The sequence below is a fragment of the Hoplias malabaricus genome, chromosome 4, assembly GCF_029633855.1.
Source record: "Hoplias malabaricus isolate fHopMal1 chromosome 4, fHopMal1.hap1, whole genome shotgun sequence".
NCBI lineage: Eukaryota > Metazoa > Chordata > Actinopteri > Characiformes > Erythrinidae > Hoplias > Hoplias malabaricus.
This window is the reverse complement of record NC_089803.1, coordinates 3047914-3119509: the sequence shown is the minus strand read 5'-3', so window position 1 is coordinate 3119509 and position 71596 is coordinate 3047914. Positions and strand designations below refer to the sequence as shown.

Genomic DNA, 71596 nt, shown 5'->3' with positions numbered 1-71596 from the left:
CCTAATATGATTATATTTTTTATAATTGATTAGGTTGTTTATATGAAATTTGTCTCCCATGGGGTTCATTATAATGAGAGGTCTGATCATATTTCATGATTAAATCAAACACAGAAACTTATAGACTGTAACCTGTTTTGTAAACTTTGCTAATCATTGTAGTGTAGCTTATTTGAAATTTCAGAGAAAAGTGTTAAGGAATAAGACAGATTGTTGATTGCTGGCACTGCTCTGCTGCTGCCTCAAAGCCTGGAGATACATTGATGTAAAAATATATACAATCCATATTGGAATACACGATAGACCATCTAATCGTGAGATTAACCCACATCTTTAATTATAACATTACTACTTCTGTCCCAGTTAATTCCTGTTAGGCGTGATTGTTCTTCTGTAGTTTTCAAGTACTTCTCTGCAGAGTTTCCTAATACAGATTTCTTATCATTGGTGATAGACTACTATCTCTGAATCCATGTGCTATCATATTTAACTTAAACTCGCAGTAAGTTCCCTTTAAGTAACAATTATTAATTGATTCATTTTCTATAAGTGCTTCATCTTGATCAGATCACCCAGTCACCCAGAGGCACGTGTAGACAGTTTCACACAGTCACTCCACCTACCAACATGTGTATTTGGACTGGGGAAGAAAAGTGGAGCACCCAGAGAAAACCTACACAGACACAGGGAGAACACACTGCTTCACAGTCACTCCAGGAGAGGACTGACTTCACAAACTCAGGACCCAGGTGCTGCGTGACAGCTACGCAACATTTTGTGACATTGTGCTGCTCATTTCAGTGAATTACTTCAAACAACAAAAAAATATTACATTGTAAATTAGAAGCTGAGTAAGGTTTAAAAATACAACTCTCCCCTTGTGGGAAAAAAAGTGTACTTATGTTATTTTGGAACCAGTAATTTGTACTAAATCACTAATATATAATTTATATTACATTAAAAATATTTACTGAAATATTTTGACACAAGCACTTTCCATCCTGTACAACAGAGGTCCTCCTCCCCCGAGTACTGAAGGGTTACCATTACAAGAAGATTGATCTCACCTGCAACTCATCCTTTCCCTGGGTTTTAAAACCACTTCATCCCTTAGTTCCCTGCAAAGTATTTTCAGTGCAATAGAGTCCCGCTCCGGGTGACTGTCTATGAGGAGTGTGGTGTGTTCACCCTGTGTCTGCGTGGGTTTCCTCCGGGTGACTGTCTGTGAGGAGTGTGGTGTGTTCTCCCTGTGTCTGTGTGGGTTTCCTCCGGGTGACTGTCTGTGAGGAGTGTGGTGTGTTCTCCCTGTGTCTGAGTGGGTTTCCTCCGGGTGACTGTCTGTGAGGAGTGTGGTGTGTTCTCTCTGTGTCTGCGTGGGTTTCCTCCGGGTGACTGTCTGTGAGGAGTGTGGTGTGTTCTCCCTGTGTCTGCGTGGGTTTCCTCCGGGTGACTGTCTGTGAGGAGTGTGGTGTGTTCTCCCTGTGTCTGCGTGGGTTTCCTCCGGGTGACTGTCTGTGAGGAGTGTGGTGTGTTCTCTCTGTGTCTGCGTGGGTTTCCTCCGGGTGACTGTCTGTGAGGAGTGTGGTGTGTTCTCTCTGTGTCTGCGTGGGTTTCCTCCGGGTGACTGTCTGTGAGGAGTGTGGTGTGTTCTCTCTGTGTCTGCGTGGGTTTCCTCCGGGTGACTGTCTGTGAGGAGTGTGGTGTGTTCTCCCTGTGTCTGCGTGGGTTTCCTCCGGGTGACTGTCTGTGAGGAGTGTGGTGTGTTCTCTCTGTGTCTGTGTGGGTTTCCTCCGGGTGACTGTCTGTGAGGAGTGTGGTGTGTTCTCCCTGTGTCTGCGTGGGTTTCCTTCGGGTGACTGTCTGTGAGGAGTGTGGTGTGTTCTCCCTGTGTCTGCGTGGGTTTCCTCCGGGTGACTGTCTGTGAGGAGTGTGGTGTGTTCTCCCTGTGTCTGCGTGGGTTTCCTCCGGGTGACTGTCTGTGAGGAGTGTGGTGTGTTCTCCCTGTGTCTGCGTGGGTTTCCTCCGGGTGCTCTGGTTTCCTTCCACGCTCCAAAAACACACGTTGGGATGTGGATTGGAGACTCAAAAGTGTCCGTAGGTGTGAGTGCATGTGTGAGTGTGTGTCGCCCTGTGAAGGACTGGCACCCCCTCCAGGGTGTGTTCCTGCCTTGTGCCCAGTGATTCCGGGTAGGCTCTGGACCCACCGCCGCCCTGAGCTGGATAAGAGACAAGGGCCCAATGTAACATGGAAATTGTAAACAAATAATGTGAGGACACACTAAAGTACAGATGTGGTGGTTGGTCAGGTCCTGAGTAATTCATAGAACTTGACAACAACAATGATGCAACAATGAACCATGAACAGAGAAGCAAATCCCTTTAAGGGGATCCATAAAGGTGATTCTTCGTCTTCTTTTACTTGTGGGTGTAGGTTAATGTAATTATTAAAGGAGTATTTCAGTAGTTTTAAACACATCATTTCAGTATTTTGTCTGGAGAGCACACTCATGTTCCAGGTAAGATTCCAGAGATTTTTACCTACTGTCAAATGTGCTGTAAAAAAGGCAATTGACATATGAGTGAATACTTCATTGTATCTCATTGTAAAGGAATTTCTCACAAGTGTTCTCAGTAACAGAGGATATTCTGATCGTGGTTATTACATGAGATGTGGCTTTGAAACTCACCCTTAAAAACAGCTCATAAATATCCACTTGGCTCATTGTCAGTATGCTGTCACAGTAGGACTTCTAGTGGTCTCTGTGTGTCTTTTCTGTGAAGTCCACTCTACTGTCTGAGTGAAGCTTTAGATGAGCACCAAATCATCTTCTAGAGTACTAACGATTTAATACATCCACAATGCAATGTTGAAATTCACTCAGGGTTTAAATATCAATAAACCACTGGATAAATGACAACCAACATAACAATGAAGAATATATTATGGCCATAGTAGATATTTCAGGAAATGCCCTTCAGCAAGTTTTGTCAGTTCTTCATCACATTCTCACAGAATGGACAGAAACCATCAGAGTCACATTCCTGGGGAAGTGCACGTAAACCAACTCATGTTACAAAATTGATAATTACCTATTTCAACCACAGAGGTCTCTACTTCCCCCAAACATTACACAATGCAGAGGTAAAGTCACTTGCAACGGTGTGTTACAATATAGTAATTTACAGAGTTAAAAGATCAAACATGACATTCAATAAAACATGTCCCAAATGTCACGAGTACTCCCTCACTCGGTGCAGTGGTGCTGCTTTTGTTCTGGGTGAATACAGTGATGTTTCTGGAGACTCCTCAGTCTAATAAAACTCATCCCACACACTGAACACTGATACGGTTTCTCTCCGGTGTGAATTCGCTGATGTTCCTGAACGTTCCTTAACCTGGTAAAACTCTTCCCACACTCTGAACAGTAATACGGTTTCTCTCCTGTGTGGACACGCTTGTGTTCTTTGAGATGATTCAGTCTTGTAAAATTGATCCCACAATCTGAGCAGGTATACGGTTTCTCTCCAGTGTGAGTGCGTCGGTGTATTTGAAGATTACTCTGTTGAGTAAACCTCTTCCCACACTCTGGGCACTGATAGGGCTTTTCTCCTGTGTGAGTGCGCTGGTGTTCTTGGAGATACCTCAGTCTCATAAAATTCATCCCGCACTCTGAACAGTGATATGGTTTTTCTCCTGTGTGAATGCGCTGGTGTGTTTGGAGATGACTTGGTTGATTGAATTTCTTCCCACACTCTGAGCACTGATATGGTTTCTCACCTGTGTGAATGTGCTGGTGAATTTTGAGAGTAATCTGATGAGAAAAACTAATTCCACACTCTGAGCACTGATACGGTTTCTCTCCTGTGTGAATGCGCTGGTGGGTTTTGAGAGAACTCTGCTGAGTAAAACTCTTCCCACACTCTGGACACTGATACGGTTTCTCTCCGGTGTGAATGCGCTGGTGAGTTAAGAGAGAACTCTGTTGTGTAAAACATTTCCCACAATATGAGCAGGAAAATGGCTTCTCTCCAGTGTGAATGCGCTGGTGTGTTTGTAGATGGCTCAGTCTGGTAAAACTCATCCAACACACAGAGCAGGAATACAGTTTCTCTCCTGTGTGAATGTGCTGGTGTGTTTGAAGATTCCTCTTTTGGGTAAATCTCTTCCCACACAACGAGCACTGATACGGTTTCTCTCCTGTGTGAATGCGTTGGTGTAATTGGAGAGAACTTTGTACAGTAAAACTCTTCCCACACTCAGAGCACTGATATGGTTTCTCTCCTGTGTGAATTCGTTGGTGAATTTGGAGAGAGCTCTGCAGAGTAAATCTCTTCCCACACTCTGAGCACTGATAGGGTTTTTCTCCTGTGTGAATGCGCTGGTGCGTTTGCAGATTACTCTGTACAATAAATCGTTTTCCACACTCCAAACAGGAATACGGTCTCTCCCCTGTGTGAATGCGCTGGTGTCTTTTGAGAGAACTCTGTCTGTTAAAACTCCTTCCACACTCTGAGCAGTCATACATTTTCTGTTTGTCTTTATTTTCCTGTGTCTGTCTACCAAACGTGTTAGTGTGGAGACGATCTGAAGGTGTTCCTTTAGGACCAGAGCTTTCACACACTGTAGCTTCATACTTAATTTCTCCTGTTTTCAACATTGTGATATGTTCCTCTTGGTGATGATCATAAATGGAAGCAGAGTATAAATGATCATGAGCACGACGAGCAGGAGAAGATTGTCAAATGAATGGTATCCTTTCTGGAAAAGAAAAAGCAGAAGGAACAGGAATGTAAAGAGAGTCTGATATTCATGAACAGGGATGGAAACAAGGCACAACCCTGGCAGATTAAAAAAAAAAAAAAACACTGAACAAGCCTGACGTAATGCCAAAAATGTAAACTCAACTCACACTCAAGAGTACTAGGACATGATGGCTCACAACAATAAACAAGACACACCCTGGAGGGGGTGCCAGTCCTTCGCAGGGTGACACACACTCACACACACCTACGGACACTTTTGAGTCTCCAATCCACCTACCAGTATTTGTTTTTGGAGCGTGGGAGGAAACCCACTCGGACACAGGGAGCACACACCAAACTCCTCACAGACAGTCACCCGGAGGAAACCCAAATGGACACAGGGAGAACACACCACACTCCACACAGACAGTCACCCGGAGGAAACCCACACAGAAAAAGGGACAACACCACACTCCTCACAGGCAGTCACCCGGAAGAAACCCAAACGGTCACAGGGAGAACACACCACACTCCTCACAGACAGTCACCCGGAGGAAACCCACTCAGACACAGGGAGAACACACCACACTCCACACAGACAGTCACCCGGAGGAAACCCACACAGACACAGGGAGAACACACCACACTCCTCACAGACAGTCACCCGGAGTAAACCCACTCAGACACAGGGAGAACACACCACACTCCTCACAGACAGTCACCCGGAGGAAACCCACTCACACACAGGGAGAACACACCACACTCCACACAGACAGTCACCCGGAGGAAACCCACACAGACACAGGGAGAACACACCACACTCCACACAGACAGTCACCCAGAGGAAATCCACGCAGACACAGGGAGAAACCACAATCTTCACAGACAGTCACCCGGAGCAGGACTCGAACCCACAACCTCCAAGACCCTAGAGCTGTGACAGAGACACTATCTGCTGCTCCATCGTGCTGCCCGGGGTACAATTTTCATGTGGGAATTTAGAAACAGCAACACAAAATCCTGAAAAGTACCAATATATAAAATGGAACAACAGTGTCAATACAAATGTTATTTAAAATAAATAAACAAAATAAAAATCACTCCACTGCAATCTTGGAAAAAAACAAATTTGGGAACATTTTTCAAGTGTTTACGTTACATTTTAACTCATTCCTATACTTGGGAGATTTCAAAATGACAACAAATATATATAAAAAACTCTATTTCACATGTTATCTTTTCCTGAAATGTATTTTTCTAATAGACTTAGAGAAGGACGAGTTCCACTCAAATTGTGGGCAAAATTTAATACAAAATTCAAAAAAGGCTCATCCACCTTTAAGAGATGGTACAAGGTACAGATTTTAGTGGTACCTAAAAAAACGTCATGATGAGTCTACTCCAAAGAGTCGATTCTTTGCCTTGGACTTGAACTTGATTCCTGGTAAATGATTCCTTGTTGTCGATTCAGTTCCAGTTTGTGAGTGTTCTTCAGCACACACTTACACATGCGTATCATTTATAACTACCACATTTAAAGTCTTAATTGTACCTATGTGTTGGATCAAACAGAGACAGTCCATTTATATAAACACTGGTGAAAATGAATTCGATTCGAGGAGTCGATTACATTGGTGTACAGGCTCGGAGTGTGGACACAGCAGCATTTCCCCTATTCTCCAGCTTCCTTTCAGAGAGAGAACCTGTCTGTCCCCGTTTGAGAGAGAGACAGTTACAGACACGGTGTAAACTTTTTTAAATTCCTTACACTGGTCTTTACCTTCAATAAAAACAGCTCCTGATTTCTCTCCAAAACACAGAGCTCCTGCTCCTCCCTCACACACAGAAAGTCCCTCGCCAACACCCGCCTCAGCGGATACGATTGGCTGCAAATTCATAACACCTGCTCTGATTGGCCAGTTTCCTCATTCCAATAGGAGCGTTTCCACTGGACAGCAGGGGGCAGCAGGTTAGACTGCACTGCTGCTCACACTCTCCGTATGGCTGTGTCTGAAACAGTGCCCCATTCACTTCATAGTGAACTGTTGTGTGGTTCTACCAGTGTCTGAAAACTCTCGTCTGAGAGGTTTCCACCCCCTGCACATGAAGAAGAAATAATGATGAATGATCTCAACAACATATTTCTGTGAGAGCATCCAGTAAAACACTAAAGATAAGCCCAGCTTGGTCGCACACGCTGGTGAATCGTGTCAGAGCTGTAGTGATGTACACAGCTCAAGGGGCACAAGGTGAAATATGGCCTAAATCGACTTTCTGACCCATTTAAGAATTGATCTAGTTTTGCTCACTGTCCCAGTATTTTCACTTGTGTCCTCACATTCCTCATTGATCTTATGATTAGTTTATTTTACATTTAAATATCCATTTGTATATATTTCAGTGAACTGTAAATGGAATCATCATTTTTGTTAATTGCTTGATATCACTAATCATTATAAAATAAAATCTTTTGGAGTCTTTAGTAAACACTGTAAATGTAAGACCAGCTTGAATTTAGAATCAGAATAACTTTATACGCCAAGTATGTTACTAATACAAGGAATTTGTTTTGGTGAGAGCACACGAATGACATAACATACTAACAGACCAGACAAGCACACAGAGTATTAAAATGTATTCAACTAAGGCCAAAAAAATACAATACATATGGAAAGGATAATAATAATAAAGAGTGAATATTAGAGTGAATATGTACATATGCTGGTAAGAATATCTTTAGAAGAACCACTGTATGCGGAATATTGCAGAATGATGTGAATATGTCAGAATTTAACCTCTGTACCACTACAAACAGCATTACATTACAGAAGAGTCACTGTAATACAGTAGAGGAGCTTGGTGGTTCAGTTTAGTTTAAGGTTAAAATGCAAAATGCTACAGCTCTGGGGAAAAATCTGTTAGTGTGTCTGTTTGTGCTGGATTTGATGGCCCTGAATCATGGGGAAGAGTTTGAAAGAGGTAATGTCCAGAATGAGAGGGATAAGCTGTAATTTTGAACTTCACGATTTCTGTGAAGAACTGGATCACCAGGCTCTGCTGAGGTTGAATTTCTTCAGCTGTCTCATGAAGAACATTCTTTGCTGAGCTCTCTTAATGATGGGCAGTGTGATCCTCTCAGATTTAAATTAAGGTCTCTGGATATGATGGTGCCCAGCAGCATAAGTGACTCCACAGTGGAAAGTGCAAAGCCATTGATGTTGGGGGGGGATTTACGCATGAAATCCACCATCTCTACAGTCTTTTATGTGTTCAGCAGAAGGTGCTTGCTACTGCAACAGGATACCAGCTGCTCAACTTCCTTTTTGTATGCAGACTCATCACCGTTGGCTATAAGGCCCACCACAGTGGTGTCATCAGCAAACTTCTGGAACATTGTGAATGGGTGTTTTGTACACAGCTAAAAAGACATGAAGCCAAGTGTGTCCCAATTCTATTTTTATCTGTCCTAGATCCTGAACACTTCCCAGTAAACAAGGAACGTCCCTGGACGTTCAAAATAGGTCTAAAAGTCTGTCCGTCAAGGACATATTTTAAACGTCAATGGACGTCCAAAATCCATCTTAATAAGTTAGTTAAGTGGTTAGTAGTTAAGAGGTGACCAATCGATAACGTCAGTGGACGTCCAAAATGCGTTTTATACAAGTAATTTATTTTGGGACAAATTAATAACCTCAATGGACGTCTAAAATATGTCTAATAGTCGTCTTTTAAATGTCTGTGTTTGGACGTCTTTTCAACTTTCATTTTCAACCTTAAGAGAACGTTGATTATACGGCAGTCATTATGTTATTTCAACGTTGAACCAACGGTTAATTGTTTACTGGGTTGGGCCCTCACATTCCTTTTTCTCACCCTTCAACAACAACCTCATCAAAGTGAACACTTCAAGATTTAGAGCTTAGGGCAAGAACTGAGACAGGGGGTTGTGAGAAGCAATGCAGTCTTAACCCTGTCCCAACACTTGCCCTAAACCCTAAGGACTTCCTGGATGTGTCCACTTTGAAGACGTTGTCAAAGGGTGAGCAAAATGGATACAAGGGCTCAAGTGTTAAGGGGGTCGGAGAATTAAGAACAGAATGGGACAGATTATCAATGCCCCAACACCAGAGAGGGAGTTGCTCAGTGTTTATTAAAAGGGTCTGTGACCTCCATTACACTGAGCCCCATTTATCAATCAGACATTTACATTTAAATATTTGTGCATAAATGTCCTGTTTCTAAATCAATTATAATAATTCAGTTTGATCAAAAATAAAGTAACATGCATTTAGTAATATTAAAATAATATATTTTAATATTACTATTAATATATTAATAAAATGTTAAAATGTGGTCAGTTCTTGTAAGGATCCATTTTCTAGTGTAAAAAGGTCTTTCCCTGATCATGCACAGTCCCCAACAGTTACGGTTAAACAGGGCTTTTCATTTAACTTAAGAGTTTTTTAAACATGACTCAAACCACACAGGTATCAGACCACACTGATGCTGACTTAGGAGTGGGGCACCTCAAGTGCTCATAGGGGGTGCTCGTGGGCACTCATGTTGAGAAAAATTAAATAATTGTGACACCCTAAAGCAGGGATCAACAATCTGGTCCAAAAAAGGACCGGCGTGGTTGGAGGCTTTCATTCCAAACAAACACACGCACACACTGTATAACTGTTTAGAGACAGAGACTAGATGATTAAACAGATAGAATTAGGTCTAGTCTTGCTTAACTGGAATGAAAACCTGCAGCCACACTGGCCCTTTTTGGATAAGACCCCTGCCCTAAAGCCTTGCACACCCAGGGGGGCTCAAGGGCACAAGTGTGAGTATTGGGACGAGGAGCTCAGCTCTATGGCAGCTGTCCAATCAGAGAGCTGGTGATATGGATTTCAGCGACTCATAGTGGAGGGGGCGTGGTTTGTGAGCGCAGGAGGAGAGCCCTGTGTTGGAGAAAAATCAGGATCTGTTTTTACTGAAGGTAAAGGTTGTGTATGAGACTTTTCCGCAGTTTACAGTGTGTCTGTAACTGTCTCTCTCTCTGAAACAGGGACAGACAGGTTCTCTCTCTGAAAGGAAGGTGGAGAATGGGGGAAAAGTGGGAGCTGTGTCCACACTGAGCTCAGGAGGCTAGTGTTAGCTCTTAGTTGTGACTTTGGGAGATGGTAATGTTTAGAGCTGGGTGGACAATGGTGAACTACTCCTGTTTGTTCAGGTCCAGGTTAGAAATAAACCCTCTGATAGAGTGCATCATTTAGGGGTTTAATAGTATTTACTTGTAGTTTGTTAGCTTAGAAAGTTTGAATAACTATTTAATGCTCCTTCTGTAGTGTTTTATGAGGGCACTCCTTTCTCCTCTGATCAGATTTTATTCTTTAACATTTAGGTTTCATTCTGCTGTTGTGGTTCAGTTCCTGTCCTAGGTTACTGCTTCTCAGCTCATGCTCTGGAGCTTTAGTTTATTTATTTTAGAGCAGAATCATACAGAGAGAGAAAACAGAGTGGTGAACTTTTCAATTCCTGTGATAATAGATGCCGGATGTACTCAGGTGTTTCACTGAAGCTCTTAGTAAAGTCAGCGTATATCGTTGTTGTAAATCTGCTTTCTCTCGTACGGCAGTCTTGTCTGGAGTGAGATTTCAAGTTAAAGAAGAACACGAGATTCTGGTCTTGACTTGTCTTGAAGGTGAGATAACTTAACTTCACTTCATAAAAACACTGGTCCACACACAAAACCAAACATGGTTCAAAGACAAATAATCCACTGCTTTGGTATTAAAATGTTTCTTTATAAAATGTATTATAAAATATAAAAATATTTTTCTGTATTTCCAAATTGTTTGTGTTCGCCACTTCAGTCCTCTTTACTATGCACATGCTGTTAACTGTCAATTAGAAGCTGATTTTGTGTTTTTGTTTAATGCTGAGTTATACATCTGAGATTTACATAAATTAATCTATGCTGTAATTTACATAACGGGCTCACAAACAGTCACAATGTGTAGAGTCCAATGCCCAATCCAAGAGCTTGTATTGAATATTCATTACTAGAGCGAGGGGAAGGGAGGAAGCTTCTATTTAACACAGTTAGTAGAGGGCCTAAAACAGTACTTTAGAATACACCATGTTTTGCATTTGTAAAACCAAATGATGATTCAGTGTTTACAAACTAATAACGATTCGTCAGATGGGTTCTAAATCATGTTAATGATACACCTCTGACCCCAGTGAATTTTTCATGTCCAGTAAAATAGTGTGATGTATGGGATCAAATGCTGTAATAATGTCAATAACAAGAGGCGACTTACTGTTGTCACAGTACTGTTTCTGTACTGAGATAAAGCCTTATTCGTTGATTGAAATATATTAATTTTATGCAATTACAAGCTTAATTTTTGCATTATAATTTTCTCTAAATATTTAAATGTGAATGGAAGAGGGTTTTTTTATGTCACAAGTCCAAGAGACACACATGTTGCTCAAACTGCACACTCAGGGATCTGCAAAACCCTTCCACATAACATAGCCATTTTAATGAATTATTTATGAACAGCTACAGACTTACTTAACTAATACTTTCATTTTACCCTTTCAGAATAGTGTCTCATTGCAAGTTTTCTACTCTTGGTGTCCAAGACAGTTCTGCTGCACTTCAAATACATCAAGTAACATCATTAAGAGAAACACATAATGATGTTGAAAGCAGGAGAGAATAATTGTGTAAAGATGGTCTGTGGAAGCACCACTCTGGACAATTCCTCAGCTACTTCCCACACTAAAGCATCTGGCAGAAAAACGCATACCATCAGAAATAAAACATATGAGTGTTCAGAGTGTCAGAGTTTTGGTAGCGAGCGTGATCTTCAACAACACCAGTGCATTCACACAGGAGAGAAACCGTATCAGTGTCCGGAGTGTGGGCAGAGTTTTGGAAGACGGAGTCAAGTCAAAGTCCACCAGCGCATTCACACAGGAGAGAAACCATATTCCTGTTCAGACTGTGGGAAAAGTTTTACTCAGCTAGGTACTCTTCACAGACACCATCTCATTCACACAGGAGAGAAACCATATGAGTGTCCAGAGTGTGGACAGAGGTTCAGTAGACAGAATCAAGTCAAAGTCCACCAGCGCATTCACACAGGAGAGAAACCATATCACTGCACAGAGTGTGGACAAAGTTTTACTAATAAGACTTCTCTTCAAAAACACCAGCACGTTCACACTGGAAAGAAGCGATTTGAGTGTTCTGAGTGTGGGAAGGGCTTTAATGAAAAGCGTTCTCTCCAGTGTCACCAGTACCTTCACACGGATGCAAAACCACACTGCTGTTCAGAATGTGGGATGGGTTTTACAAGATTGATCAATCTCCAATATCACCAGCGCATTCACACAGGAGAGAAACCGTATTCCTGCTCAGAGTGTGGGAAGAGTTTTACACAGCAGTGTTTTCTCACAAAACACCAGCGCATTCACACAGGAGAGAAACGGTATCAGTGCTCAGAGTGTGATATGAGCTTTACTCATCAGAATTCTCTCAAAGTACACCAGCATGTTCATTCAGGAAAGAAACCCTATCAGTGCTCAGAGTGTGGGACGGGTTTCACTCAGCAGCGGAACCTTAAGGTACACGAGCGCATTCACACAGGAGAGAGGCCATATTACTGTTCAGAGTGTGGGATGAATTTCATGAGACTGAGTAATCTCAAAAGTCACCAGCGCATTCACACAGGAGAGAAACCCTTTCACTGCTCAGAGTGTGGGAGTAGTTTTACTAAACAGAGTTCTCTCAAAGTACATCATCGTATTCACACAGGAGAGAAACCGTATTCCTGTTCCGAGTGTGGGATAAAGTTTAGCCGTCAGGCAAACCTCAGATATCACCAGCGTGTTCACACAGGAGAGAAACCATATTCCTGCGCAGAGTGTGGGAAGAGTTTTGCTCAGCAGAGCTCTCTGAGACAGCATCAGCGCATTCACACAGGAGAAAAGCCATACAAGTGCTCAGAGTGTGAGAAAAGGTTTAGTCAAAAGCTTCATCTTCAAGTACACCAGCGCCTCCACACAGGAGAGAAACCGTATTCCTGTGCAGAGTGTGGGAAGAGTTTTACTCATCAGTCTTCGTTACAGATACACCAGCGCACTCACACCGGAGAGAAACCATATTCCTGCCCAGAGTGTGGACGGAGTTTTATTTGCAAGAGAACTCTCAGACGACATCAGTGCACTCACACGGAATAGAAGCAATACCATTGATTCAATAGCACTGTTGGATTACCCTCTGACATTCAGAAATGAAGAGTCATACATTCATTAAGATAGTTTTTGATAGTTTTGTGTTGCTTCCAGAAAACTTGAGTGCATCTTTGTTTTAATTCACTCATTCATGTGCTGCAAGCAAGCTGTCATTGCTTCTTTCCAAAGCAAAAACAAAAATCTAATAATTCTGAGTGCCTAAACCGACACTTGTGTGCCACCAAGATTTGTCTGTGTTCGTTTGTCTGTTGGAGCTGTTTGTGATCATATCTTGATTAGTATTATGTTGCTTTTGTATTTTTGGAAAAGCTCAAATGCCCTGGTTGTTGAACCTGAGCTTATTTCTTTTTGCATGTTGCCTTATATTGCATAGAAGTATGAAGAGTTTGAAAAACTTCGGCATCCATAGCAGACATCTCTGACTGGTGACCATTGTGTTTTTATTTTCTGAATATTTTGTTGCATATTTATAAGACTATCCGTGATCATACTGAATGAATGATTATATGTCTAAATGATCTCCTTGGTTAATAGACTGTCAGCAATCTTTAACTGCAATCAAAGCTAAATTAATACAATTTTTGGCTCTGGAACTAGTGAATGTGTACTTATTTTTCCATTTAACATTGAACACAACATAGAGAGATGCCCTTTTTTGTAATCTTACATAACTTCTCAGCTGTCCTTTGCATACGGAGTCAAATTATTGAAATTGTACATTTGTAAATCTTCTGAGATAATTTACTTATATTTAAAAAGCTTCAAGCACTGGTTATCAACAATTTCACAGGGTATTCTCTCATCTTAGATAACTGTCCATCGCAAATACTATTAAATACTGCTCCTCAGGCTTATCAAGCTTGTGAAATTTTGAAATTTTTGCAAAATTTTGTGTATTCGCAAATACTATTAAATACTATTACGCAATACGCAAATACTATTAAATACACAAATACTATTAACAATACAACACGCGCCCCCACGTCTAGAGCTCTGCAGAGAAGTCCTTCATAACCACTAAAAAATTAAAACAAGACTGTCAGGATTTTTATGTATTTAACTGGGACTCCATTAGAAATTCCAATTGTACCTAAATTAAATTAACGTTTTCTTAATTTTCTGCTGAAAGACTGAATATTAAAGAATGCAGATTAACACAAGTTTATTTTCAATAATTTACCCACATACTTTACATGATTTTAGACCTACTTTATTATCATAAAAATATGTAGTATTTTGCACTGCAGACTGAAAAATTTCTTATAGGTATGAAATTTATAAGGTATAAAATCAAATATTGCAATGTCTGATATAAATAATCTTTAATCTAGAGACTTCAGTGTGAAAGTTCAATGATGTTTTAAAGTTTCACATGCTAGACTCAGATACAAAAAACGAACTCAATAGCAGCAGATTTGGGTTCAGAATTCAGTGGATAAAATCACAGTGATTACTGACAAATGTAAAAGTCAGAAGGCAGCTTTACAGAGCACATAAGGAAGAAATGTTGGAAGGAACCAAGACTTATAAGAGGGACCCATCTCCTAAGAGAGCGGCAGGAACAGGGCACCTCAAAGCATGAGAGAAACAGGAGAAAGAAAACCAGATGGTGGACAAATTAGGGGGTTAATAGGCTTACGGTAGAGCAGGGGAGGAATTACGCCACAAGAGGCATTTAGGGGGCAAACCAGGCAACAGACACGCAGGAGAGAATATGTGGTCAAAAGTAGTGCTAATGTGTAAAAACAGCAAAAATAACAGCAGAGACAAACAGGTATGTTTTCAGTCGAGGTTTAAACACTGAGCATGTCTGAGCCCTTAACAGTAGCAGTAGGTTATACCAGAGTTTCTATTCATGGTTGTTCCTAATGCAAGAAACTAAGAGTATAACCGCATCCTGTGAACAAAGTGTGTGATGGGTGATAGGGTATGAAAAGTTCAATAAGACACCTAGGGCCTAAAACATTTAGAGATTTAAGGTCCAAGAGGAGCATATTATAGTCACTGAAATGTTAAGGGTAGCCAGCGTTGGAATGAGAGAACTGGTGTCATATTTCCAATTTTTTGGAAATATGCCTTGCCCAGTAGTGCCTAAATTACATATCAGTTCAGTGAAGCAAGTCTGATGACGCCAGGGTCACTACTATATCTAGTTGGTATCTCAACCTTGTTCACAAGCACCAGCTTCTTCCCCCAGTGAGATTACGTTCCATGTGCCAAGAATCACTTCCTGTTGCCAAGGTTCATGCAGCCAGAAGCCACTTCACGGGAGTGTTCAATAGGCACTGAACCACACTGTTACTCCTGGCCCTGCAGGTGGGACCACATGGCCCTCAAACAATGCCTTTTCAAGCTGAAATGCATAAAGTTCTCAAACATTTTCAGATACACCACCGTAATCGGATGGTTTATTTGCCATACAATAGTGCCAGCCACAAGCTTGCAGTGCCTCTCACCAATGCTTTATGTACCCCACCAGGGGCAACTGAACACTGAACCACTGCCTATACCCCACTCATTCTCAGCCACCATTTGGAAAGTCAAACCATGCAACTATTGTCCTCCTACCAAAATATAATAAACTGGGGCTTTACTCATCTCTGTGTCACTGGATCTGCAAATCCCATCCTTTATTTTGCAGCATTGAAATCCCGGTCTGGAGCAGAGCTTATTTGCAAAAAATAAAAAATAATAAAATTAATTTTTTAAGGAACAAAAAGTAGTTTTTACCTTCAAATGACATCTTCACAATCAATGTGATGCTCCACCAACCTGTAATAAGTTGACAAAAGCCTCTGCAGGATTAGCGACATGCTCTATGATAGACCATAGGTACAACCATACAATTAATTTGTACCTCTGCATTTAACCCATCCATACACGCATACACACACAAGTGATTAGGAGCAGTGAAAACAAACAGCACATCCAGAGCAGTGGGCAGCCATCGTCAGTGCCTGGGGAGTGTTTGGGTGTTAGGTGCCTTGCTCAAGCGCACTTCAGCCATGGATGTCCCGCCAGTCCCGGGGATCAAACCAGCAAACTTCCGGTCCCCTAACCATTACGCCACTGCTGCCCCTAAAATACACTTTGTAATTTTGGAGGAGGGTAGGATAACAACACCCCCTCACTCCCTTGATTTTAGGACACTCTGTAACTGTAGGAGGAAAAACATCAAACCGTCTGTAATGTTCCTTTAATGGTGTGAAGACTGTAAGACTAGACTGCAGCATTGAAATCACAATGTACTGCCAGAGAACATATTTGAAAGCAAGATTAATGCACATTCTGACATTCAGAAATATAAAGTTCTTAAATCTATCATTTTGTTTCTACCAACAGCCAATGCAGTGAGCTAGCTGAGCTATTATTTCTCACCGTCACCACAGCACAAACCTGCTGCATGTTAATAATGGCATATTTCAGACACAATATGACAGGAGGCTACAGGCCTTTAGTTTGCTAGTTACTTTAGGAAGCAAAGGAGCGGTCAAAGTTTGCTGTTGACACCACACTGTTTTATATGTCTCTCAGTTTCAGGGCACTCCAAATAAAGAAACTAAGTGTGCTTTTCCGATATAATTAGAGTGTAGTGAACACGCGCACTGCTCAGACACCCCTGGTGTGAAATGTAGATGATGAGAATTAGGAGGAAAGCGTGTGAGCAGCAGTGCAGTCTAAACTGCTGCCGCCTGCCTTCCAATGGAAACACTCCTATGGGAACAAGGATCTCTTGGCGACTGTCCAATCAGAGCACGGGTAGTATGAATTTCCAGCCAATCCAAGCGAAAGGGGTGGGATTTTGTGAGCCCGGGACTGTGTGTGGGGCAGGAGGACAGCTGTGTGTTGGAGTAAAATCAGGACCTGTTTTTACTGAAGGTAAAAACGTGTGAGACACTGTTTATACTCTCTCTCTCTCTCTCTCTCTGAAACAGGGACAGACAGGTTTTCTCTCTGAAAGGAAGGTGGAGAATGGAGGAAATGTGGGAGCTGTGTCCACACTGAGCTCAGGAGGCTAGTGTTAGCTCTTAGCTGTGACTCTGGGAGATGATAATGTTTAGAGCTGGGTGGAGAATGGTGAACTACTCTGAACTACACTGTTTATACTCTCTCTCTCTCTCTCTCTGAAACAGGGACAGACAGGTTCTCTCTCTGAAAGGAAGGTGGAGAATGGAGGAAATGTGGGAGCTGTGTCCACACTGAGCTCAGGAGGCTAGTGTTAGCTCTTAGCTGTGACTCTGGGAGATGGTAATGTTCAGAGTTAAGTGGAGAACTCTTGTTTGTTCAGTTACAGGTTTGAAATAAACCCTCTGATGGAGGAGTAGGTTGCTGAGTGCTTTTATAAAAACCTCTTGCTTTAGTTACATTTTAGTTTATTAGTGAGGATCTATAAACAACATATACAATAAGTTGGAATGCTGTGCAAACAATTATACCCTATTTCTATATGAAAATACTTGAAAGTATATATATATATATATATATATATATATATATATATATATATATATATATATAAAATATTCAAACTGATAAAGTTTTTTTTTATAAATAACAAACTATTGCCTATTTTTAATTCGATACCAGCTTTTTAATTATTATTTTTTTTAAACAACACTGTAAACATTTGGGAACTGAGGAGACCCGTCGCTGTAGTTCTGAAAGTGAACTGTTTCCTGATTCTTGCTTGTCACGGGATTTCAGCTGCTCTACAGCTTGGGGCTCCGTTGCAGAGTTTGTGTTTCATAAAGCCCCACATGTTTTCAATGGGGGGACAGGTCTGGACGAGTTTAGATCCCAAACTCTTTTACTAAGCCGCGCTGTTGTAATTTGTGCAGAACATGGACTGGCCTCGTCTCACTGAAATAAACAAGGTTATCCCTAAAAAATATGTTGTCTGGATGGCAGTGTGTCACTCCAAATCCTGTATATGTCATTCAGCATTAACGGTGCCTTCACAGATGTGACAATCCCCCACACCCTGTTCAATAATGTCCCCCCCCCACACCATCACAGACACTGGCTGTTAAACCGTGTCTTATCACATGCACATGTTCCTCTCCTCTTAAGTGAAGGACGCAGCATAGATGTTTTCCAAAAAGAATTTCAGATTGTGATTTTTCAGACACAGGACACTTTTTCCCCTCAGTCCGACATGAACAAGCTCGGGCCCAGAGAACGTGCAGGTGTTTCTGGGTCCTGTTTCTATCTGGTTTCTTCTCTGTGTGGGTTTTAATTGTTGTTTGTGGATGTGGTGATGAATTGTGTTCACAGACAGTGGTTTTGTAAATGTTTCTGACCCATGCAGTGACCTCCACTACAGAAAACTGTCTGTGTTTTTATTCAGTGCTGTCTGAGGGCTAGAAGACCACAGCCAGATAATGCTGCTTTTGGGCCTTACCTCATTCATATAGAGATTTCTCTGGCTTTTCTGAAACTTTTAATAATATTATTTGCTGTTGATGATGAATCCACTTCTTCCACTGGCAATCCCTTCCTTCTTTACTTCTAAAAGATTCGGCCCCTCTGGGATGATTTTCTTTGTTCCCAATCCCCCGGCCAAGCTAATCCTTTGCTCCATGTGCTGTAAACATGCTTGTTCTCCTCCTAGAGTTCTGCTGCACTCCTGTCTGGTGTGAGATTTTGGATTAAAGACAAAAACACCTCCTTCTAATGACATGTCTTGAAGGTAGGAGTAACTTTTTTTTCCAATTATAGGTAAAAAAGATGATTATTTTTTCTTGAAATTATGTTCATTTACTTTGAACATAGCAAACATTTAATACATACGTTACCTCCGCCTGGTAGAACAAAGAGCGAACAATATTAATATTTTTCTGTAACACATGCCGCATCCATGTAATGAAATACAATCTCACCAGCTTCAGACTCACTGGAATGTTATAGCAGTTTTGCTTTTATTCTTTTCCAGAAAAGAGTAACTTCTCTTTGCAAGTCTCCTGCTCCTCGTGTCCAAAATGCTTCTCCTACTCTTCAACAAATGCATCACGTAACATTTTCAAAAGGAAAATATCACAATGTTGAAATCGATCTCCAATAGCTCCAGTTTTCTGGACAGTTCCTCAGCTACATTCCACACTAAAGCATCTGGCAGAAGATCACGAAAATGTACCATCAAAATTAATACATATGAGTGTTCGGAGTGTCAGAAGAATTTTGGGAGCGAGCGTGATCTTCAACAACACCAGCGCATTCACACAGGAGAGAAACCATATTCCTGTTCAGACTGTGGGAAAAGTTTTACTCAACTAGGTACTCTTCACAGACACCATCTCATTCACACAGGAGAGAAACCATATGAGTGTCCAGAGTGTGGACAGAGGTTCAGTAGACAGAATCAAGTCAAAGTCCACCAGCGCATTCACACAGGAGAGAAACCATATCACTGCACAGAGTGTGGACAAAGTTTTACTAATAAGACTTCTCTTCAAAAACACCAGCACGTTCACACTGGAAAGAAGCGATTTGAGTGTTCAGAGTGTGGGAAGGGCTTTAACGAAAAGCGTTCTCTCCAGTGTCACCAGTACCTTCACACGGATGCAAAACCACACTGCTGTTCAGAATGTGGGATGGGTTTTACAAGATTGATCAATCTCCAATATCACCAGCGCATTCACACAGGAGAGAAACCGTATTCCTGCTCAGAGTGTGGGAAGAGTTTTACACATCAGTCTTCTTTACAGATACACCAGCGCATTCACACAGGAGAGAAACGGTATCAGTGCTCCGAGTGTGATATGAGCTTTACTCATCAGAATTCTCTCACTGTACACCAACATGTTCATTCAGGAAAGAAACCCTATCAGTGCTCAGAGTGTGGCACTACTTTTACTCAACGGGGTCATCTCCAAGCACACAAGCGCATTCACACAGGAGAGAGGTCGTATTACTGTTCAGAGTGTGGGAAGAGTTTTATGACACACAGTGGTCTCAAAAAGCACCAGCGCATTCACACAGGAGAGAAACCCTTTCACTGCTCAGAGTGTGGGAAGAGTTTTAATAATCAGACTTCTCTGAAAGCACACCAACAAACTCACATAGGAGACAAACCGTATTCCTGTTCCGAGTGTGGGATGAAGTTTAGGAGTCAGCGAAATCTCGGACGTCACCAGCGTGTTCACACAGGAGAGAAACCATATTCCTGCGCAGAGTGTGGGAAGAGTTTTGCTCAGCAGAGCTCTCTGAGACAGCATCAGCGCATTCACACAGGAGAAAAGCCATACAAGTGCTCAGAGTGTGAGAAAAGGTTTAGTCAAAAGCTTCATCTTCAAGTACACCAGCGTCTCCACACAGGAGAGAAACCGTATTCCTGTGCAGAGTGTGGGAAGAGTTTTACTCATCAGTCTTCGTTACAGATACACCAGCGCACTCACACCGGAGAGAAACCATATTCCTGCCCAGAGTGTGGACGGAGTTTTATTTGCGGGAGTACTCTCAGAAAACATCAGTGCATTCACCAAGAATAGAAGCAATAAGGTTGGATTATTCTAATTTTGAAAGGAAGAGGCATATATTTTGAGTGTTTTTTTTTCATTCATTCATCCATTCATTTATTTTTTTTGTGTTCTCTGTGCCCCATTGTGATCTGTGTCACAATAAGTCTAGATTCTACCTAAAATATTTGGCCTCAAGGCAGGAACAAACACTGGATAGGGTATTTGCACTCCACACCTGTGGAATATCTTTGACACATTTTAGGTCAACCTACAAATGTGGATTTTGGATTGTGGGAGAAACTGTCCAGACCCAGGACCTTTAGGCCTTACAGCCATGTTACAGCAAAACTATGCCCACTGAAAGAAAAGTTATATTGCAGCAGAGCACAGTACCACCTCAATACAGTTACAGTATTGGGAGACTTCAGTGCTGGATATGTCTTACTGTACTTAACATGCATAACAACCATGGTTGTTCTTTGGAATCTTCCCCAAGCAGATGAACCTCATGATGATGGATGAATCTTAAAAGTTATAAACTGGCTTTAGACAAATCATGAGAGGCATGCCTTCAAATGATGAAAAGAATTGGCTGTTGTCACCAAATCTTCATCAGAATTATTTTGAAATCCTCACTCTCCCCATGAGTTTTACTCTTTGGCTGTGAGTGGAGAGTGTAATTATAAATATATAAAAAAGTATGAATTTGCCTGAACAACTCACTACAGCATATCTCTGTTGAATTGCTATTTCAGGCCTTGTCTGTATTTTCTGAATTCTTGGTTAGAACTTTAGATTACCTGGGATGTCATATTTTGGGAAATCATCAAACACCTCTCATTTTTCTGTTTTGTATGAATATTTCTTGTGTGTTAATTCTGAAATGGTGGGTAGAGTGTTAGGCCTTTTTGAATACATCCTAAATTAATTAAATTCTTGGCTCTTGTGCAAGGGATTGGGTGTTTCTGTACATTACATTGATTTGGCTTTTTATAATTGACGCAAGACATAATATAGAGAGAGGTCCTTTGTTTTAAACTTAATTTCTCAGCTCTGATGTACACTTTACTCCTTTAGGACTTGCATATAACCCAGAACTGTTTTGTACATTACCCTGAAGAGCTGTATATGTGAGCAAAAATATCCAAACCATTTGTAACAGACTTGTAACATAGACTTTATCTTGTCAGCCCCCTGTAAGCAGTCTTGGTAATATCAGTAAATTTTCCTGTAATGAGAACATTTCTCTACATATATTGAAGGGTAAACCCCTGAAAACTGTGCAGTTCAATCTCCAGCTGTTTTCCAATTATGTAAATCCTTATAGTGACAGAGTCAGAATTTTTGTGTAAAAAGGGACAAAACTGCAAGAAGCAGAGATAATGGACAGCCGTCAGAATTGTGAACAGCACCAAGTTGTGGTTACCAATGATTTAACAGGAATATCCCCCAAATTTTAGATCACAGTCCATCGCCAGTAAATTGAAATCTGCATTATTCCAACAATACTGCAAGAGAGTACTTCATGGCAATTTCATTAATGCAGCCGTCTTGTGAATTTGGAGAAATTTCCACCTTACATTATCCAAAAGAGCAAAAACAAGTCAGAAATAGAACAACATCCTCGTCTCAGTTGGAGATTTTTATCATTTGGAGTCTCTCCATTGTCTAAAAACCTCCAGATGGCATTTCTCTGCCGTGAGCAGAGAGACAGAGAGAAAGCCTAGCATAGACCCAGACACTTTGTTTTTTTTACCAATTTACAGACCCTGGGGCTTCACACACACATTAGCACGGTTTCGAGCGCAAACCGACTGCAGAGCAGCACATGGAGAGGAAACATCCTTAGAAACATATAAAAAGTATTATTTTGAATAATATCAACATAATATCACATTTAAGCGCTCTCTGGAATAACTTTATTTCCATATAATTTACATGAAACATGCCCTAATTTTACAGATATTTTAGCAGTGTTCTGATGAATAGATGGAGGTCAGAGGCTCCTGAGGCAATAGCTATGCACTGCTCCTCCTACTGACCAAAATATATAGAATTAAACTGCAGGCAAGTGAAGATTTTGGGTGGTGTCAGTCATAAATTTTGCAAGTTTATATCATTGCACAAGTAAAAAAATAACCACCCACTGTGGAGCGCTGTGTGTACAGATTATTAAGGTTATTGTCTGCTTTTGAGAGGTAGCTAAACCCTCAGAAAGACTCAAAGCCAAGAATTATTACTCAGAAAGAAAAAAATGAGAACATACCCCATTGGGAGATGAAAATAACAGAGTGGTACGATCAAAAAAAAAAAAGTCCTTCAGGACAAGAGGAAAAAGCCATGACAGGAACCAAGAATCTAAATGAATCTAAGTTTCTCTCAAAGGAAGAAAAAATGAAACCAATTAAGACTCAAATGAAGTACTTCTTTACAACATAAGGAAGAAAGACTGATAGCAAATTTCTACAAACAAGGAACCGGAGGAGTTCCAGTTAATAAACAATATTTGGATCTATTCGGCGTGTTTCCACCGACATAAACTAGTTTGCGAACCAGAAAATTTTATTCCCATCTGGAACCAAAGAAGAGTTGGTTTTTCAGCGCGAAACCTGACGTGGTCTGTGTGGAGGGTCAGTAACGCAAGAAAGAGCTCAGTGCCTCACACAGTATTGTCCCCAAGTGAACCTGGACGGGGTCAGTTACAACCCCGTGCACATTGGTCAAAGCCACGGCTCTGCATTGGTTACGTTTCTCCGCTGTTCACAAGCTCAGCAGGATGCCTGTCAACTCAGCTACATTTACACAGTGTTATATCTCACTCTGATCTGACTCCACGGTAAACACAGAATAAACAATGACCCTGTCATGACTGACAGTTTATCTGTGGCTCTGGAGCTGTATACAGCCACAGCCCCCTGCTGGTGATGTATCCTCAGTTCCCCTCTAAACTTGTAGAAACCCAGGCCGCTTCACTGGAAAATAAATTAGGTTCCTGAATCAGAAACAGGACCAGTTCAAGAAACAGAGTTCTTTTGGTGGAAAAGCACTAAGGGAAGGATCAAGACTGCAGAAAAATTCATTAACTCCATAAAACATACACCATAACAAAAATTGAGGGGGGGATTCATTTATTAATATTTTTTTAATCAAATATGAACAGTTATTTCCAGATTCAGATTTCATGACAGAGATTGTCTGATGGAGTGGTGTTATCTGAAAAGTGTATTTCAGTGATATCAGTCCAATATATATTAGGTCGATATGGAAGGTTCTTAATATTCTCAATGAAGATATGAACAGTCTCTCTGTTAATACCATTACTTAATCTTTCATTTAAAACTTCAGTGTATCTGTTTTCTAAATTTGAATTCCACCACTTTAGAAATTCAGACTTAAATGTGTCAGAGATGTATTTACAGACACTTTGATCAAATTCTTCACTAATTAAGGCTCTCAAGGACGCCTCAATTTCTTCTGATGTTATTATTCCAATCTTTTTATGGTCTTCAAAAGTATGTGGTGACTCAGGAAATTTGGGATTAAATTTGAGTATTGTGTTTATTACTGATTTCCAATTGTCTTTGGAAATTTTTTTTTTAACTGAATTAATTATTTCATTTTTCTTAAAACTATTGGACGTTTTCATGATGAACTCAGACTGAAGGTCAGTTTCTCTGATGATTCTGTTCCTGGCTAATTCCATGTGTTGGTCATAATTTAGGGGCAAGAGTTTAGGGCAGCACTTAAAATCTTGTAGATTGTTTGTAGTAACATCTAAATTATGTTTATTATCTGGAGTAATGGCCCATAATGAAGGATATGTTTTAAATATGCATGTTGTTTTCTTGTGGTCCTCGATTTTGAAGTTCATAGGTGGTTCTTTGTTATAATCACTGTTTTTGTAGGAATAAGGAGGTAAACACTTACTGATGGATCCTGAGGCTCCATAATACTTTGAGAATATGATGTTAGTTTTTATCCCATAATCACTGCCCAACATACATGATAAACCTGTTATGTTCATCATGCAGGGGTGAGAATTTTTTCTGGCCAAACAGGGACTGTTAACGCTGTAGATCCACAGTTCAGTGTAATAAGTGATGTAGTTGTTTTGAATTAGTTTTTCTATTTCTGTAATAATCAAATCCTCACTGTGAATTTTACCTCCATCTTCTGGAAAATATGGACCAAATGGTTCTGTAAAGTTACCATCTTTTTTTCTAAAGTAGTAAAATGCAAACTGATTTTTCAGTTTAACGATAAGTCCTTTAGACTTTGTTGAATATATTTTCCGATATTGCATGAAAAAGATATCTCTGATACCTGTGCTGAAATTAGATTCTGTTTGCACCACAAAATTACAATTAGAGTAAAACCGATTCATTACATGTAGAATATAAAGAATTAACTGTTTCCGGTTAGATAGATCAGGGTATATTATATCAGAATTCCAGTATTTAATCAAATCTGGTCCATTCCAGTCTTCAAGAGGCACTTTCAAATGTCCCCGCACTTCAATCCTGTAAGACAAATGTAAGGAGCACAGTGAAACCTTTTAGCATAAAGTAATATAAGAGATAGAAATGAAGTTTAATCTGTTACTACACAAACCTGCTGGCCCCTGTCGTCTTTTATCTGTTTTTAATAATAAAATCAAACACCGTTGACTGAAATTACAGTGAAACTACACAGTGACATGCACACTGTTCTTTCATCTTATTCCTCAAAGACTGCATCTTACAGCAGGTTTATTACATCAGGTCATTTAAGACAGTAATATCGGTAGTTGGTGTAGTGAGTGATATTCCAGTGAAAAATAAATATTATTAAATAAATTATTTTTAAAACCAAGCTTTTTCTCTTGGATCTGTGTTATAAATGCCATTTCTCTGTGATGATTTGAATAGTCAGCCTGTGCATTAAGAGTGCAGTATTAAATAGGAAAAAACAGCATTGCCTAATGAAACCAAGTAATTGAGAATATAAATAAATTATAATTTAATCTCTTTGGGGTTCATATATGTCTGCTCAGTGCCATACCCGCCCTTGACCCCAAAGCACATCACTGTCATAGACCTGTGAGAATTGATGACTGGGTTCAATTCTATGCTCAGGTAAAACAAAATATATAAGGACTGATGATGTTTGTGTGAGTTGGTGTGATATTCTGTAACTCACATTGCAGCTGATCATATAACAATAGAACAGGTCAGAGACAACTGAGTGTTTTATGCTATTGTCATAGATTTTATGCCTTATTATTTACTAACAATTATCAAACCTCACCATTCATTTATGGTTAAATGCAACTTCTCACAATGAAAACAATATTTCTACACACTTACTACTGTTCTGTAAAGTGCTACTCATTATTTAATTTTGTTACTCACTTTATCTCATCCACAGTAGCTGGATGGTGATTGTTGGGTTCACTGAAGCCCACAGTAGCTGGATGGTCATTGGTGGTTAGACTGAAGCTCACAGTAGCTGGATGGTCATTTTTGGTCAGACTGAAGCCCACAGTAGCTGAATGGTCATTGGTGGTTTGACTGAAGCCCACAGTAGCTGGATGGTGATTGGCTGTAGATTCCAAACTGTTTCGACCTTCTGCTTCATCATCATCACCATACTCATTCTCGCTCTGTAAACGTTTTTTCCTGAAGATCACAAAAACATCACTCAAACACACGTGTACACCATGAGTTGTACACATTAGGAGGTCCTCACTGTGACCTGCACATCATGGAACTACAGGTCTTTATTGTAACCTTTACGTACCATGAACAGAATTTAAACGGACACTAATAAACACTGATGTTTATTTTTTATTTCTCTATTTCTAGGTGTAATAATGTACTCCTGGATCAGTCCAAAGGTAGGCTATAAAGGCTGACCTATATGTGTTGAGTAGTATATCTTTTTGGAATAGCTGTAAAAGCAGTTTTAAGTCACTCTGCGCCATCCAAGGGCCGTAGTTTGTGTAGTTTTTAGTTTTCCATTAGTTGGCCATGTTTTATGTACTTCTACTGTTCAGAGGTAGGGGTCAGTATTATTCTGTCTATTTTCAGTTCTCCAGATTTGCATGGCTAAAAAAGAAGGGTTATCTAATTAATCCCCATTGGAGAAATATATTACCTGAATTTAAACCCCATGTGGTAATGAATACAGACACATTAGTGAGCATTTTTTAAGCCACACCCACATAACCAGAGCAATGGAATGCAAGCCATAGGGCCTGGGAGCAGTTTGGGGTTAAGTGCTTTGCTCAAGGGAACTTAAACTGTAGAGGAAATTTGCCTTTTGAAATGTAATTGAAACCCGTAACATGTGAGAAAATATTAAATATTCCTGATGAATTTACCTCCGACGATGCTCACTGGGAGAGGGACTGCGCTTCATCGAAGCCTGGGACAGAAAGAGATAAACAATATCTTTAGAATAAAGTTTGGTTCTCTTAAAACTACAGTCTTGAGAAATACAGATCACAGCAATGACACTGATTACATGTCACTGCTTTCACATTATTTTAGGAATATTAACATAGGTTAACATGGTCTTCCCTTTTTAACTAATCTGGAATCAGCAGTTACTCTTAACAAAGTATTTAAATTTATTTATGAAGGGACCATGGGAAAAGTTCCAAAAAAGACAAAAATCTTGATCCCAGTTCATATCAGTGAAAACAAACAGGAATGCGGGCTCCTCATCCAAAGTTTAAAATGTAAGAGCACAGACTAATAAACTATTCCTAAAAAAAACAGGAGCTGATCTGATTCTGTCTGAACAGACTATTGGAACCCAAATTGTATGCCCAAATTTTTACAGACTAATTATTTTAGTGTGAGTTCGGGATTATTCTTATTTTTTTTTTTTACCACTTCTCGAAAATGTTTGTAGATTTTACTTATTTATCAGATTTAAAAAACATAAAAAGAAAGGGTTGGAAGGTGAGAAATGAAAGGAGACAAAGGGTGTGGTACCTGAATGATGAAATATAATTTTTACAGTGTTTCAGTTCTATATTGTAATCACACAGTTTTAAAGTACAAACTCCAATGTAATGGTCATAATTTCTCAAGTTCTTACCATAACAGAAAGACCCCAGATTTAACCCAGAAATCAAATGTAAATTTCTCCAACTTCATTGACCTTTTTGTTAAAGTGGACATATTCTTCCTCTTCTCCACAAAGTGATTCTTATTCTGAGTCAAATATATGCACCATTTAACAAAAACGTTTTTTCATTTTCATCATTTGAACAGAACACCTGTTCATTACATTGTGTATAATTTCATAATAATAATAAATTAAAATAACTTACCTTCACATTGTGCTTTGAAGTTTCCATTTCAGCGATGTCCATAGGAGTAGCCCTCCCAGGGATGGCGGGCTGGGACGAGGGGCTGCAAACAACACTGACAGGTGATCCAACAGGAGAGCAGGTTTATATGGTCGGCTATGTAGCTGTTCTTTTTGTCAGTCTCAGGTCTGTCAGTAATTCTCTGTGCCCCAAGTCCCAGCCTGCCTGTGTTAACCCTTTATAATCTGAGTAGTGCAGGTATGTCACTGAGTTCAGTTTTACAGTCAGAGTTGCAGTATCTGAAGAGAGAACGGCGGTGGAAGAGCATTTTATGGCCTGCATGTGACGTCAGCGCACTGAGGTAAGGAGAAACAAAAGAGTTTCTATTTTGAAGAAATAGAAACTTACTGAGTTTTTTTTTTTAAATGTTCATTTCCTGAACGGAAATAACAATACAGGATGTTCATGTGTTTTTTTTTTATTAAGTTAATTTCTGCAACATAGAGAATTAAATAACTACATTAATCTTAAGAGAATGTATAAATCCTTATCTGAGTTTATTCAGGTTGGAGTTCACCTCAGTTCAAACACACCTCCAGCTCTTCTGGTTGTGCCATGTAAACCTTTAAACCTGGAGCTATGATGAGTGAAACTCCAGAGAAAGAATAATGTAGCGGTTTTGTTTTCAAAGAAACAAGCTGTAACAAAGTGATTATACTTTAATTTCTCATCAGCAGCCACACCCACCTCAAACCCAGGAGTAATAGATAGATAAGGGAGAGAAATGAAAATAGGAAACACAAGAGTTGTGGTTAAGGATATATTTGAATGATGAAACACAGACCATCTCCTTTTATCCTGACTGACTGTGGTGTCTTGGTTCACAGTGTGTGGGTTGGTGGGCTCCAGATCCACACACTAATGTGAACATCAAACAAGTATTTTCTTACATACTACAACCCTTTAAAATGACTCAGAAGCAAGGGCTGACTAGGCTTTTGGAAAAGTGAGGGATTTGGGGGACAAGTGTACACCTATAATATAGTTTTCAGCAAGTAGATATTTACAAAGGAAGCACACATTTATTTTACAAATTTTCACATTATATTTAAGTGCAGCCTTGATTTTACAGCTCTCAAATTTAAGGGTGGTTTGAGAGACTGCATAGAGCCGAAGGTGAGTTATTCATGCTGAAAGATGAGCCTCTCTCTTATTCTCTCGAATGTTGTGCAGGCCTGTCCACCCCACCTATCAGAAAAGCTCTTACTTTTCATGTCATTTGTTCTCTTCTCCTCTTTTATACTGTGCTAACACTGTGTCTCAAAGGTGACATTTAGGATTGTAATAAAAGTTCTGAGATTGTTTCCTCCCTATTTGCAACAGTCGTTTTTTTTCTCCTCAAACACACCGTTCCACCTAAAGTCAAATGCTTTATAGCACATTTAACCAACATTAGCTGGGCCTGCAGTCCCGAAAAAGATTAAAAATCACTGCCTTCTTAATCGCTGACTGAACCAGACCTGGATTCACTCTTAAATGTTTGGTCCTCCTTGGGTGGAGAAAGCAGAGGAAACGATCATTGATGAAATCCACCTTCTGGGTGCTCTGTAATCTGCTGCTCTTCCTCTAGGATGAGTCTAGGATGTTTAAGAGCATTTACAGAGTGACTTTTTACACTGAATTTTACAGGCTGAATGACTTTTTACACTGAATATTACAGGCTGAAACACTAAAGTGAAATTTTTTTAAACAATGTTTTGGGGTTGAATTTGGGTCTAATTTGTAATTACATTTTTTCCACAGTGATGACATTTGTTGTGAAAGTAGAGTATGCATTCAGGCAAAATCTGCTTTGTTTAGCTGTTCTCAAGGCCTTTTTTTCACCTTCAGGATGTCATCTAGACCCTAATAGACATCTAACCCTGCACTCTGGAATATTGGGGCTCTATACACAATACACAATGCTGATTCCACCTAAAGGTACTGAATATGTATCGTTGAGATAGCCACCATAATGACAGCAAATGTACCACCACCATATTTGTGGGTTGGGCTGTGTCACATTTTCAACAACAATCCCAATAAAATTAAATGCATACTGCAGGACACCAATGCTCTGTGAATATCTTACATTTTAATTGACATTAAAAACAAATCAGCAGAGAAATATTTATCATAAGGTACATTACATGATTCATTACATTACAGTGTGGTTCAGAAACAGAGAGAGAGGTGTATTAACAAGAACACTAGTAAGACATTATTTGGTTGACACTATTGGGTATTCTATATTATTGGATGAAGTTGTTTTTATATACTATGAAAAGTGGCTGGCTGTGTGTATGTGTTGTGTGTGTGTGTGAGTGCATGTGCTGTCCATTCATCTACCAGGACTAAAGTCTTTACCAGTGTTAAGATGTAAGTTCAGATGGATTTTGAATATGGAGACCGTTGGAATCCTATGTCCTGGGTGATCACCAACAACCATCAGGTCTTTACACTGACACCCCCTGAACTTCTCTAGCTCCCGTTTGTACAGCTTGTGTGCAAGATCACTGCTCAAAATGTTCTGGAGGCAGTGCAGCCTTTGAGGCAGAAGAAAATGTAAGATGAATATGATTGGTTAGCACACACTGGGTGGAGATTTTCAAGTATTGCGCTATAAATAAGTAAACCTCCACCTAGACCTGAACTGCTCTGACAGTTATGGGCAGTTATTATTTTTATTATTGTTCGCCATCAATGCATTTGCTTCGGCTCACATTTTGTTCTGTGCCACCTAGTTAAAAACAGTTACAATCCAGGCAGAGCCTGGTAATCTCACTCTGGAAGTAGATCTTAATGTCAGTGTGACATCTAAATCCAATTTTAAGAAGCCCATTGGTTATAAACATATTCCACCCTATTACACATTCTAACACAAACTACATACAGCATTAAAACAAACAACGTGTGCCAAATCTTGAGCGCTAAGGACTACTCTGTGGTCTGTTTCTGCTGCCATTTTGTCTGTGCCCCTTTCAGTAGCCATTAAAGTGTAATTATGTGAGATAGCCATCTATGTTGTAAGATATTTTATATGTTGTTTTTTCAGAATTTGTTAGACTACAGTGTCTGTGAGGTGAAAACATAACCTTTTTGAATATAATCTTTTACATGGCATGTTATTGATTAAAAACAACATTAGTAGCATCAAACAGACTTATTTTTCTTGATATTCTGAGTTCTGGGATCCATTACTGATAAAACTTTGACAGTACCAGCAGGCTGTTTTTTGTTCAGGGCCAATATCCCAAATAATAAAAGTGAATTAGTTCACTGGATATTCACTCAGCTGCTCTTAATAGTAACAATTATTACTGTTATTATTATAAGAATATTTTTAAAATAATGTTAAATATATACATGTTTATTTAGAATACACACAATGAAAACTTATTGAAGCATTAATTTTATATCTGGTGATCTAATAGAATATTTGATGTGAAAGACCAGAAGTAAATTAATAATAATTCTCATAGTAATATTAGTAATAAAAAGATTTTTATTTATACACTGGCATCCTGCTGGTCTTGGCCTGCAGTGTGGTGGGTGGTGTGAAGACATAATTTGTTCCAGGGTACTGTGGTTCTCTGCATCAGACAGGGCCAGAAAACCAGGTCCATGTGCATTCTGAATACTCTGCTGAGCATCAGCAAATTACTCATGGATCTGGTGGACAGTAAACTATGTTGTCTCACAGAGTCTGACTGAGCTGTCCTTATAATAAAATCTAAACCCAGCGTAGAGGGGCTCAGTGAATGTGGAGGTGAGTGTGTGTAAGTGTGTGAGTGTGTGTGTGTGAGGTGAGATGGTGTAGAAGGACAGAGTGCCAGACCCCCAGTCCAGATACACTCCGACTCTGTTAGAGGGAGAGCGGGGAGCAGGTATGTTCGTAGTTTTACCATTGTGTTTGAGACAGTAACCAATATCAGAGCAGAACAGACTCCAGGAAAGTTTATTGGATCCAAACCCACACTCATCACTGCCTGCTTTCCTCCCGATTCCTCCGTATGACACTGCTATATAAGCCCACCTCCTCCACTCCGCCTCCCAGTAACAGCGTCCTGTTAAAGTCTGCACACTCAGAACCTGACGACACTGATCAAATCTCTCAAGACAATCTGGATACGGCTGAGTGTCCTCCACACGCTTCACCTTCCTGTTTCTGTCAGACAAAGAGAGATGAGGGTGGGCTGTGTTTGGATCCAGAGTGAGATCACAGTACCCTGTAACACACACACACAGATACAAACCACAAATGCATGTGTTACATGTGTAACAATAGCACATTTTCTATAGCAACATTTTATTATTGACTCTGCGTGTATCTTCACTTTATTTTTAAAATCTTTGAATGCTATCTAATTTTTATTGTTATGAACATGTTTTACTTGATCTCTCTTCATTCATTCATTCATTATCTGTAACCGCTTATCCAATTCAGGACCGCGACCCCTGATCTATCTTTTACACTCTTATTTCTCACATTTTTCATATATATATATATATATATATATATATATATATATATATATATATATATATATATTTATATATACGCAGCAGGGGCCTGGAGGTTGTGGGTTCGTTTCCCACTCCGGGTGACTGTCTGTGAGGAGTTGATGTGTTCTCCTCGTGTCCGCGTGGGTTTCCTCTGGGTGCTCCGGTTTCCTCCCACAGTCCAAAAACACACGTTGGTAGGTGTATTGGCGACTCAAAAGTGTCCGTAGGTGTGAGTGAATGTGAGTGTGTGTCTGTGTTGCCCTGTGAAGGACTGGCGCCCCCTCCAGGGTGTATTCCCGCCTTGCGCCCAATGATTCCAGGTAGGCTCTGGACCCACCGCGACCCTGAATTGGATAAGCGGTTACAGATAATGAATGGATGAATGAATATATATATACACAAAATAGTTGTACCATATATGACTAAGGGACAATTAAACATTGATTAGGATTTCATATACACACTAATACAGTAACTAATTCACTTAAGTTCACAGTTAATTACTTTAGAATTAAGGTTTGTTATTAACTTTCTGAATAATAATTAATACATCATGCTTATAAACTGAGTATTCAATTCGATTTAATGTGAAGTGTTACAGAAGTTCGTCATCAATTTAAACATTGACCTTTACTCATTTAGAGGTTCTGTTTAGTTGTAAGAAGATTTAGTGTTCATGCATCCTTTACAAACATGTTTCTCTGAATAAATATTCACTACCAATTCTTAAGGAGAATCAGCCACTTAACATTTGGTGTGTGTTTGTGTGTTTCTTACATTTCTTTGGTCCAAGTTGAAGCCTGACTTTTCCTCCATGCTCAGTCCTGAAAAGAATTATATTATATTACTTTACCAAACTGTAAATTTATTCAGGGTTAGTTATGTATCAATTTGAGTAATTTATGGTAGATTATCCAGAGTAGAGTTGATCCTCATATGTATGTATGTGTGTGTGTGTGTGTGTGTGATTTTCTATAGATTCTCTAGAGCACAATGTGGTTCCTGCAGTAAACCAAAGAGCAGTGTGTGTGTGTGTGTGTGTGTATGTGCATGTACATGGGTGTTTGTGTGTAAAACTGACTGTACTGAACTGTACAGTCTGTACTGTACAACTGTACTGAACTGCAAAATACATTTTGAACCCTTCAGTAAACCAGAGAGCAAAATGTGTGTGTGTCTGTGTTTGTGTGTGTAATTCACTATAGTTTCTCCAGTACACAGTGTGAATCCTGCAGTACACCAGAGAGCTGTGTGTGTGTGTGTGTGTGAGAGAGAGAGAGAGAGAGACTCACTGTAGTTTCTCCAGTGCACAGTGTGGAGCCTGCAGTAGATCAGAGAGCAGCTTCACTCCGGACTCTCCTGGGTGATTGTAGCTCAGATCCAGGTCTTTCAGGTGAGAGGGGTTTGATTTCAGAGCTGAAGCCAGAGAAGAACAGCCTTTCTCTGTCATCATACACCCAGACAGTCTGCAGATGGTAGAGAACAAAATAATCTGAAACCTTTTGCATAAATCTCTCTCTCTTTGTCAAACAAACACACACTATATTTTTCACAATTGTACTTAAAGAACAGAAATGTAATGCCTTTAATTTTCTATTTCTACAGCAAGACATGTAATGTTATGTTTAAACTGTATAACGACTGTCTTGTTCAATTTTATTACAAAATATTCAGATGAGACAGACATATACCCAATGTTTTTGTTTTAAGGAGAAACTGAGCAAATATATAACTGTATGTTGTCTCATTAAATAATAGGGTTGCCTCAATGTGTCTTAAAATATTGCTTTAATAAAAATAAGTAAAAATTTATAACACCAATTGCATCACCTACTGCATTCATTCATTCATTATCTGTAACCGCTTATCCAGTTCAGGGTCACAGTGGGTCCAGAGCCTACCTGGAATTCACCTGCTGCACCTTCATAGGAATCTCGGCATATTCAAGCACATCAATAAATATCTAGTTTATAGAAGGCTTTACCTGAGAGTCTCCAGTTTACAGACTGAACTCTTCATTCCAGCAGAGAGTAGCTCCACTCCTGGATCCTGCAGGTCATTGTTACTGAGGTCCAGCTCTTTCAGGGAGGAGTTTGCTGATTGCAGAACTGAGCTCAGTGTTTCACAAGATGTTTCGCTAAGTTTACATGAATTTAGTCTGCAAACGAAGAAATGATACTGTAAACATTACAGCAAAATCGGAGAAGGAATTGAAATTGGAGCAAGAGGTAAAAGTTATTAGAGTATTACAATTCTAAAATCTAGTAGCCTCTTAAATATTGAATTAATACTTTATTGTTCATTTTTTGGCTAATTTCTCTATGAACATTTTCACCTTAGTTTCTGCAGTTTACAGTGTGAACTCTTCAGTAGATCAGAGAGCAGCTCCACTCCTGAATTGTGCAGGTTATTGTTACTAAGGTCCAGATCTTTCAGGGATGTGTTTACCGACTTTAGAGCTGAGCTGAGTGTTTCACAACTTTTACCCCCAAGTTTACAAAGACTGATCCTAAAAACACATATTACAGATTATTCAAATAAATATTGAGTGGATTCTGTAAAGCATATTTTAGACAACATATTTCAATGGGGGAGGTGGCACAGTTGCACAACAGGAAGTGTTGCTGTCACAGTTCTGGGGTTGTAGGACTGGTGCCCTCTCCATGGTAGGCTCTTGCCTTGTGCCCAGTGATTTCAGGTAGTCTTCACACTCACCGTGACCCTGAACATGAACAGTGTGTTGCCCTGTGAAGGACTGGCGTCCCCTCCAGGGTGTATTCCCGCCTTGCGCCCAGTGATTCCAGGTAGGCTCTGGACCCACCGTGACCCTGAATTGGATAAGTGGTTACAGATAATGGATGGATGGATGGATATCTTAAAAATCTTTGCTCCTCTTTCTTCCATTTTTGGCAAACATCCAGTTCAGGGTCTCTGTGGGTCTGAAGCTTACACAGAATCACTGGACACAAGGCAGGATCCCACCCTGGATTGGTCATCAGTACATCACCAGGCACCAGAGCACCCAGAGGAAACCCATGCAGACACAGGGAGTACACACCAGAGAACTCCTCACAGAACGTGACATGAAGCAAGGTTCAAACCCACAATCTCAAGGCCCTTGAGCTCTGTCGTCACCTGGAACGGTTTTCAGTGAACAGCTTGGCATAATCAAGAGTTAATTTGTAGAACTGCTCACCTTGTTAATTTCTTTGAGACCATAACTTTGGTTTTGCAGAGGTAGGGTACACATTTATATACTACTAAACACTGCTAAGTAGTGTTTGAAAGCACAAACCTACTAAGTACTTCTACCAAACCCAAGTATCTTGATGTATGTATTGATTCTTGATGTAACTTACTTCAGTTACCTCCAGCTACTGCCAAAATTTGTCTGTTAAGCAATTTAGAACTTATATAATTTATAAACAATAACATTAAATAAGCCACATTGTTTAATAATATCAATAATGTTATTACTGGAGGAGCCTTGGTAGTGGATAAATCCATGTAGCAGTATTATGTAAATCATCATTTCCTTCTTGAAATAAGATGTAAAAAAGAGAACTTATAAATTCATATATAAATGCATGTATTTTACTCTCTCAGTTTATAATAGAATTTCAGTATGCACACCTTTATAAATTGGGCAATTATTTACTTTATGATGAAACTATAGGAAAAAATTGATGATGTTTAACTGAATGTTATATACACAAGTAGTATATTTTTCCTCAACCATAAGTTTTATTGGCAACTTTAAGTGTCCAGCATGGGTACTCCTTCCTTTATTTAGGTAAATATCTCTTACAGTCTTATAAGTTATCTAAAACCTTCTGTCATTTGCTTAGTTAGCAAAAATAATTCTTCGTCATTGTTTACAGTAAGTGTTTTTTTTTTTCATTAAATAATCAAGTCACAGAAAGTTCACCTGAGAGTCTCCAGTTTACAGAATGGACTCTTTAGTCCAGCAGTGAGCAGCTCCACTCCTGAATCCTGCAAGTCATTGTTACTAAGGTCCAGTTCTCTCAGGGTGGAGGTTACTGATTGTAGAACTGATCCCAGAGTTTCACAAGATTTCTCCCCAAGTTTACAGAATGCGAGTCTACAAATAAATGTATGTTCAAACAAATATTTCAGCTGGGACAATAGTAAAAAAACAATAAAGATGTGTCAAAATTAATACAATATTAATACATGGACATAATAAATTATTGGTAATATCATTAATGCAATTTTAATTTTGACCCTTCAACTTCCCTGAGACTACACAAAACAATTTTAGGAGCAAATGTTGAACAAAAGATAATAAGAATAACTAGAATTATATACAAATGGTAATTGTTAAAATTATTTTTAAGCCTTTACTTAATTAAATAATCAGTTCCAGGATCATTTTACCTGAGTATTGCCAATTGGCACTGTGAACTCTTCAGTCCAGCAGAGAGCAAATTCAATCCTGTATTCTGCATGTTATTATTACTAAGGTCCATCATTCTCAGGGAGTTTACTGATTGTAAAGCTGAGCTGAGAGCTTCATATGAGTTCGAGGTGAGATTACAGCCAGCAAGTCTGTAAAGAAATAATGAACAAATACAGTTATAACAGTGAAATATAATGAAAAAATCAACAACTGCTTTTGTAAACATTTTTTTAATTATATATAAAAAAAATATATATATATATAATATGTATTTTAAAAATACCTCATTCTCAGAAATATTTTAAATATGATTAAGGTAGTTAAATCAGTCAATACATCATCTATATAAATGTCATAACAAAACTGCTTTACAGACATCCACGTGAAAGCCTCCAATGAGCAACTCCAGGGCAACAGTGGCAGGGAAAAATACCTCAGAGCAAGAGAAAGAGACACTAAGAGGAACCAATATTCAAAATTGGGCCCATCCACTTCATAACAGTGCTTGTAAAAGTGTTGAGAACTTATCACAATCACTTATTCATGTGGAGACCTACAAGCCTTTCACGTTCTGGTATTTTACAAAACTAAAGGTCAGTTCATCTCCCCCTATAACCCGTACCAACACAATGGACACATCTGTGTTACTGGTTTTCTGAAGTCAGCACACTTTTTCTGCTTAACATGCCCAAAAGCATTTGACATCTGTGGACCTACATTACATATAGCAATGTTGTAGGTCCTGTCATGATTATACATATTTTCTCATCTAAATTAGTCTGTTTTGTGTAAACTTTGAAATTAAACAGGGGCACGGGGAGAAAACACCAACTCCCGGAGCAGGAATCGAATCCTGCAACACTACCTGCTGCGCAGCCATGCCACCCCTCATGACTTATATATATATATATATATATATATATATATATATATATATATATATATATATATATATATATATATATATATATTGAGCATGTATTCATTTAATCATTTATTTTTATAATAAAGCATTTACTTATGTCATTTTTGGCCCTCCATAAAAAGCTGACATATCCAAACTGATCAATAAACTAACATATCCTTAAATAGATGAGTTAAATTTGTTAGACAGTCAGAATCATCAGTTTTATATTATATTCATCTGAAGGACCTTGCCATTTTATTCAGTAGTGTCCCCATCACCGAACTTGAACATTGGGATCCACACAGACCACAGGTAGAGTGCCCCCTGTTGGCCCTACCAACAACAGTTCAGGCAGACACCCAAGTTTCTTCTTCCATCCAAGTAATTCATGTTCTGATTTTTAAGTTCTATTGAATATGTGTGATTTTCTATTTCTCGTGTAATATTAAATACAGAAATTGTAGTATCACTGAACTAATACTCACAGAGCTTTTCTGCACACAGTCACAGCTGGTATCAGTCTCCTATAACCCTCCTCTGATGTGTTGTATTTACTCAGGTCCAGTTCATCCAGTTCCTCCTCTAAGTTCAGGAGCATGTAGGCTAGAGCTGAACACTGTCCAGGAGACAACTTCACTACTGAGTGTTTCTCAGTAGAGTTTACTACTGAGTTTAGATACTCCATAATCTCTCTGGCCAGGGACTGGTCCTTCATCTCAGACAGACACAGGAACAGGTTGATGGATCTCTCAGTTGACATGGAATTACCTCCTTTGATTAGTGTCTTGATGTACTCTGTAGTTTTCTCTGATCTGCTGTGTGTTTGGGTCAGAAGACCCTGTAGGAGACTCTGATTGGACTCCAGTGAGAGTCCCAGCAGGAACCGGAGGAACAGATCCAGGTGCACATTCTGACTCTTTACAGCTTTATCAACAGCGAATTTCAGAAGATCCTCCAGAGAAACTTTCTCAGACCTCCCTCTATACCATGGTTTTAAACGGTGCAAAGGCTCCATGATATTGTTCTCATAACAGTGATACACAAAGACAGCAGCCAGGAACTCCTGAAAACTCAGATGAACAAAGCAGTAAACCTTCCTCTGTTGGATCACACACTCCTCCCTAAAGATCTCAGTGAAGATCCCAGAATACACTGAGGCCTCAGTGACATCAATGCCACTCTCTCTCAGGTCCTCTTCATAGAACATCACATTGCCCTTCAACAGCTGTGTGAAAGCCAGTTCAGCCAGTTTCAGAAGCTCGGTTCTGTTGGACTCTAGCAGTTTTCTTGGGTCTCTCTCATTTTTCTCCTCATACTTCTCATTTTTCATGGTTGCCTGAGTGAGCAGGAAGCGTAAGTACATTTCAGTCAGAGTTTTAGGGATTTCTGTGTTACTCTGTGTGATGATTCTCTGGAAAAGAGTGGCTGAGATCCAGCAGAAAATGGGAATGTGGCACATGATGTGGAGGCTCCTCACTCTCTTAATATGAGAGATGATCTTCTGGGCTTGGTCTTGGTCCTTGATTCTCTTCCTGAAGTATTCCTCCTTCTGAGGGTTGGTGAATCCCTGAATTTCTGTCACACGTTGGATGTACCGAGAAGGAATCTGATAGGCTGCTGCTGGTCGGGAAGTGATCCAGATTAGAGCAGAGGGAAGCAGATCTCCTCTGATGACGTTTGTCACCAACACACCAACTGATGATATCACAGTGATGTCAGACACTTTCTCATGCTGTTTAAAGTCCAGTTGAATTTTGCTTTCATCCACACCATCAAATATAAACACAGCTCTGAGCTGGTCATATTTCTCTGTGTCCAGATCTCTGAGCTCAGGATAGAAGGCACACAGAAGTCCATGAAGACTGTACTGATCATCTTTAATCAAGTTCAGCTCCCGGAACGAAAGCACAAACATGAGGTCTACCTCCTGATTGGCTGCTCCTTCAACCCAGTCCAGAATGAACTTCTGCACAGAGACAGTTTTTCCAATTCCAGCGATGCCTTTTGTCAGAACACTTCTGAGCTGCTTAACTTCTGCTCCTTTATCCTTTTTTCTGTCTCTGAGTCTTAGATCTTTAGCCATCACAGGACCTTGCAGAGGTTTAAAGATGTCTGAGCAGTTGATTGGAATGTCTTGTTGGTGTTTCCTTGGTGTCTTCTCCATCTGTAAAACCTCATGTTCTTTATTCATTCCTTCACTCTCTCCCTCGATGATGTAGAGCTGTGTGTAAACACTGTTCAGGAGGGTTTTATTCTCTGGAGTCCTGACTCCTTCAAATAAGCACTCGTATATGCTCTTCATTCTGGTTTTGTGTCTCTTAAAAACTTTCTGTAAAACATTACTATCTGATTCTCCAGTACCCTCCTGCAGAGAGTTTATCTGAGGTGCTGTTCCTCTAGAGTGCTGCCTAGTGGAGTCAAACACAGGAACACAAACATCATTAATGCATAGATAGGGCTATATGAGTATCAAATTGTTGCCCCAAGACAAACACTTAAGTCCTAGGACAATTAAATCATACACTCTAGAATAAAGAACCTGGTTGCACAGGCCAGCCAGTGCAATAAGCAAAAAAAAAAAAAAAAATATATATATATATATATATATATTTTTTTTTTTTTTTTTTTTAAATATACAATATGATAACAGTCAGATTCAAATATATTAACTCTATAAACCAAAACACTTACACATCACAGCGAGTTTTTGTTCTATAAACATAATTTACATATCCACAGAAACTAAAAAATGTCTTCTTTTCAAATATATGGAGGTTGAAAAATTTTTTTTACCTGCTTGTTATAGAAATACAAATAACAAGAGGCACGTTTCTCTCTGAGACTCAGACCGATACCCTTGATGGCCCACCCATTCATATTCATATGATAATAGCATGATAATCTGGCCACTCTTATTGGAGGATTACGACATATGAAACAAATGCACTTGGCTGTGTTTTCGTGCAAAGCTCCAAGATGGCACAGTCACACTTTTCAGCTGCCAGAGGGGAATTGGCTTAATATTGTGATGAGTAAGCGAAATATATTAGACTGTTTTTTCTTGCCGCTGGTTAACTTAGACACTACGCTAGTTCAGTACTATAATTTTAGTGATGGAATTAGTGAAGCTGATGGTATGTTTTTTAAATGTGCGGAGGCACAGAGCTCAGACAGAGGGAATAACGGCTTGTATTAATGTTTGGATGCTCTCTGCTGCTTTCAAACAGTCATCTAATGCTTATATGTATGACTTTGTTGTTCCAAAGCAGTCTTTGAAAACTCATGATTTTTTAGTTATTAGTTATTTTAGTTATTTAGCAAACAAAGGGTTCAGTTTGTCTCACTGGTGGGGTGGGAGCTAATGGGCATTATCTTTGACAGTGGGGAGGTGATATCTCACCTGTGTTTCACACCTATCTCATGAATAGTCAATGTGTGAGACAGAGGTTTATAAAAATAGTGTCATATCAGATTAATAGCAAAATAGAAGAAAAAACTAATTAAAATCTCTGAAAGCTGTAAACACCAGTGTGTAGATAGCACCCATATTTACAGAGTTCAGAGTTCTAAAGAAAACTTCATAAAGGTTCACAATGTGTTTTTCATTTCTATTTTGGATCTTCCCATTGAAAAACAAAAGTTGGATCCAAAATGGCCGACTTCAAAATGGTCACCACCCATCTTGAAAAGTTTTCCCCCTCCCATATACAAATGTGCCACAAACAGGAAGTTAATATCACCAACCATTCCCATTTTATCAAGGTGTATCCATATAAATGGCCCACCCTGTATATATCAGCACATTTGAATATAGGTTTTTGGGAAGTCCATATTTAGAGTTAATTTAAACAAAATACAGATGAATGACATACAGATTTCTCTCACATTATTGTTGCTGGGTTTGTGCTGAATATTAATGTGTAGCTTTTTGGGAACAAACTTTTTTTTCCCCAAAAACAATTTGGGGTGAAATTTGTTAAAATATCAAGGCATCTCTTACTGTAAAGAGGGGAGCAAAATCAGTATATCCCAACACAAGGGCACTGAGTAACCTATCCTTCAGAGCAAGAAAACCTGTTTCACAAGCTTCATTTCAGTGGTACTCTATAAGGCCCTGTATCCCTGACCTTGGTCGCTTCTGAGAGCCCTGTAAAGTGCCCAGTAGTTTGTAAAGGGGTGCTGCCAAGGTAGCAAACTCCTCCACAAACCACCAGTAATAAGAGGCAAAACCTAAAAAGGCTCTAAAAAGATCTTTACAGTGGAATGTTGCTTCCATTCAGCAACTGCATGTATCTTTCTGGGTTAGTGGATACACCTGCAGCAGAAAGAATGTGGCTTAAATAATTAACTCCAGTCTTAAAGACTCCTATAGATGGCTCAGCACCATCTCTAGCTGCTGGAGGTACTGCTGAAAGGTCTGTGAAAATATAACCACAGCATCTAAATACAGTAGAAGGACTTGAAAACTCTGATCCCCAAATATATGATCCATCACCCTCTGGAATGTACCTGGTGCATTGCATAATCCAAAATAGAATTCAAACAACCGATGGAATTCAAACAACCCAAAAGGTGAACAAAACACAGTCTTTTCCCTGTCCTGCTCTGCTACTGGGACCGCTAGCCTGGTCCAATGTGTTAAACCACTTCACCCAACCCAATGCATCCAGTGATGCTTCTATTCTAGGCAGGGGGAATGCATTTTTACAAGTTTTAGCATTGAGTTGTCAATAGTCAGTGCACAAGGGTATTGACCCATCCTTCTTTTGGGCAACCAATGTAGGGGAAGCATAAGGACTCAATATCTTATGGTCTACAAACTTCTGTATATTGACCTTGACCAGATCACATTGAGAATTTGGGAGATGCCTGTATCTCCAAGAGAGGAATGGTATGTTGAACCATTGTAGTACAACCCAAATCTCCATCATACTAAAAACGTCTGTCTTATGATTTTCCAAAAGAGCATGTACCCCCTCCTGTTCTTCAGAAGACAGAGTAGGCCAACTAAGTTGGGAAAAATCACTGTGACTATTATCTTCCCTTTGAACAGACTGAATAGTAGTTAACTCGTGTTGCTTGTCCATTTGGGCCTGTTGTACTGCAGTTGTGGAAAGGCTGGACCATGTGAAGTTCACCCAACACCACCTGGGGCTGGAACCACATATCCTGTGGGCTAACATTGACAACCAGTACCTGTACAACCCCATGCACCACAGCCAAGAAGGCAGACAGAACAAGTAGGTCACTAGGCACCTTTCCTTCCATAAAATATACTGGCTCCAACAAAACAGAAGAAAGGGTAGATCCCAACTCATTGTAGCAGATGCTGACACCAATTTCATGGTATCTGCCAGCACTGGCACTGCTGGGCCCAGCTGCACTCAGATCATACATACTTTAACATCCTGTAAAGTCTGCTCAAAATTCTGACATTTGGAAAAGACTTGCTGCCATGCTTGACATAAAAGCTGTGTATCTAAAGAACAAAAAAGAGCATTCTGATGCTGTACAAAAAGCTCTTTATAGCTCTTACTAATTATGTTCATCCCCACAAGTCCTGGAATAGAGTTCTTAGAAAAGTGAGTGCCAGCGTCACCAAAGCTCTTGGTAATCAGTATACCCATTCTGGGCAGAACCTTCCCCAATGTACATACATCTACTTATAAATATCCTAGATGGTATGTCTGAACCATTGGCAGATTTTAGCAGAAACCAAGGGCAAGACTGGAGAGTTGGCTGAAACTGACATTTTAAGTGTTCTTCAAAGAATTGAAAGGTTATGTAGCTCAACATAGACCAGTGGTTCTCAAACTTTTTGTATCATTTCCCACCTCAGACAAAGAGGAATTTCTGTGCCCCACCTGTACCATATCGCCCCATAAAATGTAACAAAATACACATGCAATTTTACAATTTTCCAACTTAATGAAGTAACATCAACTTCAATCTCTAAATCAGTAGCCTAACACCAAATACAACATTAACATCAATGTTCAAAAATTGTGCTTCAGTTTCTCTTCTTTCAATTTGTGTAAAAATGAGCAAAGGCAGGTGCAAGGGCATAGGAATAAGTCAAAACTCACCCCATCCCCAAATTATTAGATAGCTATAAGCTGATTCCTATGTAGATAAGGCAGTAAAATAAAGCATTTATAATGATGTGGAACAACATTTGATTATCATTAACATTAGAGAGTGAGGCTGTGACCAGAACAACACATTATGGAACTTTACATACACATACTACAGAAACATTGCTAAGGGTGGTATATATATTTTGTCATACTTTTCAGTGTAGCAGTCCGCAGTTTGGGACATGGCCAGAGACTAACATTAACTTGCTGCATGTTTAGAGCGCTTTCTCACAACCTGAACACAGCTACTATTAATGCTCACTAACTCTCAGATCCTCTTCTGTTTCCCTAAAAGATTTATACAAGCCACTTTCATAATTGTAATTAATTGTCATTGTTATCTGTTGTGCTCTCATTACTGACCTCAAGCCCAGAGCTGGTAAACTAACTTTATTAACCAGACCCTGTCAGTGAATCAGAGGCCAGTGAAGCTGATGATTGGAGCAGCTCTAAACATTTACATTTATGCATTTGGCAGACGCTTTTATCCAAAGCAACTTACAAAAGAGCTACAGCACAATTTATACAAATTACCTTACATTGAGTGCAATATGCCAGGAAGTAATAAGTGCATTAAAGAAAGAGTTTCAGTGTGTCACGCCTTCGTCCTGTCAAGTCTGTTGTCCCCGGTCATGTGCTCTTTTTAGCACATGGCTATGTTTTGTTTATGTCCTTGTCTCCGCCCTCGTCCCGCCTTTGTTCCGCCTCCTAGTCCGTGTCATGTGTTAACCCGTCCTTGTTATCTGTCCAGGTGTGTCTCGTTTGTGTCAGTATTTAAGCCCTCTTGTCTCACGTCCTGTTTGTCGTACATTTCTCATTTCTCATGTCTCTAGTTGGTCGTGTTTTCTAGTCTGTCCGTCTGTCTCCTCAATTTCTCCGTGTTTGTTTTCCTATTCGTTGTTTCATGTCGCAGTTTCTTTTCCTATCATTATTTTGTTAACTCTTTAGTCTGTCAGTCCAGTTTGCCCTGTTTAGTTCACCGTGTTTAGTTTAGCCTGCTTGGCTCCCTGTTTGTTTTCGTTCTGTTAATGTCTCTTTGTTTTGTTATATTTCTTTATTAAAATACTGTGCTTTAGCGAGTGCGTCCGCCCTCAGTCAGTCCGTCCCTCGTTCCTGACACAGTGCAAGAGATACTCTCGGAAGAGCTGGGTTTTCAAGTATTTCTTAAATGGTTTCATTCAGAAAGGCATTAATAGACAGGCATTAAAAAGCTAATTTCTTCCATTTCCTTGTGCCCCACCTGCAATAACTATAGTCCTACACTTTGAGAAATGCTGCCATCCCTGTAACCAGTAAACAAGACACAGCCACACCCCAAATCATAATCCCCACTACAGGACACTGTCCCATTAGCTGAGCTGAACAGTATAGTTTAGAGCCCCAACTCTCCCCCTCTCGGCACTTGGGCTCCTGTGTCATTGGGGAACTAGTTTTCCTGCCAATGTGATGTTATGAGGCTTGATGCCCCTCTAATAGTTTAGTTTGTTCCTAACTGGGCCCTACAAAAAACAGACAATATGACCAGGTGTAAACATATATGTTTACCATTGCCTTGGAAACGGGTTTGTGAGTCACGATTAACCCTCTGGAGTCTGAGGCCTTACAGCCATGTCTGAGGTAATCTAACATGCCGTGACATTTTAAAAATTTCGCCTGCATAAAAAGATTCAGACAGTATCCCCAATCCATTTTGACCACTATTTTTCCCACCACACTTAAAACGTAAAAATAAAATAAACTAAAATCCCAGAAAATACTACAAACCTCATACTTCCAGCAGCCACAGCACGCAGCAGCACACCAAACAATTAAGTTTGCCAAAAGCGGAATTGGCTTTTATCATCCCCACCTGATGTACTGTGATAACCACAGATTAATCAAACATTTTGTTTTTACCACACATTAACCAAAAAAGATTAATTAATTAACTCTTTATCCCACAGAAAATAAAAAAACAAACACTAACCAAAACAAAAGTAAACACAAAGGAACAAAATTTACAAAGTTAACCTATGGTTTGCACCCATGTCTCAGTTCCAGCAGTTGGCAACAGCCGTTCAAAATTATCCCCTCAGCCCTATCACATTTGTGACACTTAAGACATTATTCATTCTGTAAGTGTTTTACCCAGAATCACTGGTCACAAGGCAGGAACACACCCTGGAGGGGGTGCCAGTCCTTCACAGGGTGACACACTCACTCACATACTCACATCTATGGACACTTTTGAGTCACCAGTCCACCTATCAGTGTGTGATTTTGGAATGTGGGAGGAAACTGGAGCACCCAAATGAAGACAGACAGTCACCTCACAGATGGTCCTCACAGACCCAAACCCACAACCCAGGAACCTGGAGCTGTGTGACAGTGATATGATATGCTGTTCCACCATGTCACCCCCCATGTTAAGTGATAAGTCAAAGGGCTAGTATCTGGAATTAGATGTCCTGAAATCAGGTGCGCTCAATAAAGCTCAACATACAGCCATGGTTATCAGTCATATGACCTGACAGTGAAGCAGGAAATAATAATTATGAATGGGCAGGTTGATGGCAAGTTGTATTTATATAATTTATCTAATACCCAAAGTCTGGTGGTGCGGTGGTGTGGCAGGTAGTGTCTCTGTGACAGCTCCAAGGACTTGGAGGTTGTGGGTTCGAGTCCCGATCCAGGTGAGGAGTGGGGTGTGTTCTCCCCGTGTCTGTGTGGGTTTCCTCCAGGTGCTCTAGTTTCATCCCACGGTCCAAAAACACACGTTGGTAGTTGGATTGATGACTCAAAAGTGTCCGTAGGTGTGAGTGAATGTGAGTGTGTGTCTGTGTTGCCCTGTGAAGGACATGCGCCCCCTCCAGTATGTGTTCTTGTCTTGCGCCCAATGATTCCAGGTAGGCTCTGGACCCACCGTGACCCTGAACTAGATAGGGGTTAAAGACAATGAATGAATTAATGAATAATACCCAAAGTCCTTTACGTAGAAATAAAAATGTTAGGAAGAGAGAGAGAAAGAGAGAAGGGTGGCATTCAGGACAGCAGAGGGATTGATAAGTACTGAAAGAAGTGTTTTTTAGCTGAAATGTAAAAGAAGAAAATGAGCAGAAGCGAAGACTTTATGATAAAGCATTTCAGAGCTATGTTTAAAAATTCAGAAAGGGAGTACTGCTTATGTCCTTTGTATAAATGATTAATGTTTAAATACACGTACATACAACAGAAGAGCTGTGTGCCCTGACAATATATTATAAGTTGAGTAAGTGTGTTGTATTTTGAAAAATACTTTCTCTTTTATTATATGATTCCAGCAACATTTTCCAAAAGATTTGGGACAGTGTGATATTTACCACTATGTACATTACTTCTTTAACAGCACTCTGTGAGCATTTGAACTTTGTTTTCTGATTTTAGCTTGGTACAGGATTTCAGCGGCGGGTCTCTGTTATAGTGCTGGATTGATGTGTTCGTAGAGGTTGTTGAGAATAAATTAGACAGAGTCACATGTGAGGAGAGAAAGTAGGATTTATTTTACAGTAGAGAAGGGAAAGATTACAGAGATTTTACAGTGTTGCTCCTTTGTCACTCTCTCCCACCATCGGTGGGAGCATACACAAATCAAGGTAATTAACAGACAGGGAAGAGACAAAGAACTCTGAAAGAGTTCACATTTTGAACCTCTTTGCCTGGAACAGCTTTCTCTTTGCAATTCTCAGGGCGTCTTTATCACTTGCTTTGAAGGAGGGGTCTCAGACTCGCAGCAGTGTGCAGTCAGGTGGCAAATTCCCTAAATATTTGTCTGTCAGCACACTCAAAACAGTAATGAGGAGCAGAGATGGCTCCTGCTGGCCAGGTTCTTACCTGCTTCCAGACCAGACGAGACTGTGGCATCTAATGAATGATCTGTATACACATGCTGATGGAATATAGGGTAAACTGACTTTCACTGATTTTCATGGTTGAAATCTCCAGTGACAATAAACCATTTGTCAAGGGTGTGTTCTGCAGTTCACTTATCACTCCATAAAGTTCACAGTGAGCCTCCTTACTGTTAGCTCCTGGTGGGACATGTACTGAGCACTGTTATTATTAACCTCAGAATATAAAAAGATTTACATCTGACATTCACAAACTCCACCAGCGGTGAGCAGTAACAACAGACAAGCATAGACTTCTTACACCAATGATGTAAACACACAAACTGCCACCGCAAGTCTTACTGCACAGAGCTGAGTTTGGGTCAGTACAAAACATAAATAATAAAAAACAAATCAGATGAACTCAAAACAGCTCAACATACAGCCATGGTTATCGGTCATATGACCTGACAGTGAAGCAGGAAATAATAATTATTAATGGGCAGGTTGATGGCAAGTTGTATTTATATAATTTATCTAATACCCAAAGTTGGGTGGTGGGGTGGAGCAGCAGGTGGTGTCTCTGTGACAGCTCCAAGGACTTGGAGGTTGTGGGTTCGAGTCTCGCTCCGGGTGACTGTCTGTGAGGAGTTTGGTGTGTTCTTCCAGTGTCTGCGTGGGTTTCCTCCGGGTGCTCTAGTTTCATCCCATGGTCCAAAAATGCACATTGGTAGGTGGATTTGAAACATGGCAAATCCTGGAACTCTTTTGCTGAGCCACTGTGAAGACCGTTGAAGCGGTTTCTGTATTCTCATGGTGTAGCTCACTGTCGGATGCAGTCCAGTTTATATTCCAGGGAGCAGATATTGGAGAGCAGGATAGATGGAAGAGCCGGCCATGTTATGTTTGCTGTTACCTGTTTGACATACTTCTGTCATTATACACACTGATTACAGCATCCCCTCCCTTGGCCCCCAGCATCAGGAAATGCCAAGGACTGGAGGCAAACCAATTCTGCACCGGTCCTCCAACAAATTATGGTCTAGGCTGTTATTTGTCCATTTCCAGAGGTGTCGCCATGTCTGGTGCTGGTAGAAATTGACACCGGTTGTTCCTGCGTCCATATGCCAAGGAGTTAAAACAAAAAGGCACGATTAAAAAAAAAGCACCATGGGAGTGGAGCAGCCACTGCAAGCTGCACACGCGCCACCATCTTGGATTGCACATCTTTACCAGTCTTTTGTACTAAATCCCCAGACTTTTAGAATGTGTTGCTGGCAACAAAATCAAAATAGGAAAGCATTTTTCAAATTATTGTGATTGTATAATATCACAGCACAGAACCATTGATTTGACTCTGTGCTGGAGTCTTTCTTTCTGAGGGTTAAAGGCAGGAATCATGTATCTGCTAATTTTTCTGTACCACAGGCAATGTGTGTGTGATCTGTTATATATTTCGTTAGTTACTCACCTTGAGAGGTCAGCTCCACTGCTGAATGCAGGAGGCTTCCCAGAGGATCCTTCACTGATCATAGACACACAATTGGACCAGTCTCTCTTCATAGACACACAGCTGGGTTCTCCTTCATTACTGAATCCAGGAGGGTTGTGTATGGACCAGGCACTCTTCATAGACACACAGCTGGGTTCTCCTTCCTTACTGAATCCAGGAGGGTTGTGTATGGAGCCTTCATTCTTTATAGGCACACAACTGGGTTCTGGAGAAGCTGATTTCTGTGTCTGCAATCTACACCACACACAGATATTATGTGTTTTGTAGAAGCCAATGATCAGTACATAATTCATGTTTGAGAAGAGAATTATTTAATAAGTGTTTATTTTACAAGGATTTACATTTTAATGTGGTCGATATGTAATTGGAATGCTGGCATACTTGTTGAATCACTATCTCCATGATGAAAAATAATTCATAGCACTGAGGTTGGTGAGAAATGCATTATGGGATATATGACTCTCTCAAGTATAAATTTTTTTATTTATTTATTTTTCCATATTTATGCAATTATATTGAGCCCTTGCTGTAAAATCATGTAATGCCTGATATTACATTTTAATAAAAGCATTTCTTGTGTTTATTAGACTGCATTTTTATGTAAGCATATGCTAACATTGTAAACTGTTGATCGCTGATGCTAAAACTGGGCTATTTATTTATTTATTGGAAGGGCTCTATTAAAATTCCCAGGTGGCCACTCTCTCAATACAAAGTATGTCAAGTTCAAACTGCCAAACTTGGTACAAACTTGGCGAGAGACTCGCGAGTACAAAATCCTGAAGACGCTGTGGTCGCTATGTAATTGGAATGCTGGCATATTGTTGAGTCACTATGTCCATGATGAAAAAGAATTAATAGCACTGAGGTTGGTGAGAAATGCATTATGGGATATATGACCCTCTCAAGTGTACAGAAGTCACGTCCCAGTGGATCCTCGATATCACAGGCTGAGCAAGAACCGATCCGGGTATTTGAACTGTACTTGGCAATGTGTGGACTTTTCAATGGAACAGTACTTGGTCTGAGACTGATGACATTTCGCAAGAACATGAGAACACAAGCACAGACAAAAACACATATGTTAAGACACATGTTCGTAGGGCGATGATTGCTAGGATGTTGTTATTTTATGTTGCTTATAAGTTGTCATATATTAGTTTTGTCCATTAATAGTTGGCTTAACCCTTCTAAATCTAATTCATACGACTATCAGTAAATAACCGATATGAACCCTGTTAGACAATGGTGCCTTTCTGTCCTCAGACACCCAAAGCAACGTCTCTGCTTATCAGCCATTATTTATTTGTTTGACAACCAGCTGCTCACCCAAGATCATCTGCTCCCTCTTCTTGTGCACTTTACCCCTCCCTTTCTCTTTGACTCTCTTCCTATCTCTCTCTGCACATGGGAGCAGCTCATGGCTCGATCATACCAGAGCATAATAATCTTTACTAACCTTGCTTCTCTTTTTTTTTCACATGCCCTTAGAGTAGACAGTAGAACACGCCTCACCCTTATCAATCCGTGCCCTCACCCTTTACACTCTGATCTATCTTCAATAATGTTAAACAATCTTATTTCACTGCCCTGGTGAAATGAAATGCATTGAAATGTGCAATTATTTGTCATTGAACAAAATACAAAAAAATGGGTGTTCCACATTTAACCAATCTGTGGCAGTGAACACACACACACTAGTGCACTTGGGGTGTGAACACACACCCAAGGCACAGCTAGGGGTACTTTGCCTTGCTCAAGGGTACCTCAGCCATGGATTGATGGAGGAGGACAGTGCTGTTTCTTCACACCCACTGTCCCTGATTTTCCTGCCGATTGTGGGAATTGAACCAAGAACCTTTCAGTCCTTAGCCCGCTTCTTTAGCCATTAGGCCATGGCTGCCCATGTTGTCAGTGTCTATTGACTTCCCCAGATCCAGCTACAGAGGACGGAGGGCTGAGAATAACTTAGAGGAGGTCGAACATGAGAGTGTTGGTCAATTTGGACCAGTTTCTAACAAACCCCATTGTGAAACTGCAAACAAGGTGAAGAAAATCACTAATGCAAAGTTACTCACTTTAGGTCAAAGGTTCCTCCTTCACTGCTGGAGTTCCTCCACTGGAGATCCATTGTTGACTTTTCACTGGTCACACAGCTGGACCGCTCCCTGTGTGTTTACACTTATTAATAAAGCAGTCAAAAGATATTTACTGTTTTTTTTTTTTTTTACCTTAAACCAAATATAACATAGAGTATATTTTAATGAGCTATAGAGGAGTGTAGTGGATTTTAGAGCAATGTTGTAGGGTGTAGTGGAATGTAATGAAGTTTAGTGAAGAATAAAAAACTGTAGAGGAGTGTATAGTGGTATAGTGGGGTGTATAAGAGTGTAGTGGAGTATAGTGAATTGAAAATGACTACATGAATGAGGAGTGTAAACTGAAAGAGCAGAATCTTAACTGTCCTTATTTGCAAACTGAGAGGAAGTAAAGCCACTATATGAACAAAGAACATTTGACAATGTAGATAAAGTGGATTTAGAACCTCAGGAGTACCTCAGTTTTTTGAATCTGGAAGATAATCAAGTTTATAATCTCTGATAGACAGGACATGAGAGCAGAAGTTGGAGAAGTAGCCACTGGGAATGTGGTTGTGTAGAACTGTGTTTGAGAATATTGGAGATCAATAAAATACATGTTTATAATTTTTGACATTTGGAGATAAATCATAAAACGAAGGGTGACCAATGAGAATAAAAGCAGAGAATATAAAGGAGGAGCTGAATACACCTGTCAGTTTCAGGAGTTTACCCAATCAGATGTGAATAATACATACATAAAAATGCATTTTGCTCTGGAGTTTAATGAACGGAATGATTGACTGCAGGTTATGAAGCATCAGATCAGACGATTTCAGTTATGACCACAGGCTGGACATTGAAATATAATTGACTCAGAGAGAAATGGGGTAATATTTAGACTGATTCCACTGGCACCAACTGGACCACCTGGAACTGTGACTTCAATCTATCTGTTAACTTGCCTGAACAGGACCTCATTCTGAGTCCTTCACGGTTTACAGTTGTAGGATATTTTACAGACTCTGAATGATCTGGCAAAAAAAGACTAGGACATAATTAAACCCAGATTATTTCAATGGGGGTTTTTTTATCTTCAGACAGACTGCACTGTTTTAACAAGTTTACACGATCCTTAAAGCCCTCCTCAGTTACAAATGAAGTTAAACTGGTGGAACTGCTTTAGTTTATACACACACAGCTTCTGGAATTCACTTCCTCCTAAAGTCCATCACACACTCAATACGCAAATTTAATAAACTAATAAAAACTCATTATGTACTGAGGAGATAAAGTATGGTCCTGTGTAGTGTCCACTGCAGGTCTATAAGAGTCAGAATGGAGGACCTTAGCTATGACCACAGGTCGGACATCTGAGTAAACCTGACACAGAGAGAAACAGAACATCACATGTCCAGTCTGATCTGATTTTATATTTCACAATTTTACTGATCTCAGTGATATTAATGAAATCCACAGAAAACAAACAGAAACATAGAGTTCCTATTATTTCATACATACATCTTCTTTTCCGCTTTTCCATTTCAGGGTCGCGGTATCCTGTTATCTCAATGTTATTAATGAAATCCACACAACACAAATATAAACACAGTGTTCCTGTTCATTTAAAAAGAGCAGAGGGATGTATGTGAGAATGTAAAAGCACTGTTACCTTCTCTGAACTTTGTCTACATTCAGTTCCAGCTGCAGAAACTCCAAAAGAATACACCACTGAACCAACACTGAGGCTTCATCTCCAGTTCAGCAGTGGATCTTTATTAATCAACTCCACAACTCTGTTCAATCTTCACTAGATTTACACTGAATTCTGTACAGGAAGAGAGAGAGAGAAAAAGAGAAAGTCCATACCAGAGTGAGAGAAACTGGTCAGAGCAGATTTTAATCTTCGACCGCCTGCAGCTAAAAGATGCTTGTTGACTCTCACTGTTTCTCTGTGACAGTGATGTGGAGGTCCATGTTTCCAGAATTTATTCAGAAAAAGGACATTCATTAATGATTATTATTGTTTATTTATTTATGAATTAGAGAGGTCTCCACACATTTGTTTCCAGTTAAACCTCTGAGTAAAAAGTGTTTTTTCAGTCACATTGATCTTTCCCCCATAAACTGGTTTAACTGCACTGCATTCTTAAAGAGAACACATTCCAGTGAAGGAGGAGTTCAAATGAAACTCCAGAACTATTTCATATTGTTAAAGAACACAGAAAAAAACGTCACAATATCTATTTATTCATTCATTAATTGTCTGTAACCCTTATCCAGTTCAGGGTGGCGGTGGGTCTGGAGCCTACCTGGAATCACTGGGAGCAAGGTGGGAACACACCCTGGAGGGGGCGCCTGTATTTGCGTCATCAGTAACTAATGTTCATTCATAAACACGCTTTACAGAGCTCTAGATGTCACAAATCACTGACCAAGGGTGCGAATCAGTTGGAGGTTTATTAAACACAACAAGCGAAGTCAAAATCAGAAGAAATATTAAAAAAACAAAAAATCAGTACAGCAAGATAAACAAGTCCAAAAGAAAGAGAAAAATGATTATCAGGCGAAAAGTAAAAAAAAAAAAAAAACACAGCCTGTTTAAAAAACAGATGTTTCAGAACTATGTAGACAACACAGAGATCTTAAAGTTACACTCTGTAATATTTTTACCTTAAAATTACAGCTTCAAAGTCATTGTGATGCTTCACTGACCTATAATATGGAGAATAGAGCTTCTGTCGTTGCTAATCTCAGGTCAGCAACGCAGAAACTACACTATGTAACATCTGGAGGCGGGTAGGAAACCACCCCTTTCCTTCCCCTCCCTACCAATTTCAGTACAGTGCTATAAAAGTTAATTGCACTAGGGGGGGAGCCTTACTCTAAATGAGTAAAAAACTGTTACGCACAAGTTTCCTGTGCCATTGTGAAGATTTATACTTGTGTGTTGGAGCCTGTTTCACTCTGCAATTACACTGCCAATCCACTAGGGCTGAATTTCAAACATCTTCTTCAACCCTATGTAGTACACAATGTAGTGGTGTAGTGGCATTTAATCTTTGGCCATTTCTGCTGGAACCAAGAGCGACACTAGAGTCATTCCACCTACAGTGTGTTAAACATGAGTCTTGTTACAAAAATTATAATAAGACTTTAGAGCCATAATAGGAAAAAAACCTTTACTTATGATACTTGATGGTACATTTGAAGGTAAATACTTTTGTAGTTTTACTGAAGTAGAGACCTACAACAAGGACCTCTAATTTTACTAGAGTTTACGTTGGTGCTGAAACATTTTAGTCATGTTTATGTAGTCAGAGTTCCTTTGTTCAATGGACATCCATGAACCACAGTCTAGAAACCATGAAGAACCATGCGCCAAATTCTATAGAGGACTGTGATCGGATATTGATTGCTTTTCATTTGTGGCACAAATACAGTACTGCTCTCAGCTGAAATGCAATCCCATCTTTGCGTTGCTTTGACACATTCACAGCACCAAAATACAATACAGCTGAGCTGACTGCATTTTTCTGACACTAATTCAGCATTTTATTCTTGAAATGGAAATCGACACACATCGTTTTTTCTGGTAAGAGACAGAGCAACATTAAATCAATGTAATGTATATTTGTTTTTCATTTTGGCACATTTTCTCCACATCTGTGTTTAAAAGTCTCATGTGTATTGCATTACAATGAGACGTTCATTTTTGCCAGACCACCTGCCGGGGCCTAGAAGAGGCATTTGTGCTTACCGACTGACTCACTGACAGACACCTAATGCTGAAACGCGCATTCGCAAGTAGGAATTATTTCACTGAGAGAACTTATGGTGGCACCAATACACCACTACACCGTCTCTTGTTAGCTCAGCCATATTTCACATTCCAGTTTGGGATCTAAATTTGGAACCGATCGGTGGTGACAAGAGGTCTACTTTTCTCTGAACACTGTCTCTTTTTGGGACAAAAAAAATGCATTTTCCAGTGTTTAAGGGGTGAGAGGGCTGAGGGCTGAATTGGGACACACTCCAATGTAGGTCCACCGTCCACTGCAGAGCACCTCACCATTACTGAGTTTCTGAGTAAATTACATCTACAAAGATTTTTGTTTAACGTGAAACATGAAAACGGACAAAATTATTAAAGCCAGAACACCAGAGCACAGTTTTATCTGTCAGACCCTTATAGAACTGTAAGTCAGTAATAAATATCTAGTTCCCAGTGAGGCCCTGTTCCTTTATCAAGTGTAGATTACTTTACTGATAAAATATTATGGTGCTTGTTTTTTTTTTAATGTTCAGAAACAAGTAATAAACTAATTTTATAGTTTATTACTTGTTATTATTGTAAACAAAGACATTGATATGAAGAACCAAAGCTTCTCCAGACCTTCAAATGACAAGGGTATGTATTTTGGGCTTTAGTGTTTTGAAATGCCAGAAAAACCTCTGTGACAGCGGCTATTTGACTAATGGCGGACCGGCTAAACTAGGTTTGCCTAGTTTCTCTTTGCTCTTGTTTAAATATCTCGCAATGTAAAGCAGTAGATTTGTGTACTGGTTACATTTCAAGGTGATTGTATACAGTAGATTGGATTTTTATATAAACACCTTAAAAATTAAAAAACCTTAAAAAATCACTTGTAAACTTGTTGCAAAATAGCAGCATTCAACTGCAGTGATTAAAACAACCACAACTGTCAACAAACATTTAACTGATTTAACATTTTCTTCAACTATTTTTTGGAAGGCAGATTGGCATTCAGGAAAACCAAGTGTCTCAGCTCGGAGGGGTTGATCCGGCCACCCACCCCTCCCCTTCCTGCTTGGTGGTATAACTCTTCGCTGATTGGTACCTTTGCTTGTTGTTCTCTGATTGGTTGAATGACAAGCCTTAGAAAAAAATGGCTCGTCTTAGACGGGAACCGGTTCTCATAGTTCACTTACAATAGCCGGCTCTTTGAATCGGTTCGTTTGCGACCGACACATCACTAGTGTGTGGCTGGGGGGAGGGGGGGTCTTTTTGTTTCTGTGGATTTTTTTAAATAATGGTATGACATTTTGTTTGAATTTTGACCTCTACCTTTGCCATGAAAGGAGGTGCATGCCAATGCTGTAAAGAGGTCAGAATGCACCTAAACTGCCCCATACCAAACAAGCTCTTTGACCGCTGCAATCATAAACAGCGAATCAATGTATATATCTGAATGCAGAGTCATGTTACTGGTGTTTGAGGGATGGCAGTATGTAATGGAATGTGGTTTTCGAAGTTTGTAGCTGTAACTACATACCATGCCTCAGGGCAATTTATTTCTGAAATTGACCATCCTCTGTGTTATGAGATATTTATACAAAGGTCAGTGGTAGATACTATCGATCTCGAGTGTGTTTCTATTTGTGTATTGCTAACTTTCATTTCATTCATTCATTATCTGTAAGCACTTATCCAGTTCAGGGTCGACACACACACACATTCACTCACACACACACACCTACAGACAATTTTGAGTCACCCATCCACCTACCAACGTGTGTTTTTGGACTGTGGGAGGAAACCGGAGCACCCAGAGGAAACCCACGCAGACACAGAGAGAACACACCACACTCCTCACAGATAGTCACCCGGAGGAAACCCACGCAGACACAGAGAGAACACACCAACTCCTCACAGACAGTCACCCGGAGGAAACCCACGCAGACACAGGGAGAACACACCACACTCCTCACAGACAGTCACCCGAAGGAAACCCACGCAGACACAGAGAGAACACACCACACTCCTCACAGACAGTCACCCGGAGGAAACCCACGCAGACACAGAGAGAACACACCACACTCCTCACAGACAGTCACCTGGAGGAATCCCACGCAGACACAGAGAGAACACACCAACTCCTCACAGACAGTCACCCGGAGGAAACCCACGCAGACACAGGGAGAACACACCACACTCCTCACAGACAGTCACCCGAAGGAAACCCACGCAGACACAGGGAGAACACACCACACTCCTCACAGACAGTCACCCGGAGGAAACCCACGCAGACACAGAGAGAACACACCACACTCCTCACAGACAGTCACCCGGAGGAAACCCACGCAGACACAGGGAGAACACACCACACTCCTCACAGACAGTCACCCGGAGGAATCATTGCATCTGAAAGGATGACGTGAAATACCCATTTTTTATTTATTGGAACAACACTGTTCCTAAGTCTGTATGCCACCTTTAGGCCAATTATACACGAGAACAACATTCAGCACCACAGTTAGACAGATGATATGCATATATACCTGGCTCTGTCACCAGATGACCAAACTGCAATAGAGTGACTGTGTCAGTGTTGAAGAAGTATTACCCAAATGTTTAATTGAATAAGGAAAAAAACAGAAATCATTTTATAACAATGCATTCAGCTGTAAGTCTCTACTCTCTGGATCTAAAAACAAAGACCAAGTCTATAATCATGTCTTGAAGTTCTAATTAATTTCTATCTTACCTTTACCAGCCACATTTAAAGCAATCACAAAAACCACCCTCTTTCACCCTGAATATGTGTCCTGAATTAGAGGTCTGGGGCGTCATTTATTAAACTGTATGGATTGTGGAGTGAAAGAGTGTGCACGCACAAAAGCCAGAATATAGTCAGAATTTTAAAACTGTCCGTACACACACCTGAACGCTGTTTCCTCTTTATAAATCACAACTTCCTTCAAAACAAATGAAGGTGAACCAGCCTCATGCTTAGCTTCTGTAACACCACATTTACCTTTAAATGGTCAATGTAATTAACCTCGTGAATATTTAGATTTAGGGCTTCTTCATTAATTTTCACATGAGATAGTGGAGAAAACGAAGGACTGAAAGTCCTCCATTTGAAACTTTGGAAACTATGTGGTAGAAGTTATTGTTTCAGAGGTAGAGGCGAGGTAAAATGTGTTGTTTGGCCTCAGTCATGGCATTACGCACAAACACAAGTGGCATGTGGCTGCAGCAGTAAACATTGTCATTGTTTACAAAAAAAATAATAAAAATTCATAATCTCTGAAAACATGCCGCGTTATTAGGTCTTAGTAGTGCCAAAAAAGCCATTATGAGAGACAGTGCATATACAGAGTGAAATAAAACAAGCTAGAATATAACAATACTACAAATAAAGTAGAATGAGTTACAGCAAGCATTTAATTTTTTTATTATGCATTTTTTATGAGGCAATTTTTAAAAAAGTGAGTGTAATCTACCTTAATCTTTATTTATACTTTTTTTTTTTAATCTTAATCTATGCGTTATAAACATGAGGATTGTTTGCACATTTACTTGCAATTCTCTATTTTACCACATGATGTCACCAATGCGCTTCTGCCATGTTTTTGTGGGATACGCAGGGGTCACCCCTTGCTTAAATATTTGCTCAATTTAGTAAAAAGGTATTTTATAATAAATCAGTTTCTGCACTGCACACGCACATTTCAGACCTATTTTTTCCAGACCCTTTAATAATGAGGCCCCTGGTGTCCCAAATGACCTAAAAAAGCTCCTCCATAATTTTATATCCAGCAGGGTGGACTTCTGGTCTCTGTATTAGATTTCCTAAAAAGTCCTTTCAATGGTTCCAGATGGTTTCAAAATGCTGCAACAAGAGTTTTAACCATGACAAAAATAACGGAGCATGTTACTCAAGGTCTAAAATCTCTACTCTGGCTTTCTGTCCATTAAAGAATAGACTTTAAGGTGCTACTCTTAGTTTATATATCACTGAATGAATCAGATACAGAACTCATCACTGATGTGGGTATGAATCAAGAAGACCTCTAAAAAACTGTATAAACAAATAGACTTTTTCTAATTGTTCTTTTGTGAAGTGGGTGAACTTGAAAGTTTGTCACAGACAACAGCTTGAGGAAAATGAGAAGAAAGGAAATGCAGTGAAACAATAGCAGTTGAGGAGTGAAGAGGCAAATGAACATTGGGTGAAAAAATAGTAGATCAAATTTGAAACCATGCCGTTATTTTGTTTGATCCTTCATGTACATCATATTGAGAGATGGAAATCTCTGGAAATGTATCTGATAGTGAGTTCGAGTTTGAAATACTTGTAGAATTACCATCATTAGTGCTGAAGTAGTGATGGTTCTCTTAGCAAGAGCAGACTTTAAAAATTAAACATGATGAAACGGAGGGAAACTATACCAGCATACAAGAATAAAACATACAATATTGAGGTATGCTTGTGAGTTTAGACTAAGTTCAGTTTTGTAGTATATATTTTGCATGTGTATACAAGACGTTAAATTGTTATATTTGGGAAAGCAAAAACCTAATAACATGACATCTCCTTACCCAACTGAAGTGTTTCTGTCAGCAGAACTTCTAATACTGAAATGCTAGACAGGACAAAATGTCTCAAAGCTATGTGGCAGCGAGACTGTGCTACAAACTGCACAGATCAAGATTGAAAGGGGCTGTTAATCAAAGTTCTTGAGAATAAAAATGATGTCTGTAATTTGGACAGCAAATTTAAATAGTAATTGGTCATTGTTTAGTTAGGACCGTAAATGTAAACAGCAAATGTATATAAATTTATCACATTATATTATATGATTGCTGTACACAGTAAGGCAGCACGGTGGAGCAGCAGGTCGTGTCTCTGTCACAACTCCAGACACATGGAGGTTGTGGGTTTGAGTCCCGCTCCGAGTCACTGTCTGTGAGGAGTGTGGTGTGTTCTCCCTGTGTCCGCGTGGGTTTCCTCCGGGTGACTGTCTGTAAGGAGTGTGGTGTGTTCTCCCTGTGTCTGCGTGGGTTTCCTCCGGGTGACTGTCTGTGAGGAGTGTGGTGTGTTCTCCCTGTGTCTGCGTGGGTTTCCTCCGGGTGACTGTCTGTGAGGAGTGTGGTGTGTTCTCCCTGTGTCTGCGTGGGTTTCCTCCGAGTCACTGTCTGTGAGGAGTGTGGTGTGTTCTCCCTGTGTCCGCGTGGGTTTCCTCCGGGTGACTGTCTGTAAGGAGTGTGGTGTGTTCTCCCTGTGTCTGCGTGGGTTTCCTCCGGGTGACTGTCTGTGAGGAGTGTGGTGTGTTCTCTCTGTGTCCGCGTGGGTTTCCTCCGGGTGACTATCTGTAAGGAGTGTGGTGTGTTCTCCCTGTGTCTGCGTGGGTTTCCTCCGGGTGACTGTCTGTGAGGAGTGTGGTGTGTTCTCCCTGTGTCTGCGTGGGTTTCCTCCGGGTGACTGTCTGTGAGGAGTGTGGTGTGTTCTCCCTGTGTCTGTGTGGGTTTCCTCCGGGTGACTGTCTGTGAGGAGCGTGGTGTGTTCTCCCTGTGTCCGCGTGGGTTTCCTCCAGGCGACTGTCTGTGAGGACTGTGGTGTGTTCTCCCTGTGCCCGCGTGGGTTTCCTCCGAGCTCCGGTTTTCTCCCACACTCCAAAAACACATGTTGGTAGGTGGATTGGAGACTCAAAAGTGTCCGTAGGTGTGAGTTAATGTGTGTCGTCCTCTGAGGGACTTGTGCCCCCTTCAGGGTGTGTTCCTAGAATAAACAGATTCAGATTACAGTCACTGTCTTGTATCATTTTACACAACAGAGGAATGGCCATAAATTACCCTGCTGATAATATAAAGAGCAAAGAAAATCTACTAAATGGACAGTCCTCAAGTTTTACACCAGGAAGGAAATATGGACAAGAACAGTGAGGAATGGTCTGATTAAATCCTGTATAAAGCATTTCAGTTTTACATATGAAGGAGCATATTGATAAAAAATGCTGACTTAATTCCATTTCATGTTCCTCATTTAAACACACACACACGCCCATATTATGGGTGGTGGGTCTGTACGATAATGAGTCCGGCCTGGTGACGTGGGCTTCTCAGCCACTAGGCACTCACCTTCAGGCTCTATCCCTAGGCCAGACTCCAGGGGGCACTGGTATGACATCCGTCATAAGGGTGCTTCATGGACTGTGTTTGTCTGGATCTTCACTCCAGGCCTGTGCCCCATGGGAGAGCCTACTGGGACACCACATAGCCCAGGAGTTCATTAGCCCATACAAGCACCACCAAGACAGGAACATGACGCCTGTTTCTTTAAAACAGAGGTCGTGTGAGCAGCAGTGCAGTCTAACCTGCTGCCGCCTGTTCTCCAGTGAAAACTCTCCTATGGAAACAAGGACCGCGACCCTATGGCGACTATCCAATCAGAACACGGGTAGTAAGAAGTTCCAGCCAATCGTATCTCAGGGGGCGGGTGTTGTGGAGCGGACGGGAGGAGCAGGAGGAGAGCTGTGTGTTGGAGAGAAATCAGGATCTGTTTTTACTGAAGGTAAAGGTTGTGTATGAGACTGTTCCACAGTTTACACTGTGTCTGTAACTGTCTCTCTCTCTCAGAAACAGGGACAGACAGGTTCTCTCTCTGAAGGGAAGGTGGAGAATGGAGGAAATGTGGGAGCTGTGTCCACACTGAGCTCAGGAGGCTAGTGTTAGCTCTTAGCTGTGACTCTGGGAGATGGTAATGTTTACAGTTGGGTGGAGAACGGTGAACTACTCCTGTTTGTTCAGGTCCAGGTAAGAAATAAACCCTCTGATGGAGGAGTACTTTCCTGGGGGCGTTAATAAAGTGTAAACCCATACACTTGTCTTTAGATTAATGGTAAAGATTGTATTATTTCTTCAGAAAAAAGTAAATGTAATAAGCATTACAATAAAAATAATATAGCTGTTTTACTGTATTTTGCCGCAGGGAAAGTAAATGAACTACACAATTTCCAACAATCAAACACTCAGTATAAAGGACACAAAACTTGGAAGGTTAAATAAATCAGAATAAAACCGGTGACACAATAACCAAAAGAGAAATATACAAAAAATACAGTTTATTGACTAAATTAAAAAGGAATCTTTTAAGCTTTGGTTAAAAGAAATGTCCTTTCAGAGCCCCTCTATTCTTTTCTGGAAAAGTGTTGTGTTTTGTGGTGTTTAAAGCGTGAGTTTAATCATTTTATACTACTTCAAACACATGATTTCACAACCAAATTTATGCTCACTTTTTTTTACAGATGCCCCTGATAAAATATTTCGGTGGTTTGATCCTGAATTTAATGAACCGAATTTGAAACACAATGTGCACAATATTCCAAACTGTACTTATTTTACACTAATTTAACTGATTAAAGACAATGAACTTGTGGAACACAAATTCACGTTAGATCTAATTCAGCTTCAAATGCAAATTCAAGTGAACACAATTATTTAGCCATATTTAACTCCCAGTCTGTTCTCATTGTGTCTGTGTAGGTTTCCTTCAACAGTACAAAAACTACATATTGTAATAGGGGGATTGGTAACTCAAGTGTCCATAGGCATGAGTGTGTGGTGCCCTGTGATGGACTAGTGCGTCCTGGCTCCAGACTTACCGTGACCCTGAACTATGGCACAAGCATCATTCTACCTACCTGCCTCTAGAGTCCGTACTTGTACAGTGATTTTCTCTGGCTTAAAGTGCAAAGACCTAGGAACCATATGATTTTTTGGAAAAGCAAAATGAAATATATGACATGGCAATTTAAACCAGATATTCAGATATTGAATGGCCGATGTTCTCCTCAATAATATGTCAAGACATTACTTTCGCAAGGATGTCCATCTGACTGGCTGAAAAACACTCACCAAAGCATTGCAATGCCACTCCCCTGACTGACCCTGGGGATTGAGTTCCTAGAGGTCACATCTGTGTTCAAACAAATCACTTTACGCATCTGCGATCACAGAATCGAGAATGAAGGTTTTGAAGAGACTTGGTGTTGACGCCTCACTCTCAGGGGTGTGGAAATAACAGAATAGTGAATACAAACATTTTTATGTTGCATATTTTGCACCTAGCAAAGCCATTAAATGATAATGAATTTACACCAGCTTCAGATTGCATGACTTTTCTTTTCCTTTTTGTCTTCCAGAAAAGAATCACATTCTTGTCCTGAGATCAGTGCCCAGAATATTTCTACTGTACATAAATTCATCAGGCAACATCACATTGGGAAGTATATCACAATGTTGAAATCAGGGGAGATTAAATGTGAGGAAACAGAGTTTGAAAGTTCCAGTTCTCAGGAAACATCTTCGGTTACATCCCACACGGATACATCTAGCAAACAACCGCAGAAGCTTACAAAAAACAGGAAAATTTATGACTGCCCAGATTGTGAGAAGAGTTTTACTCTGCCATTTTCTCTCAAACAACACCAACGCATTCACACTGGAGAGACACCGTATATATGTTCAGAGTGTGGAGAACCTTTTACTAGACTGAGTCATCTTCAAGAACACAAGCGCATTCACACCGGAGAGAAACCGTATCAGTGCTCAGAGTGTGGGAAGAGTTTTACTCAACATGGTGGCCTTCAAAGACATCTGCGCATTCACACAGGAGAGAAACCGTATGAGTGCTTAGAGTGTGGGAAGTGTTTTAACCTTCAAAGTAATCTCAAACAACACCAGCGCATTCACACAGGAGAGAAAATGTATTCCTGTTCAGAGTGTGGGAAGCGATTTAGTCAACAGAATCATCTTCAAACTCATCAGCGCATTCACACGGGAGAGAAACCGTACCAGTGCTCAGAGTGTGGGAAGTGTTTTAGTCTGCAGAGTTCTCTCAAAAATCACCAGCGCATTCACACTGGAGAGAAACCACATCAGTGCTCTGACTGTGGGAAGAGTTTTACTGAACAAAGTTCTCTCAAAAAACACCAGCGCATTCACACTGGAGAGAAACCTTATCAGTGTTCAGAGTGTGGGATGAATTTTACTCATCAGAATTCTTTCAAAGCACATCAACGTATTCACACAGGAGAGAAACCGTTTTGTTGTTTAGAGTGTGGGATGACTTTTACTCACCGGCTTTCCCTCAAAATCCACCGGAGCGTTCACTCTGGGGAGAAACCATATTCATGTTTAGAGTGTGGGAAGAGTTTTACTCAGCAGAGTTCTCTCCAAATACATCAGCGCACCCACACAGGAGAGAAACCCTATTCCTGCTCGGAGTGTGGAAAGAAATTTACAAGACTGGGGAATCTCCAAGAACACCAGCGCATTCACACAGGAGAGAAACCATATTACTGTACAGAGTGTGGAATGAATTTCCCAAGAATTGGGAGTTTCGAAGAACATCAGCGCATTCACGCAGAAGAGAAGACAAATCAGTGCTAAATGTGAGGGATTTTTCACTACAGAGTGAGAGAGTACATTCAGACATTTGGGTTTAAAGGAATGCAAACACACAATATTGTAGCACATAATCTCCAACCCTAAGACAATGCAGCTTTAAGGAAATTGATTATGGAGACCCCAGGGTTGGAACTGTGTATTCAACACATGGAAGATCACTTTGTAACATGGTTTGATGCTTGTTCCCTTCCCCAAGTGTATGCATCTGATGACTGGATATTTCTAAAGCTTTTAAGCTCTCTGGAAGAGTTTTTTAAACTCTTTTTGATGAAGGACATATCTTCCAAGGATAGAAGTGAATGAGCTACTGTTGTTACCATTTCATCATCAAAAATAATCATATGCTTAGCCCATAGACCTGGAGTCTCTTTTTGAGCAGTGCTTGTGACTTTGTGTAAAGAAGAATATGAAGTAGTCTGGAAGACCCCAGCTATATCCTTACCCAGTTTAAGGCATTATGTATCTATTTGCAGAATGGTTAGTTTCAGAGTTAGAGGACTACCAGAGATCCCATATTTTGGGGAGATACTTGTGCACTGGTAGACATATGGTGTGGAATATTGCCATTGTATTCATACAAATTTACATGTGCTTACTAGTGAATAGACTAATAAAATCCTCAACTGAAACTCATAATGTTTGTTTTATCTTTGTAAGCTTAGTAATAGACAAACTTTAATATTATAAGCTTAAAAGATGTGCAAAATTTTAATTTTATAGTCACAACTTAATTAATAGGCCTCAAATATTTACCCATTTCTTCCTGAAAAGCTCAAGGGCAAAGAATGCAATAATATCACATTTACTGCTGCCAAATATCCATCGTAATGTCTGTTTAATCAGATGTAATTTCTTTCCTCAACATGACTAAATGTGAAGGCCTTTTCTGTTAGGTGGTGTGCGTCTTTGCTGTCTTGCTTCTGTTGCCGGCTATTTGTCCCATGACATTCAAGGGAGCATCTGTGACTCCAAAAGCTACTGTGTTGAACAAGATGGTGGCCAGAGCTCGTACAGAGAAAGTAGAGAGTCTGATCTTATTGGTGCTTTGGGTGTCTCTGGTCCCTTGACTGTAGTGTAATGGGTCTCTTTGTATTTGTAAATGCTTTCCACCCCATGTCTGGAATATTATTGTGCTTTTCTAATGCATGGTCCCTACTCCAATGTTTGCAGCTTTTCCATTAGGTGTCTGTTTTATTTTTTAGTCCCTGTTCTCTCATGGCCCTGAATGAACAGATTAGGGATAAACCTTGCATTGCTCTGCTTGCCCAGAGATAGTGAGGCTTTACATTGAAAAACCCACCAGGTAGGTACCATGCAGTGGAACAGCAACAATAAACTTACCTGCACTTCAATATATATATATATATATATATATATATATATATATATATATAGATTAATACAGATTTATACTATATATATATAATACAGTATAAATCTGTATTAATCTAACAGGCAAGATTGATATGTCTATTCCATTTTCACCATGTTAATAATCTATATACAGACACATCGGGTTGGTAGGCAGGTGCCCTTATTGTGTTTATGTTTTGATAGTTACTTTAGGTAGGTTTTTGTTTATTTTAATCCAGCCTAGCAGAAGATTCCATTATATAGTGGGTGGTTTGTTTTATAGTTTTTTATTTTCTTTGGCACGGTGTTGTTTGGGTTTCCCAGACCATGATAAGCCATTTTGCGTGAGGTCCTAGAATGAATGTATGTGCTTCCTTCTATTAAAAGAACTTTTGATTACCCCTGTTTTATTTTTAAGCCTGGTTTCTTAATTTGGCCCTATCTGAAATGAGCAGAAAATTATGGCAGGGTTTTTATGAGTTATTTAAATATTTAAGCAAAGAAATAAAAAGCATTGATACTTAATTAATTAGAATTACAATTTGTGGTATTAAATTTGCAATTTAAAAATATAATTGACTGTAAATTTAAATATATTAAATGCATTTATTAATGTTACTTTTTTCATGGTTGCCCCTCTACTGTGCTACTGTACAGGTCATAAAATTAGAATATCATGAAAAAGTTGATTTATTTCAGTAATTCCATTCAAAAAGTGAAACGTGTAAATTATACTCATTCATTACACACAGACTGATATATTTCAGGTGTTTATTTCTTTTAACTTGATGATTATAACTTACAACTTAAGAAAACCCCAAATTCAGTGTCTCAGAAAATTAGAATATTAATTAAGACCATTACAAAAATAGGATTTTTTGAAACGCAGGCCAACTGAAAAGTATGAACATGCACAGCACTCAATACTTGGGGCTCCTTTTGCCTGAATTACTGCAGCAATGCGGCGTGGCGTGGAGTCGATCGGTCTGTGGCACTGCTCAGGTGTTTTGAGAGCCCAGGTTGCTCTGATAGTGGCCTTCAGCTCTTCTGCATTGTTGGGTCTGGTGTATTGCATCTTCCTCTTCACAATATGCCATAGAGGCATGAAGTGCTCTAAAACTTCCTGGTAGATGGCTTCGTTGACCTTGGACCTCAGAAAACACAGTGGACCAACACCAGCAGATGACCCAAACCATCACTGACTGTGGAAACTTTATATTGGACCTCAAGCAACATGGATTCTGTGCTTCTCCTCTCTTCCTCCAGACTCTGGGACCTTGATTTCCAAAGGAAATGCAAAATTTACTTTAATCAGAGAACATAACTTTGGACCACTCAGCAGCAATCTGTCTTGCCCTGCTTGTGTAAGGTGACCAACACCTGCTAATAAATGTGTGCAGATCACTCCTCAAAGTCAGTGGATGGCTGTCGTTTATTGGTTATACTGGATGACAGATCTGTCATGGTGAATAGATACTCCTGTCACCCAGCTCTCACAAACATCATGTGTGTTCTCTGTTACAGCAACCAAAGGGCTAAAACCTGGAGAAGCACAGCAACACTTAGGTTTGAGAGTACTACATGGTGTAGAATTATTTCTACACCCACATTAATTCCTTGACTTACTCCTGAACATGTAGGACTTTCTATAATACTTAACATGGCTTAATGCAGCCATGTAACCTTATCACAGCCACTATTAAGTGTTTAATGTTTTCATGTTGAAAGGCAACATCACCCCCTAGTGTCAACTCACTCCATCTCCAGTTCAGCTTTGAAAATCACTCTGAACTGGGAGGAGCAGATAATGGCAGGAAAACGGCCTTTATCAAGCCCACTGAGCCTCCTGTTTTAAACTCGCTCCTGCCTCCACCCCGTCTCCACCCTTTTCTCATATTCATTTATCCAACGGGGGGGTCCGGCTTCATACGCATTCATAAGCCGCCCTGAACTCTTCCCCAAAAGACTTCTGAGTTCGCCTCCCCGTTTCAGCCTCTACGGGCGTGGTCTGTACTAGCAAAGAGCACATTTAAGAACCACTCCTGAAACAACAAGGAGAACCTTGCCACAAATTTGCTGTGTCACATTTTACAAGTCCAACAATAAAATCTGCTGTTTATTATTTCCTTTACTTCCCCAAAAACCTGACTGGATGAAATGATATCACTGTGATGCACAAATTCTTGTTACAGTGTGAAGGAGTTAAAAATTAATATCTTTAAATTATGTTGCAACATTAAAATCTTTGAGTTTTTGTCTTGAAACAATTTTTTACAACATTTCTGGAAATTGATTTTCAATTATTACATCTATTATTCCACTGCTTTTAGCCTATGCTGTGACAGAAATGTTGTGCTTACATGATGACACATGATGACATATGGATGCCACATTAATGGCAAAGCTGCATTTAGTAGTAGTAAACTCATTTGTAATCTCATGCTGTTAGTCTCGGACAGAAACGTGCCTCTTGTTACTTACCTTTCTATACCAAGAAGCTAAAAATTAATTTATTTTCAACCTCCATATATTTGAAAAGTAGACACTTTAGGGTTTCTGGGGGTATATTTACAATGATAAAAACTGTGAGTGCGTCAGTGATTTTTCTCAAGTTCTGATCTATCCCACTGGCGGGAGTGCTGATTCCAAAGGGTTAAAGAATGCTGCAGGCCTCATATTTTAAATTTGTATATTTTTTAAAAGTAAATCAAGTTGTTACAAGATTACAACATTACAAGTTTTTCCTCATCTGATTCTCTAATCACAGCTCTGTGAGAGCACAAAAACTAGATTTAGCAAGGTTTCTATGTCAAAAGGGAATAAGAAAGGGAACAGTAAAAATGATTGAAAAGCATATTTGCTCCTTGATTCTCACTTCTGAGATCTGAAGTTAACAGAGGAACTTTCTCATTTAAATAACAGGTGCAGAAACTGGTCTTTCAGAAAAGGGCTGAACAAAGTTGCTCACAGACATTTGATTATGACCCTAGGGGACTGTACTAATGGGTACAACATGTCCCCTTCACATAAAGCTTCAAGACAATTACCACACCACAGATTCCCATTTTTGCTGCAGTTTACAAGATATATGACACATCAGGGAATGGTGTCCGGAGATTACTGTAATATTATAAAAAGTAGTTCATAAATGTAAGTTCACCTGTTCTCTCTTTTTTGGGCCCAGAATGTAAAAATAATAGGTCATGACGCTCCATATTGAAATGTTTGTACTGAACTGAGATTTGAAATGAATATGTCCTTTAATGTAGACATTTCTAGACTCTGGAGCTTAAATATTTAAATATGTAGAATGCAGGAGACTTTTAAATATTCTACATTATTTGAACTTTAATCTTCCTGTTTATTTGGAAGATGGACTCCTCCATTTTCACTGAAAAGTGTTCAGAATCCAGTGCAGTTACACCAGTTTATGGGGGAAAGATCAGTGTGAGTGAAAAACAACATTCTTCTTTAACTGGAGATCAACTTGTGGAGACCTCACTTCTTCATAAATAAATAAACAATAATAATATATCATTGCGGAATGTCCATTTTCTGAATAAACATGGACCTCAGCATCACTGTCACAGAGATACAGTGAGAAACAAGAAGTATATTTTAGCTTCAGGCGACAAGACTGAAATTAGCTCTGACCGGTCTCTCTTGCTCTGGTATGGACTTTCTTTTTCTTTCTTTCTATGTCTTTCTCTCCCTCTCTCCCTGTACAGAGAAAACAAAGTTCAGTGTTACTCTAGTGAAGAATGGAGAGAGCTGTGGAGTTGATCAATACCAATCCACTGCTGAACTGGAGATGAAGCCTCAGTGTTGGTTTAATGGTGTTTTCTTTTGGGGTTTCTGCAGCTGGAACTGAATGTAGACAAAACTCAGAAAAGGTAAGAGTACTTTCACATGCTCACATACATCCCTTTGCTCTTTTTAGATGAACAGGAACACTGTTTATACTTGTGTTATGTGGATTTCATTAATAACATTGAGATTAAAATTATGAAATGTAAAATGAGATCAGACTGGATAGTCTAACATCCAGTTTGAACCTCATGTGACATTCTGTTTCTCTCCGTGTATAGTTTGTTCAGACGTCCAGTCTGTGGTCAAAGCTAATATACTCCATTTTGATGCTTATAAATCTGCAGTGGACACTACACAAGACCATTCTTTATCTCCACAGTACGTACTGAGTTTTTATCAGTTTATTAAATCTGTGTATTGAGTGTGTGACGGACGTTAGGAGGAAGTGAATTCCAGAAGCTGTGTGTGTACAGACTAAAGCAGTTCAACCAGTTTACCTCCATTTGTAACTGGACACCTGAAGGAAGGGTTTATGGATCCTGTAAATCAGCCGTGTGTGTAGTCTGTCTGAATAAACCCTACTGAAATAATCTGGGTTTGATTATGTGCTAGTCTTTTATTACCAGGTGATTCAGAATTCCAGTGGACAATGGTAGACACAACAGCAATTTGCTTAATTGAACACACACTTATAGTGAGGTCCCATTCATGGGAATTGAACAGGTAAATACAGACAGAAAGTCTAGTCCATGGTCAACCCCAAAGGCCACAGAGCGGGATGGTCAGATCAAATCAAGCTGAACTGAAGAAGTCTATTCCTTCACACTTCAGCGACTGCAGACAGCAGGAAATTCATGGCAAGAAATTTACTCAGACATTGGTTTGGTCATCACAGATGGAAACACACTTTTGGATGGTAAATAAAAACAAGGTGCAGGGATTTGGTGCTGCTCCCAAATTATTGCAGTTCACAAAATATAATACAAATACTACTACACAACGCACAAGTATAAACGTTCACATTGACGGTGGGTACTTGTGCAGGCTACAGAATAGGTTCTGCTTTTTTGTCAAACCAGAGGCAGTAATTGCCATTAGTCGGACATATCATTGGGAGATTCAGTGACAAGTTTTGCATCAGCCCCGAGGCCAGGGGTCAGAGATAGATCTGGACAAGTTTTGGCTGTGGGATGCTTTTGATCTGAGCTCACACTTAATCCTGCATCATGTGAATTCATCATTAATACAGATATAAACACAGATTTTAATCTCAGCTCAAAGACATCAATCTGTGATAAGTGCTAATGCTGGCCTTACACCAAATTATTTTTCAAGCAATTTCACTGTCGTGGACAAATTTCCAAAGTTCCAAAAATTTCCAAAGTGAGTTGCAGTGCACTGCCTTTGTCTTGTGTGAGGAAGTCAGTTCAGTTGTTTTAAGTCAGTCTTTTTTCCTCATCTTGACACGCCAATAAAATTAACAATAAACATCGTAAATGTTAATAAAGTACATATTAAGTAAAGTACTGTATTTAATGTACAAAACAGCTTAAATTTGGAGGGAATGTACATCTCACTCAGCACCCCTAACTTGCCAGTCCAATAATGCATCCCCATTGCATCGACTCTAAAGCAGGGGCCTCTTGAACAAGCAGCTGTATTTGACATGTTGGCAATGAGAAGGTGGAGTTTCAGACACTGTTAAATTGGCAGTGAAGTGGTGGTCACTAATAAGTAAAGGTGGTGTGGAGGATGAACTATTTCAACTCATCATTTGGAGCAGAGCCCCAACCCATGTTAGAGAGGGGAAAAACAGTACTGTAGGGGTACATTATTGTCACTAAATGTAAAAAAAAATATTAAGGTATTTTTAAGGTGCAATAGTGGTTTTAAAGTCTAGTTGTGTTCCCTATAGGTATATTACATCCTCTACTACAGAAGAAGATATGATTATAATACACAGGATAAAACTTCCTATGCCAATCCATTAGAGTTTCACCAAGTGCCCAC

At 39.8% G+C, this 71596-nt stretch overlaps 5 protein-coding genes across 9 annotated transcripts; 2 read left to right on the top strand and 3 right to left on the bottom strand.

Moving 5' to 3' along the window:
• Positions 1-2496: 2496 nt before the first annotated feature.
• Positions 2497-6624, bottom strand: LOC136694238 (zinc finger protein 484-like). 2 transcript variants are annotated; one of them, XM_066667631.1, is made up of 2 exons: positions 6524-6624; positions 2497-4759 (listed from the first exon to the last, which is right to left on the bottom strand). In XM_066667631.1, exon 2 carries the CDS (start codon positions 4656-4658, stop codon positions 3246-3248), a length of 1413 nt encoding a protein of 470 aa, XP_066523728.1. In that variant the 5' UTR covers positions 4659-4759; positions 6524-6624; the 3' UTR covers positions 2497-3245. The 2 variants fall into 2 exon arrangements, with proteins under 2 accessions (XP_066523728.1, XP_066523729.1); XM_066667632.1 differs by lacking the exon at positions 6524-6624 and adding an exon at positions 6118-6494.
• Positions 6625-9594: 2970 nt separating this feature from the next.
• Positions 9595-22130, top strand: LOC136694269 (zinc finger protein 850-like). The gene is made up of 4 exons (XM_066667685.1): positions 9595-9730; positions 10370-10435; positions 11345-12908; positions 19151-22130. Exons 3-4 carry the CDS (start codon positions 11440-11442, stop codon positions 20487-20489), a joined length of 2808 nt encoding a protein of 935 aa, XP_066523782.1. The 5' UTR covers positions 9595-9730; positions 10370-10435; positions 11345-11439; the 3' UTR covers positions 20490-22130.
• Positions 22131-23502: 1372 nt separating this feature from the next.
• Positions 23503-28054, bottom strand: LOC136694232 (uncharacterized). The gene is made up of 4 exons (XM_066667625.1): positions 27781-28054; positions 26821-26864; positions 25850-26116; positions 23503-24979 (listed from the first exon to the last, which is right to left on the bottom strand). Exons 1-4 carry the CDS (start codon positions 27820-27822, stop codon positions 23632-23634), a joined length of 1701 nt encoding a protein of 566 aa, XP_066523722.1. The 5' UTR covers positions 27823-28054; the 3' UTR covers positions 23503-23631.
• Positions 28055-29905: 1851 nt separating this feature from the next.
• On the bottom strand, positions 29906-53007 carry LOC136694209 (NACHT, LRR and PYD domains-containing protein 12-like). Its single transcript, XM_066667589.1, has 11 exons — positions 52877-53007; positions 51205-51294; positions 49085-49360; positions 38117-40039; positions 36703-36873; positions 36233-36406; positions 34640-34813; positions 34289-34462; positions 33597-33770; positions 33082-33128; positions 29906-32027 (listed from the first exon to the last, which is right to left on the bottom strand). The coding sequence occupies exons 2-11, from the start codon at positions 51255-51257 to the stop codon at positions 31486-31488; spliced, it is 3708 nt and encodes a 1235-aa protein (XP_066523686.1). The 5' UTR covers positions 51258-51294; positions 52877-53007; the 3' UTR covers positions 29906-31485.
• Positions 53008-61326: 8319 nt separating this feature from the next.
• Positions 61327-66121, top strand: LOC136694243 (zinc finger protein ZFP2-like). Of its 4 annotated transcripts, none has more exons than XM_066667644.1 (3): positions 61327-61526; positions 61598-61768; positions 63157-66121. In XM_066667644.1, exons 2-3 carry the CDS (start codon positions 61710-61712, stop codon positions 64403-64405), a joined length of 1308 nt encoding a protein of 435 aa, XP_066523741.1. In that variant the 5' UTR covers positions 61327-61526; positions 61598-61709; the 3' UTR covers positions 64406-66121. The 4 variants fall into 4 exon arrangements, with proteins under 4 accessions (XP_066523741.1, XP_066523740.1, XP_066523742.1 ...); XM_066667643.1 differs by having other exon boundaries at positions 61592-61768; XM_066667645.1 differs by lacking the exon at positions 61598-61768.
• Positions 66122-71596: the final 5475 nt, after the last annotated feature.

Bases quoted from the DNA above. Each gene is read 5' to 3' on its own strand.
- LOC136694243 (XM_066667644.1), top strand. From the start codon at position 61,710: ATGGTAATGTTTACAGTTGGGTGGAGAACGGTGAACTACTCCTGTTTG. The intron at 61,769-63,156 runs GTAAGAAATAAA...TTTGTCTTCCAG, and splicing joins TCCTGTTTGTTCAGGTCCAG to AAAAGAATCACATTCTTGTC.
- LOC136694232 (XM_066667625.1), bottom strand. From the start codon at position 27,822: ATGGACATCGCTGAAATGGAAACTTCAAAGCACAATGTGAAG. The intron at 26,865-27,780 runs GTAAGTTATTTT...TTTCTGTCCCAG, and splicing joins CTTCAAAGCACAATGTGAAG to GCTTCGATGAAGCGCAGTCC. The intron at 26,117-26,820 runs GTAAATTCATCA...TGTGATCTTCAG, and splicing joins CCCAGTGAGCATCGTCGGAG to GAAAAAACGTTTACAGAGCG.
- LOC136694238 (XM_066667631.1), bottom strand. From the start codon at position 4,658: ATGTTGAAAACAGGAGAAATTAAGTATGAAGCTACAGTGTGTGAAAGC.
- LOC136694269 (XM_066667685.1), top strand. From the start codon at position 11,440: ATGATGTTGAAAGCAGGAGAGAATAATTGTGTAAAGATGGTCTGTGGA. The intron at 12,909-19,150 runs ATATTCCTGCCC...CAAAATTAATAC, and splicing joins ACTCACACCGGAGAGAAACC to ATATGAGTGTTCGGAGTGTC.
- LOC136694209 (XM_066667589.1), bottom strand. From the start codon at position 51,257: ATGGATCTCCAGTGGAGGAACTCCAGCAGTGAAGGAGGAACCTTTGAC. The intron at 36,407-36,702 runs GTAAAATGATCC...ATTTATTTGTAG, and splicing joins TGCCAATTGGCAATACTCAG to ACTCGCATTCTGTAAACTTG. The intron at 33,771-34,288 runs GTAAAGCCTTCT...TACCATCTGCAG, and splicing joins TGTAAACTGGAGACTCTCAG to ACTGTCTGGGTGTATGATGA.